Source organism: Benincasa hispida, chromosome 1 (assembly GCF_027475165.1).
Source record: "Benincasa hispida cultivar pf3 chromosome 1, pf3_genome.v1.1, whole genome shotgun sequence".
NCBI classification, from domain to species: domain Eukaryota; kingdom Viridiplantae; phylum Streptophyta; class Magnoliopsida; order Cucurbitales; family Cucurbitaceae; genus Benincasa; species Benincasa hispida.
Window position 1 is genome coordinate 39,734,904 of NC_143478.1, and position 67,024 is coordinate 39,801,927.

A 67,024-nucleotide genomic window follows, 5' to 3' on the forward strand; every position below is an offset into this window, starting at 1 on the left:
GACACGTCTGTTACTTATAGACAATATTTGAGACTAATTCGACATGAAGCTCAAAGTCAGGATGATTTATACCGAAGGCACCAACGAGACTTTCCTGATTGGTTCAAATCTCATGTAAGTATGAGTTCAAAAGACAAATAAAAATTCACTTGACTACTAATGACAGGTGACATTACTTTTTAAGATCGATTGTATTGTACTGGATTAACGGGTTCTTTCATTGCGTGAAAAATGGAGATATGTCTAATGACATATATTCACTTGTGATAGAGCCAAGTTCAGAAGCGCACTCATACAGTAGATACATTGTTAATGGAGTATGTTATCATAGTATTGAGCGTGATAATTGTCGGAGTACACAAAATAGTGGGATCATGGTGCCTTTAGAAAATGAAGCTGGAGGTGATCTCCATAATTTCTATGGTGTTTTCAATGAAGTATTGGACTTTCAGTATGCGAAGAGAAGACGTGTAATTATGTTTAAGTGTACTTGGTTCAATACAAACCCTAAAAAGACCAACAGAGAACACATGGATTTGGGGTATATATATCAATTAATACAACTCGTCATTGGTTTATTAACGAGCCTTTTGTATTTGCTAGTCAAGCCAAACAAGTGTTTTACATAGATAATCCTAAATATGGTAATAATTGGAAAGTGGTGTAAGTGGTCCAAAACAAACGTGTGCGGGACATGCTAGAAGCAGAAGAACGTGAGAATGACCAACATGAGTTGTTAGAAGTGGTGAATAGTATTACTTACATAATCGATAAATCAATGAAAGATATCAGTTTATGTAGAGTTGATGTCGATCCTATAGTCGTAGAAAAATGGATAATTCAGCGAGTTGATGATGACTTCATAAATGACAAGGAAGAGGATGTACAATCATCTTCTAATAGGAGTTTGAGTTTCAATGAACATCTTAATGATACAGAATAAGCATGTAAATATGTATTTTTATTTTTCATTTCATAACTTACATATTTTTGTATAATATATATATTATTGTTTACACAGGAACTAAGGGTGTTCAAAAAATCCGATGACTCGAAAACCAATCAACCCAACCTAACCCGTGCAGGTTGGGTTGGGTTATCAACTCATTTGGGTTAGGTTGGGTTCAAATAAATGAAAATTTTATGGGTTGGGTTGGTTCATGGGTTTATCTAATATAACTCAAACCAACCCGGATTTATTATTAACTTTAAAATATATTTTTTTCTTACTTATAACACAATTATTTATACATATATTGATTTTAATTTTATTTATTTCCAATATTCTTCGTCGCAATATTCTTTTATTCTTCGCTGCAAACACATTACCTCATAGCATTTAGCTACAAGTCCCTAAGTTCGACCTCGGATCACCCCAAGAAACTTGCGATCTTGTTATACTTGGCGAAAGAGCAAGAAAACTTGTGGCAGGAACGCATGGTCATCGCATAGATTCTTAGACACATATTGCATATCCTTTAGTCCAACTCATGACCAGGGATGCATGGAGAACGAATGTATATCATGAGATGAATGCATATTTATTCACTCCATTTTCCACGCATCAAGTTTTTGGTGTCGTTGTTGGGGACTTGGCAGCTAATAGTTTGTTGAGTTTTGTGTTTTCGCAGGCACCCTTTTTACCTTGGGAGTATTGTAGCTTGTGCGACCAAGTTGCAAACAATATTTGAAGTGTAGGCGATGCGCCGAAAACCAATATTGACCCCGAGATAGAAAGGCTATCAGTCGCATGAGCTAAAAGCAGTTATAAGCGCGTGACGACCATCATGAGCCCAAAAATTGCCGGAAGTTCCAATGGTCAGGGTGAACCTCTTGACCCAAGCAGTTGAGATCAATCTCCTGCATGGAAGACTCCTTGCGGTGGCATCACTCCAATTTCTCCAAGGACGTCTTCTGCTTTATATATTTACCCTGCTTTCTTAGTTTAGTTTATTTTTATTATTGTTGTTTTGGATATGCGGCTGCTTTCTTGGATGTGGTGCGTTCGCTCCTTGGAGGTGCGATAATAATTCTCCTCGGTGCGAAGTTACAACAGAAGAATTCTCTCGATCATTCAACGCATGGCTCTGACCGCATGAATTCTAAAGCATGGTCGCAAGTGTATTCTACTCAAAGGTTCTTTTTGTTGGGTTTTATGTCCTAAAACTCGTGGTATGTAAACAATGGAGCTTATTCTGAAAATTCAATAAAGATGTTATTAAATAGATCTATTACTTGAATAAAAATCCAATAAATCTTAAAGTCCCTTGACTATTGGATGAGTACTTGAACTTTAGTGGAGACATAAAGGTGGATCAGGTTCGAGTAAATACTCAAAATGATCTATAGTACATGGATAAGGTTGGGTACCTTATTCTGGTAACACTATTGGATAAGACCTACTGTGTAGTTGTTACAAGGAGTTGTAAAGTGCTACAAACGAAGTGATCCTAATTCGTTCATGTTGGACATGAGGAGTGGGGGTGTCCTTGTACAAAAAAGTTTGTACAAAATCGGACCACGAAATGAATCACTCTTACTTTATAACATTGTTTACTATTTAAGACTAACTATTTCAAAGCGATGACCTAGGTAACTTGACTTTAATCCTGAGCTAACTATGAACTCCTATTTATTCGGGATTGCCCTTAGATTTGCATAGGTGAGGGTAGACTCAACAACGTCGGCTCAATATGACTACTATTTCAGGGGTAAGACTGGATAGATAGCTGGGGACATAGGGTGCAAGAGGGAAGTCACTCCTACCCGCTTTAGGGATAGTAAAGAGGTTGTTCCCTTAAGTACTGATTCTGGAGCTTGAACAAGGGATCCCTCCTTCTCATTTGGCATGAGAGGGATTCAATTTTTTTATTGAATCACAAAACTATTGTTCATTAGGAGATCAGTGGGGACTTAAGGAACAATAGATAATTTTAGGGGTAAAACAGAGATTTGACCCAATCGTTATTGCGACCTGTGAAGGGTTAACTTACTAATCATGGTTATATCGAGTAGACATAATATATCTACAGTGAGGGGAGTTCAACTATGAGCTTTAATGGAGTGACCCATTAGTTAACTAATGGGGGTTAGATCGGTCTAATGAGTTTAGCCGATTAATCTCGGATCATTGGAGCCCATGATATGTAGGTCCATGAGGTCCCCTACTAGCTCGAAAATAGAATAACTCTAGAGTAGCGTGATAAGTTAATTTGAAACGTTTAAATTAGAATCAAACGGAATTGAAGAAAATATATTTAAATATGATTGAAATATATGAAGATGAATTTGTGTAAAAATTAATTTAATATTATATATTAAATTAATTAAAATTATTTAAATTATTTAAATAATTATTTATTAATTTTATTAGAAAATTAATTTTTTAAATTAATAAATTTTGATTTTAGAAATAAAATATGATTTTAAAATCAAAATAGATTTTGGAAATTGAAAATTACATAATTGAAAATGGGTTTTTCATCTTCAAAGTAACTTACAAGGAACCAACCTTCTCCTTTGGTTTACTCCAAGCATGAGCTGCATCCCATGCAGCACATCTCTTTGCATGATAGTCTGCAATATATTGAAGAGATTGGAGTGAAGAATGAGTGGTGAACCAACTGAATTTTTGCTGAAAAATTCGGAGGAAGAAGGTGTTCTTCAATAGGTTCTGTTCAGTGAGCTTTCTCCATATTCCCTTTGATTTCAGCTTATTTTGAGTCCCATAACTCAATCTAGAACACCAAGAGGATAGTGGAGAAGATCTTGTGGTGGTCTACACAAGGATTCAGAGGATTTTGCAACTGAAAATGGAGATTTTGTTGGTTCGGCCAAGGTATGTTCATGAAACCCATTATACTGTATTTTTAGCATGTTTGTTTTCAACCAAAATTAATGAATTAGAATGCTTATGGATCATGTTCCCTTTCGTTGCGTGCTGGTGTAGATCCAACACTTTTCTTGTTATCTTGTACACATTATCCTTTGAAATTCTCTTTTGTCCGCTTGCCTACCTTTGCGTTGATAATTTAGCATCCATGATGATATTTATAATTCACTACATCTGCTAACTAGACATCGCAAGGCTCACCTCGCTTTTAATAGCTTCTTCAAGGTTTGATAGTCTAAGTTTTGTTATGTGTAAACCTCTGCTCAAACATTTATAACCACATTCTTGATGAGTTTGCCTTTAGCTTTTTGGCGAGAGCGCTGCTGCTATCTAAGTTTAGGGGTGGCAGTGGTCCCGGAAAATGCGTTCATCACATTGCGATGCTCTTTAAAAAAAAAAAAAAAAGTTAGGTAATAATAACTCCACTGTTAGCGCAAGGGGAAACTCAGGCTGATAAGAGTTAAGTTGTGAAATCTACTTACCCATAGTTGGATACTTCGCATGACACCCATGCAGGTAAGCCAAAACGGAAGTAAGTGGCCAAGATCAACGCATAAGAGCAACTCCTCTGTCTGGTGCAAATTTAAGCCAAGGCAAGAGTTGAGTTGAATATGGCACGCAACCAAAGTTGGTTGTCCACATGACACCTGTGGGGGCAAGCCAAAACAAAGAGCACCAGGTTCAACGCCGCATTCTAATAATAAATCACAAGGCTTTGAATTGTCTTAAACAGACACATTGTTAAAAGCTAAAAGCAAAGTTGCGGGGCATGAGTAAACAGTTTTTTAGTAGAGGTTTGTCGGATTTAATCTTAAAAAAAGATCTTTTTGAAGAAGTAAGCCAAAGTTGAGAAGAGCATTGCTGCCAAGGTTAGAGGTATGAGTAAATTATATTCTGAGAGGCTGGTCATCGCAAAGGAAAGCCAGAGGGTGAATTATGAATTTCCTAAGTATAAAGCATACTTGAGGACAAGCATGATTCTAAGTTTGGGGGTATGATGACGGACAGAAATGTACGTTATTATAGGCATTTTATTTAGAATTGTGAGGGCTGTTAAGTAGAATATGCAGTGATTATACTAAGAATTCACGAGAAAAGTGAGCTTGCGTGGATCAGCATTGAAAATCTTGGCTAACCCATTATTATATGTTATTTTGCGTCCAAATGTCTATTTTTATAGCTATCGCAGGAATCGGTCGCATGCAGTGATTCCCACCATCGCAAAAGGTGATTGCATATGTTTGATGCATGGATGTTGCAGCCATTAACCACATGCGTCCATCGCATAGAGGTTGCGGCTACAGAGAAATAACCATAATAGAGGGATGAACGCAAGGATGGTGGAATGGGATGGTACTTCGGAAACCAAGCATGAATGCATACCTCGAGAGTATCAAAAGATGATGTTGACATTTCACCTACCACGCCGTTAGTAGCAGAGATTCAGAGCAGGTCCATCACGCCGTTAGCCGCAGAAATTCAAAGAAGGACCATTAATGCTGTCGGCGATCGAGCTCTATAAATAGAAGCCAGAGCCCAACTTCAAATCATCCGAGCTTCTGCCTTAGGGCAGATCCTTGTGATCTAGATGAAAGCGTGAGAAGACATTCTCTGAAATTTTTTCATTCTTCCAACCATTCCGAGTGACGACCGGAGCTTCGTCAGATAGATCTCGAGAGATACTACTCCATCGCCCATCCATGGCACCACCGGCAGCCTTGACACACATCCGATGGAAGCAAGACATTGCCTACATCTGGCCCTCCATCTCTCTTCTATCTCTGTATTGTATTACATTTTAGCTCAACACATTAATACATTTTGTGATCAATGCATTTCTCTATTTCCTTCGATTTCATCTTCATTTACCTCTACTTTATTATCTTTATTTTCATTGCAACGACTAAGTAAGATTGTTAGAGTATTACATACTTAATCATGCGGCATAAACATATAAAGCATGTAGCAAACCACCGAGAGGTGTGCGTTGCACGAGTGTTGTGAGAAAATCCCCTTTGCTTAATGTGAGGCTGTAGCAATGCTTGTCTATGAGCGGCCGCAATGCTTGTCTATGAGCAGAATCAGCAGCGACTAACTGTCCGAGAGGATAAGTAGTTGAACTCACTAAGCGAAGTAAGCAGTGTTCCTAGGTATAGGAATAATCTTATGTCAACCATGCTTTATGTGATTACATTGTCTTATGAGTGCATCATTCATCATTTGGGCATACTTGAGAGAGTAGTCTAAAAACCAAATCTAGGCTTGGCAGAGTCAGATTGGATCGCATAAGCAAGAATAGAGGCTTAGGAATAAGTTCTGTTTGCTATTACACAGCACATGCATTCTATAGATAGGATATGATAGTATGCGGTCACATCGCATGCGTCCAGAAGTAGGATACGGTGGTACGTGGTCACCTTGTTTATGTGTGGGAGCACGTGAGCAAGAATAGAGACTTAGACATAAGTTCTATCGACACTATCGCATATGCATTGCATACATTTTAGTCTGAGATGGAGGATATGAAAGTTATGCTCTTACAGCTCATGAAAGATAAATCGAACTAGGTATGAGCTCTTCGACTTTCGTAGTAAACTAATTAGAAGATTGTGTATGTTGTTATTTTGCAGTTATGGTAACAACATAAATGTATGGTAATGTAAAGTATAGTTAATGTTCTGAAGTTGAGTTTGAATTTCATTTTATGCTAAATTAGATGATTGTATATGTTATTATCCTGTATTTATGGTAACAACACAAACGTATAGATATGTGTTTCAGTTGGTTTGTATATTACTATTTAGAATTATTTTATTTTATTTTTTTTGGGAGGGGGGTGGGGGGAGGGGAGGAGGGGGAGGTAAGTTAGTTTGTTTAAGTAAATATAGAAATGTCTTGGTTTGTTTCAATTGTTATGAGTTGATTGGTTTTAAATTGGGTTTAAGTACAAATATGTTTAAGTTTAAGTTGGTTTGTTTAAGCAAATGTTATGTGTTGGTTTGTTTCAATTCTTAATTATGTTGGTTTGTATATTGGGATTAAGAATAATTTGGGAGGAGGGGGGAGGTAAGTTGGTCTGTTTAAGTAAATATAGATATGTCTTGGTTTGTTTCAATTGTTATGAGTTTGTTGGTTTTAAGTTGGATTTAAGTACAAATATGTTTAAGTTTAATTTGGTTTGTTTACTTAAATATAGATATAAGTTTAAATAAATGTTATGTGGCGGTTTGTTTCAATTTTTAATTATGTTGGTTTGTATATTGGGATTAAGAATAATTTGGGGGGAGGTAAGTTGGTTTGTTTAAGTAAATATAGATATGTCTTGGTTTGAGATTGAAATATGTATATCTATATTTAAGTACAAGTATGTTTAAGTTTAAGCTATGATTAAATTTAAGTTGGGTTTTAAGTCCTATATTGAGTTTGAGATTGAAATATTCAAGTTTGAGTTGGTTTATTTCAATTCATTAATGTTCTTAGTTGAGTTTTAAATTCTATATTCATTTTGAGATTGGTATATAGTATATTGAGCACTAAACTTATTTAAATTTATATTTTGTAGGTATCTAGAGATTTTTGTTGAAGATGCATCTCCCGGCAAGTGTATTTAGGTTGAGATGTTAATGTTATTTTGGATTTAGGAATTGTGGATTAAGGTTATAGATGCATCTTCCACTATGTACTTTGTTATCATGTAATTTTTTTTGGATTAATAAATTGTGGATGTTATGGTTTGGATTAAGGAATTGTGGATGTAATAGAAACTCTTGGATTAAGATTGTTGATTCAAATGTGTTTTCTATATACTATTTACTATCTATTATAGACATTTACTTGATTTTGACAATCTTATTTTAGTTTGATTGATATTTGTAAGATTCAAACATGTATGACATTTGGAAAAAAAATAGATCTAAAAAAAGAAAATAAATAAACAGATTTAAATAAGTATGATATTTGGTTAAATATATAATCTCGATGCTAAAAGATATATCTCGATAGTACATGGGGTCAGACAAAGAAATCCCGAAGGTGACTAGTAACCGTCGAGATTTTAAGGTATCCCGACGGTGGCTAGATACTGTCGGGGTAAAGGACCATAGTCTGACGATTCTCCAACCATCGGACAATATTTATATCTCGACAGTCCCTAGTCATTGTCGGGCGAAAGTAAAATGTCCGACAGCACCCGCATCGTCGAGATATTTTAACTCATCCCGACGACTCTTAGACCGTCGGGATAATCTTTAAATCCCGACGGTTGATCGTCGAGGGTTATCCCTTTTTCTCGATGGTTTTCTTTAGGGTCGGGGAAAAAGCTCTATCCTTATCTATCGAGATAATTCTTTTCCCCTACGACAGGGCTTCTGCACTGTCGAGAAAGGTTTCCCCGACGGTCTTGCTGACGACTTCCCCACCATCAAAAAAAGGTTTTCCCGACGGTCTTTTCAGCTTATGCCGATGGCCTTCAACGTCAGGATAGACCCAAATTCTTCTAGTGTCAGACCCTATCAAACAGAACCTAAGTGCGGAAGCGACAACGTGTCCAAATGGTCGGTTCATGGATCCCTCTTGTCATTTTTCGGTCTATCTTTACCTTTACCTGAAAGAAAAACATGGAAGGAAAAGGATGAGTATATACATATACCCAATAAGTGACCCATTACTAAGCCTTCTTGGTGAACTGTTAGCCTTCACATTGGGACTCAAGTGCACAATAGCATCATAGGCATAGGCATAGGCATAAGCATAAGGGGCGAACCCGAAGGCACACTTTCATAAGTAGTGACCCTAGAGGGCACAATCATAAACATAAGTGGTGAGCCCCAGGGAACACCGTACATAGGCATAAGGTGTGGGCCCGAAAGCTCACAACATGCTATGTGCATAGCCCGATAGAAGTGCTAACAGTCACTAATAGTCTCACATAAGCATAAGCATACAATCAAAGTCTTAAATCATACTTAGGTTTAATAACAGTTTCACAATTTATCCAACAATTGAACACTGCAGCAACACATATATCGAAATTCATGACATAAACGTAAGCTTCCAAAAAAATATTTCAATTTTACCACAAGCATGTCAAAATACTTCAAGCCAACGTAGGAATCAATACTTAACACGTACTAGGGTTCGAGGACGAACCGGTAGTAAATCACTTACCTCAAATGAAACCAACGTAAGCAATTCAATTTCTCCTTTTAGCTTTGAGAGACCCTCAATCAACCATTACTACCTGAACCAAAAATCAATTGTATCTATTAGGCTTAAATCCATACTTAAAATTATCTTAAACTTTCTTAAATCATCTACCCCAAAATGTAATGTGACCTCCAAAAACCACCAAATGTCAATAATAGACCTATTCTTATGTGACAATTAATTCCAATGATTAAAGACCAAAATTCAGCAACCAACATCATTACCAAGAGACTTCCAAGGACTACTACTTGCCAAAACTCATTTGAAGCAACCTCCAACTACTAGACAGCAAGCCTACGATCTCCACAACTCAAATCTAACGACATAACACCAAGGGTTAGGTTGGAAATTTATTGGACAACAATGAAACAACTAGGGACAGACCTAAAATGTTCCAAATCTTACCCCAAACAGCAGAATCTGACAAAAATCAACCACGATTCGGCGACAGATGGGGCTATCTGCATCAGTTCGGTGAACGCACGTTTGGGCTAGCTGGTGGCACAGAGTGGATGACCGACTGGGGCACGACGAGGAAGTGGCGACGAACGCGGTCAATGGCTTCACCTCCGGCGTGTGTTTGATGACGCAACACAGAAGATGAGGGAGTGGGAGGCAGTCGCGCGCTGTTCTATTCTTCTTCCCTTTTTTCTTTCTTTCTTTTTTTAAACGCACTTAGATTGAGGCCCCCCATTTAATACCTATATAAATGTTTTCTTAAAACCCAAAACCCTAAATTATTTTATATAAATAAGTAAATACACACGCGCACACACACGTATACATACATATATATATACACACACACACACACACATTTTCTTATTCCAAAACAAAACTCAAACTACCAAATCTCATTTTAACAAATCTTCTCCAAATAACAACAAAATTAAAACTGAACCAAACAAATCATTTAATTGCCTAAGCTTTAGCCTTGAAAAAAAAATCCAATAATTTTAGAAAACTAATTTAAATTTACCTAGATCCTGGGATGTTGCACCTGAAGGAAATTGAACACGAGGATTTCCATGAGCAGCGGAAAGATCATTCCAAATTACAATCGTATATGAACTTTACAATTACAGTCATGAAAGAAACATACGGTTATGTATTAATTACAGAAATTACAGCATGATATACAAAATATCCAGGACAAACACTACACACTTTTGCAGACTCATCGCCAAGCTCCTTGATCACGAACGCTCGATCATAGCAACACAACAACCACGAACGTTCGTCTAACATGACCACTACATTGCACGAACACCGCGCACTCGAACTAAGCGATCTCTTTGGTCACGAACACTCCGAACAACACGAATGACCTCCATAGAACCTCGACAGTATCGAGTTGAGTATGACACCACCAAGAAGGCTACCTTGGTATTCTTGGTGTGAGAATCCAGCAGGTGGGCTCTGTGTGGACTTGATTTGAGGCAGAAAAACAGAGGAAACACAATCGTGTAAACGATTGAGCAAGTAGGAGATGGCAGAACCTATCATATAGGTCGATGCCCAATCATTTAGGAAAAGCTAAGCGATCGTTTAGCTCATCGCTTAGTTGAGTGTTTGTCACCTACTAACACTCCACGATCGTTTACCTCATCCAAGCTGTCGCTTAGTAAATCCTATTTACTTGACAACTTCCGTGAGAATATTTTCGAGAGAGGAAATCTCAAATTCACAAAATCTCAAGCCTACTAAAATTAGGAAAACATTTTTCTTTTTTTATCTCACAGTTACCATGAAACCACCAATAACCTCTCACTCAATTGATATTAGAGAAAAAGAGTTAATTATCCAATAATTAATATTATTATAAATATAAATGATAATTAACTTACATATTATATTTATAACATATAGTTTTAATATTTCATCTCATGAAACATATAAACCATAAATCTTTTTCTATTCCATGGCACTTAATGTAAATCTCATTTACATTAATCCTCCACTAGATGTATCTTATACATCATACCGATCATATCATATATAATCGAATTACCTCTTGTCAATTTGAACATTTCAAATCAACACTAAGAACTGATCCTCAACTGAATCCATTGAGCTACCAATGGGACCTTATGGACCTATAGCTCGAAGCTCCAACGATACGTGAATAACTGTCAGGCACTCTACTAAAGATCGACAGTTAAACTCTCCTTACCACTGATATATTATGTGTTCATCTTAACCAATCAGCAGTGCGACAACCTTCACAGATTGCTCGTAAGTACAGCTCGGCCAATAACTATTATGCCCCTGTAGTTACATCTAACTTCTTAAGTACTACTGATCCCTCTAATGAACATGAATCATAGTCCTACTATGACTGAGTCCTCTCTTCCAAAGAGAAGTTGTGGCCACTATGTTCAAGCCCTGGAATCAGCCCTTAAGGGAACAATCTCTCTACTTATCCCTGCTTCAGGAAAGAAGTGAATTTCATCTTGTGTATTGAGTTCCCAGCTCCCAAATCAAACAAGTCCCCAAAAAGGTAGGCATGTTGAGTTGGAAATCTGGCCACTCTCACCCATACTAATCAAAGGACCACCCTCAAAAGCAAGAGTTCTCAAAACACTAAGGATTAAGGTCGTGTCACTTATGGTCGTTTAGGTGAGATGTAAGTCTTCAGTATCAACGACGTTATATACAGAGTCTAGTCATCTCATGGTCTGATCTTATACAAACTCTTTTTATAGGACACCCCCCACTCGCACGTCTCCACATGAACAGGATCTACCATCTGTAGTAGTTTACAACACTTGCAAACCTCTACAAAACGGGTCGTATCCATAGTGTCACAAGGATCAAGTATCCTACCTTAATCTTTATACTACAAACCTATTTAGGTTATCACTTAAGGCATGATCCACTTGTATATCACATATACATGCTTAAGTCTACATAAGATAACCATGGAGGTTTGTTTATTGGATATGAGTAAATGCCAGAATGAAATAACAGTTATTTTATTCATAAAACAATGTGTATAATTACAAACAACGAGACTCTGGGAGAATTAGGACATCAATCCCAACAACACTATCATTGATAGAAGCTACTACTGATAGCAGGTTATCGGTGATAGAAGCTAACAATGAAATCACATTATCGATTATAGAAGCTACCACCAATAGCACGTTATCGATGATAGAAGTTACCACTGATAACATGTTATCGGTGATAGAGAGCTATCACTGATTGCATAATATCAATGAGATCATTGATAGTATGATATCAGTGAGATCATTAATATCATCTTATCAATGATGCTATCAATAAAAGAAGCTATCATTGATAACCACGATATGAGTGATATTAGTGATATTGGTGATAGAAGTTAGGTGAAATCTATATATCGAGTTTCTTTGAAAGTTCATAACTAGTTATAGAAGTCTATCATTGCTAGTATTAAGTGTTAATATTTCAAGGTTGATTCTAATTGATGAAAATCTATCGATGATAGTGACTGATAGCTGCTATCATTGATAGTCACGATAGAAGATTATTAGCGATAGTTACCATGTTAATCTTTCAAAGTTGACAATCATTTATGAAAGTCTATCATTGATAGCCACTGATAGCATTAATTATTAATATTTCAAGGTTGATTCCAATTGATGAAAGTGTATCAATGATAACCATTGATAACTAATAACAAATTAAAAAGTAATATTTCAAGATTGTATTAATATTTCTCAAATTAAAAGCTACCATTGATAGCAACTATCAGTTATAGCAATTGATAGCAACTACAAGTGATAACAACTAATAGCAGCTATTAGTGGTTATTAGTGATAGCGTTCAATTTGAAAAAATCGGGAAGAAGCAAGCAAAGTGGTGGCCAGGCGTGAACTTTTTAGTCTCTTATCATTTTTTGTTCTATATATATATGTGCGTAATTATTTTATCTTTGTACTACATATTCTATTATTTTGAGCTTGAATTCTATTTATGCAACTAGCCCTTTGCTTAATACACATGTTATAAGAATTCTCAATTGGTCACTTCTAAAGTTATTTTTAGATAATTCATCTCTTAAAGCGTTTTTGAAAAAGAGATCAAATATATATATAAAAAGATAAGTTAACAAAATATCAAATTTAGACATAGTACTAATAGTGATAATTTTAAGTAATTAAATATTCTTATAGTATTATTATTAATACTTTTAATTTTAAGTAATTAAATATTCTTATAGTATTATTATTAATAATTTTAAATAATTAAATATTCATTTGACATCAATATTTTACCGAAATTTTCATTGACATTTCTTAAACTAAGATCTCAACACTTTAAACCTTTAATCCTGACTTTACCACAATTCAGTCTTCGAGGGGAAAAAAATAAAAAATAAAAAAACAAAAAAAATAAGAAGTTTAACACCATTCCCGAATTAAAATACCTATACATTCTGCTAAGCTTCTTTTTAAGTTTTTTTTAAAGAAGCATATTCTATTATTCTGTAAATTTAAAAGTCTAATCTCACACCCAACTTTTTTTTTTTTAATTAAAAATTTTAGTCTTTAAAAATCCAGATCGATAATTATTTGATTTTTTGTTTATTGTTTTCTTTTTAACTAAGCTTATGACGAATATTTTCATTTATTGATTTTTTTTTTCTTTTTAAGAATGTTTGAAAAATCTAAGCTAAATTTTAAAAATTGAAAAATATAGATTAATTTTCAAAAACTTGTTTCTATTTTATGAAATTTAACTGAAATTTCAAATCTTCCCTTCAAAACAATAAGTTCATTATGAATAAATTGTTAAAAAGTTAGCATAATTTTCAAAAACAATAAAATCAAATGATTATAAAATAGGGTCTAAGCATCTATTACGTCGTTAAATTTTACAACTGTCTAATATGATCGTAAGATTTTAATTTTATGTCTACAGTTTGAAATGAATCTTATGTTTATCAAATCTATAAACCTTTAGAAATGTCTAATAGGTATTTGATTTTTTTTATACCAAATAGATCTATTAACTTTCAATTCTATGTCTAAAGATATCCAATCTATTTGATATTTGTTAAATTTTAACAATGCATTATATGTTGGGGGAAAATGATATATAAGAACTCAATACACTAGCAAAATGATTATACTTCAACTAGAAACAGTACATTTAATATATAATATTCAAACTCAAATGTAAATCAAATGGAAGGCTTAGATAAGGAAATGACTAAAGACTTGAAAAACCTTAAAACTTTTAGAGATTCAAAATATAGTCGAGACATGTTTTTGATAAGTGGTGTCCTAAATACAATTATTCGCTATACATAGGCTGCAAGCAAACTAAAACGATCGTCTCAGCAGGATACAACGACAAGCTCTGTTAAAACTGCAACCTTGGTAGAACTTTTAGGTACTTGCTCAACTCGGAAAAAAAAAAAAAAGAGAGAGAGAACTCCTCAATTTGGATTGAGATGCTATAAATGAAGAACTAAACTGTTATTGGTTAGTAACTTAGTAACTCTCAAATCAAATAAATAAATAAATTGAAACATTTGTCAAATTTAACTCAATTGAGTTGTTAGTCGATCAAAATTAAACATAACTCATTCAAATTGAAGAAACTACAAATTTAACTTTCATACATGTTAAATTTGTATATAAAACATCATTTTAATTTGAAGTTTCAATCTAATTTAAAAAGTTTCTAACAATAAATTTAATTTATACAATTAAATTATTTTTACATTTCGAATATTCACCAAAATTTCACTTTCTTTCACTATATATATCCAACATTAAATATAAAACTGAATAATCAGTTCTATTTGACACATAACTGAATATTTTTATCATTTATCAACTTTATTAGACAGATACACACTTGAAATATCTAAGTTGTATTTGACACAAAATTAATTATTTATTCAAATTTACAAACTTGTTAGATACCATTTGAAAAATCAAAACCACAGTAAATTGAAAAATCAGTGTTATCTATTAGACAATTTTGAACTTTGTGTTTAATAATAGCATGGGTTTCTTTTAGACCAATGACTAATTAGAGATCACATGAGTAAAGTTCAAAAACCTATAATATATTTTCTAATTTCTTTTTTTTGGGTGAAAATATAAAATCAGAAGGTTGAGAATTTATTATATAGTTCTCTTTTTAAATGACATATTAGAAAAGGCCCGAAAACGATAGCTAAATTTTTATGCCCGTTTAAATATTATTTTGATTTCATTTGGTAATTATTTTATTTTTTTATTTTTGTCTTTAAAAATTAAGTCTATGTCATTTACATTTTTTATATTAATTTACATTTTTTTAAGTACAATAGTTAAATTCTTAACCAAATTCTAAAAATAAAAGTAACTTTTTGATTTTTTTTTTAATTCTCAAATTTTGGTTTGATTTTTTAAACTATTGTGAAAAATAGATAACAAAGGAAAAAAATATGGAGGTGGAACTATTATTCATAGGCTTAATTTTCAAAAGCAAAATAGTTATCAAACGGTGTTTTCGTTATTTGTTTTTGGTTTTTGAAAATTAAGTCTGTTTTCTCCCCATGTCTTACAATGATTTACATCTTTCTTAGGTACAATAGTTGAATTTTTAACCAAATTCCAAAAATAAAAACAAGTTTTTAAAAGTTGTTTTTTTAGTTTTCAAAATTTGACTTGTTCTTTTAAATCATTAGTAAAAAGTAAATAACAAAAGAAAAAATTTTGGAGATAAAAGTAGTGTTTACAAACTTAATTTTCAAATACAAAAATAAAAACCCAAATGGTTATCAAACATAGTTGTATTTTTTTATTTTGATTTTTTTGAAAATTAAGTATATATTCTGATTTGTAAATACAAAAGTTTCTTAACCAAATTTTAATAACACAAATAAGTTTTTAAAAAGTTATTTCTTTTTTTTAGTTTTCAAATTTTTTATTTGACTTTTAAAAATATGGATAGAAAGTAGACAAAAAATCTAGAGATTGAAGGAGAGTTTATAAATTTAATTTTCAAAAATTAAAAATTAAAAATTAAACAGTTAAATGGAGCTTAAATAATTATTAAATAAGATACCTTTTATTGAAAAAGACATTTTTAGTGGTTTTAATAAAAAGTACCGTTTTTGTAAGTAAATAAAAAGTAGCTAATAACCACTCAATTTTATGTTTTATAACAATTGTTATGTCTAATTAAATAGAGTTATTTTGATTTTCAGATAATTATTTTTCGGCATCTTATTCTTAGTTTCATATGCGACAAAATTTTAAACTAAACTTAAATTCAAAATGATTTGTTTGATGTTGATCTTATCATTCTAGCGTGCTTCTTCTTATTTATTTATTTATTTATTATTATTATTTTTAACTAAATGTTTTCAATGCATTGACTTTTTTTCCTTTCATCAACTTAAAACAATGATTCTGAAATGTAGGATAAGAATAGGTACTTATACATGGGGTATTCAAAAAATTCGATGATCCGAAAAAGTCGGTCAATTCAACCCAATTCGTACAGTTTGGATTGAATTATCAACTCATTTTAGTTGATCGATTGGGTTAGTTATTGAGTTCACATAATATAACTCAATCCAATTTGAACCAACCCGAATTAGGTTTAAAATATATATTTTTATTACTTATAAAACGATTATTTAAACATATATTGATTTTAATTTTATTTAATTCTAATATTTTTTAATAATTTATTCTTCAACAACTCTTAAAATAGTTTATTTACATTTTAGAAAGAAAATTTCCACTATATAAATTGAAATTGAGTCGTTAATCTTAATTCAATATATGAAAATAATTAAATTAGACTTTACATATTTACGTTTTATTTTTTTATAACAAAATTTTAAATAAATGACCCGATTAACCTGAACCAACCCAACCCAAATATTTTATGGTTGGGTTGGATTGAGTTCATTTTTTAATAAAAGTTATTTGGGTTGAAAAAATTTACCACCCAAACAATTGCGTTAGGTCTAAAAAGTCATTGAGGTTGCGTCAACTTTAAACTAATAATTATATCAATTTAAATATTAAATTTTAGAGTTGGATCAATTTAAATCCTCAATTTTTTTTTATAAGTATGTCACTTTAAATCTTTGACTTTTATAAATGTACAATTTATACTTTCTTTTAAATTTAATTAAAAAAATATCATGTAAAATATTTAATATTTTTCAATTAAACTTATAAATTGTTATATGTAAATCAATTTAGAATCTTTATTAAGATTATAATTTAAAATCGTTAATGCATAAATTCTTATACGTGTGTAGATTTCTGCAAATGTCGATGTAACAAAATTGACGATTATAATTTGAACGGAGAAATTTTAAATAAATCTTAATTGAAGTCTAAATTGGTTAGTTTGTGTAAGTTTAGAGATTTAATTGATAAAATTACAAGTCCCACACGATGTTTATCTTAATAGAACATAATAGAGGGTTTAAATTGATACAATTATTAGTTTAAAGTTTAAATTAATAGAGTTATTAGTTTAGGATTTAAATTGACAATTCAAAAGATAAATGGTATAAATTGATATTTGCTCGAATTAAAATCATCGTTTTTATTATAGTATTTCATTATTTGGTGAACCAATCAAGATTACTTTATATAAACTTTATGTTTAGGTTTTAAATTTGTGGATTTGTGTCTATTTGATCCTTATATTTTAAGATAGTAACAAATCATGAATTTTTATTTTGTGTAAAAGAGGTCTCCTTAAATTTTTTTAATAAGACTTCAAAACTTTTAATTTTGTATTTAATATCTAATAATTTATTGATCCATTTAATATTTTTAAAAAAAATCACATACTCTGCTGAAAATGAAAGTTTAGATCTCCTTACACATAAAATTAAACTTTCAGTTTAAAAAATCGGCTAACGGATTTTTTTAAAAAAAACAATTGAATGAATCAAAAGATTTATTATTTTGATAAGTTGATAGATTTATTATGCATTTTATAATAAAAAACAAGAAACTTTTAGATATAATATTGAAAGTTTGAAGTTAGAATGAGCATTGACTGAATTAATATAGTATTTTTATAATTGACCTCGAAGATGGATTCCTTCACCCTATAGATGGTAAAAAATTGAATGTTTACATCTGTTGACCCAAACTAAACCACCTCCTCAGTTCAAAGATTCTTATTCTCTTTTAATTTTTAAAAATTAGTATTATATATATCCAACCAAGATTTAAAATATTTAAATAGATGGAAAATCAAATTCTTAATTTTATACAAATATGAAAAAGATAACGAGAACAAAGATCCATTAGAAAATAAACATTTTATTATTTATATTTTATTCTCATTGATGATATTTTGTTTCTTATTTTATTTATTTGATCAATTTTTCAAAAAGCCTATTATAGTCTTCGAGTTTTGAATCTTATTCTACTTTGATCTCTAAACTTTCAACAACGTCCATTCTAGCATGTGAACTTATTAAGAGTGCTTATTTTGGTCCATGCTACTAAGTTTTTATGAACTCACTCTTGAACAGGTATTAAGTCTAGTATCTGATTTATATTTTTGGATGATTAGTAGAGTTGGCAACAGGGTCGGGTCGGAGCGGGGGACTCCCATCCCCATCCCCATGGGGTATTTCCCCCATCCCCACTAATTGAAGGTGGGGATGGGGATGGGGATTCCTTGGAAAAAGGGCCCCTGCGGGGATCCATCCTCATTATATATATATATGTTAAAAAAAATTTTTAAAAAAAGTTAATCCGGGATAGGGCGAGGATACCCTCCCCATCCCTGACCAGGGACCCAGTTATAATCCCCAATTTGCCCTCCCTGGTCAAAATGTGGATTATTCGCCTCGATCAGGGCAGGGAACGGGGATTTTTGCTAACCCTAATGATTAGACTATGAAATAAATTAGTTAAAGCTGACAAATCTAGGATTTTAGTTTTGATTAGTTGCTAAAGTGATTTTCTATAAGAGATCCAGAGTGCATTTAAGATTTTGGTCATTTGCTATTTTGGTGAGTTGGTTAATAACATTTTAGTTAAAGTTCATCTTTCTCAATCTAGATGCAATTTATCCTTAAAAAGTCAATGAAATTTTAATTTTATTTTTTATTTTTTTATTTTTTTTTAGAGATATAATGAAAATTTCATTTTCTATGTGGATGGGTCCAAGCATGAGTGATTAGACAAAAGAGGAATTTGGCCAATGTTCATTTTGTTGTACGTCGAAGTCTTCCAATAAAACGTCCATCATCTGCAGATCCCATAATCGATTCAGGGAATGGAAATGGAGGAACGCTCCTTTGTTATTTCCCCAGACCGACGACAGGAGGTTCATCTTCTTTCTCTCTTATCTTTTCATATTTTTTAGAATCACTCGTATTTGTAATTCGCCTAGCTATGGATTTTTTTCTTTCGGTCGTTTGTTATCCTTTCCCATGATTTTGGCGTCTTGCGTTTTCTTTTCCGAATTGTAAACATAATCTACGGAACTCAAAATACTGATTCATAGATGCTAGGATTGGATTATTGTGTTTGTTGCATTTGTAAAGGGGGGGCTTTCCTGCAAATTTGTCAACTGGGTTTCTATTCGTCGTCTTCTTAAATTAATCGGATGTTGGATTCTCGTACTCAGCTGTTTGTTTTGAAAACCTTTTTTTTTTTTTTTTTTTAAAAAAGTTTTGATTGAATACTTGTTATGGGTAGGCTGTAGTTTTAGTGAGGAATTGAACATGGGTCAACTTTTGGTGTTGCTATAATTGGTTTGAGAAATTGAATGAATGGTTTTTATATGTTGCGTACTTTGTGTATGGGTCTCTGAGTTCAAACTTAGGTTTTGTTTCCTTTTGATGGACGGGACACTGTTGGTTTCAATTTGAAAGCTGAAGATGAAGTGGTGTACATGCCTTGCACTGTTTATTTTCTCCTATTGTTTACTTTAAAGCTACTGCCTAAACAACGGGTGTAAAAAATCCGTAAGAAGACTTGGATATTGAATTCAATATCCACTTTGATTTTCTGGAGATAAAGACAAGTCTACCAATACACATCAAGAAGTTTGCAGGAAGGTTTTATGCCTTTAAGTTGTGTTCTAACCGTTTCTTAATCTCAATTATTCAAAGCAAATGAACATCTAAGTCTTTGAGTTCTAAGTTATCATCAAAGTTAGTTTTTAACACCATAGACTAGACGTTGGCAACTGTGTTATAAAGGTCAATCAATTTAAACTATTATCAGTAGGAAAGAACAATGAGGTCTATAGATTAGTGGAAATTTCTTGCATGGATTATTTACATGATACTTGTCTGTAATTAGTGTGGATTTCCTGTCTTGTAAGGTGGAGGATGGAGATGAAAGTCCGAGCCCGAGGTACACTATTGATGAAGCTCTTGTATCCATGGGTTTTGGGAATTTTCAAATTCTTGTGCTTGCTTATGCTGGAATGGGATGGGTTTCAGAAGCTATGGAAATGATGTTACTCTCCTTTGTTGGACCTGCAGTTCAGTCTGCGTGGAGCCTTTCTCCCCATGAAGAGTCTTTGATCACCAGTGTGGTTTTTGCTGGCATGTTAGTTGGGGCCTATTCATGGGGCATAGTTTCTGATAAATATGGACGAAGGCAGGTCTCCTTTATTCTGATATCATTTCACTTTCATTAACATATCACATATGTGTATGCTTGATGATGTGACTCCCTCTTGTTCATGCAATTTGTGCAATCTACTTGCATCGTTTGCTTCCTCTTCCATCTTAATGGTTCTTATGCTTCAGACTCCAAGATTTTTTTTTCTCCAACCTTTTGACTGATACTCATAAAAGATTGTTTGGTATTCAGAATTTTATAATTGAGTTCTTATGATATAGAATTGGATGTTTACAACAGCCTTGTTATTCTATTTCTCTTGTTTTTTGTTCTTAACTTTATCTTGTTCAAGGTAGATTTCTTCATTATGGAAAGGATCACATGTGTTGCTGGATTCCAAGTTCTTTTGTCCCAAACTGTATATATTTGAATTTCTCTGCTATAATTGTTTTCCTTTCAGTCTTGGGGATCCTAGATTTCCTTTGTTTTTTCATTTTTAACTTTTCTTATTCAGGAAAGGTTTCTTCATTACAGCAACAATCACTTCTGTTGCCGGATTTCTAAGTGCTTTTGCCCCAAATTATACATCTTTGTTAGTTCTTCGCTGTCTAGTTGGCGTTGGGTTAGGAGGTGGCCCTGTACTTGCATCCTGGTTCTTGGAATTCATTCCTGCTCCTGAAAGAGGCACTTGGATGGTTATTTTTTCAGCATTCTGGACCATTGGAACAATCCTTGAAGCTTCTTTGGCATGGGTATAATCTAGCCTTTTGTTGTAGTTCAGTACATGTTCTTGCTACATCTTTTTCCTCTTATTAAAATAATACTAATAATACTGATAATAAAAGAAGAAGAAGAAGAAAAAGAAGAAGAAGAAGAAAAGATAAGATATCAATAGAAGTTCTATTCGTTCCCTGGTTCATTTCGAGTCGATCAACTTTGACACTGCTTGCAATTAGATCCAAGGAGGGTTTTTTTTTTTCCTCTTTTCATTTCATGTAGTATTTCTAATATTCCCTTTGATAATATTCATAGTAGCTATCTGAAGACAGTCTGTGGTGGTGGTAGTCTTTCTACTGCAAATCAGACAAATTCTGTAGCTATTCTGTAACTAACCAACCAGTTTACCACTAGTATTTGTGAATGGTTTAAAAATTGTTATTCTTCAGCTAACTGGTTAGTTCATTGGTTGTTAGTTTGCTGTTGTTCAAACAGGAGCAGTTAAATAATCCGATGAAAAAAATGGTATTGTATATAATAGTAGTGGTTGAAAATATAATTTATGTGCTGTCCTGTTGTCATGACTCATTAGTGGTTGATGTCATAGATATCTAAAGGGGAAAGGAAATTAGGTTTCTTTAAATTTGGGTTAAATCTAATTATTGCACGTGAAGGTACGCAAATGTTCACTTGATGTTTAACCTCGGACAATTTTGTCTTCTTATTGGTTCTTCCAATCATTTTCTTTTCTTATTGGTTCTTCCAATAACTTTATGTTTTATGCCCTTGTATTTGCAGATGGTCATGCCAAAATTAGGTTGGAGATGGCTCCTTGCGTTTTCTTCTTTTCCTTCATTTCTCCTATTAATCTTCTACCAATCTACTCCAGAGTCCCCACGGTATCTCTGTTTACAAGGTAGAACAAGTGATGCAGCTATTATTTTAGAGAAAATAGCACGACGTAATAGAACAAGTCTCCCCCCTGGCATTCTTGTTTCTAGTCACTCATATGATTTTGAGGAGCAAAGTATTCCGGTGGAAGATGTGCATTTGCTCTCACTAACACAAACTAAAGCTGAAACTTCTCAAGGAACACAATCTAATATAGTGGGTCTCTCTCCATTGTTAAAGCTTCTTTCTCGAGAACTGCTCGTATCTACATTGCTCCTCTGGGTGGTTTTCTTTGGAAATGCCTTCTCTTATTATGGCCTCGTGTTGCTGACCTCTGAGTTGACTGGGACAAGTAGATGTACGTCTACTGATATACATCTAAAAGAACACGAAGATGTCAACTACAGAGATGTCTTTATCTCTAGTTTCGCAGGTAATGGTCTTTTGGTTGTTCCAAAGTTTTCTCTAGCCAGGGACAAAGGTTTGGTGCATGGATGATAATCTAACCACAAATTTTCTTTGAAGAGTTACCTGGTCTCGCGTTATCAGCTGTCATGGTTGACAAATTAGGGCGTAAATTATCGATGTCTTCAATGTTCTTCCTGGGCGCCACATTTCTATTTCCCCTAGCATTTTATCGGGTTGATGGCTTAACAACAGCCCTTTTGTTTGGAGCTCGTGTATGTATCACGTCTACATTCACAGTTGTCTATATATACGCTCCCGAGGTAAGTTGGAACACTAAACTTTGCATTGCCAAGAGACAATTGCCTCATCATGCATCACAACTAGAAATATTGTTTCTCTGCTGGTTCATATTGTATATGCTCCTAATAATAATGTAATTTTTTAAGAGGATGGTCTGTTGTCTGCTCTTGATGCTTGGTTCTTTTTTTTCATCTGGACTTGCATTCTCCAATCTCATGCCTCTCCTTCCAAACTAAAAACTCTCTTGCTCTCCATGTAAGTTGCTTGTGTGGTTTATCATGACATGATTTATTGTCACAGAATTACATTCTCTAATAAGAAAATCTTATTTATCAGATTATCTTTCCTCTGTCCTTCATTCCACTTTGGTTCGAAATGTTATTACCAACCAAAAATTTCCTCCATACATGTTTATGTTTCTTGGTGCAATCATTGTTCACGTCCCGAGATTTTTATGTAGTTTTTCTGCTCTTTCTTTGCTGTGGTGTAACGTATTTATACTCTTACAATCTATGCAAACCACAGATATATCCGACCTCAATCCGAACAACTGGTGTCGGGGTTGCTAGCTCTGTAGGAAGAATTGGGGGAATGGCATGCCCTCTCGTGGCAGTAGCTCTGGTTAAAGGATGCCATCAAACAACAGCTATTATTTTCTTTGAGATTGTATTTCTTCTGTCAGGGATCTGTGTTGTGCTGTTCCCATTCGAAACCAAGGGACAAGATCTTCCTGAAAAAATGTAGCTGAAACTTAGAAATCACATTGATCACATAGTTCTAATTGGATTCGGTCTTGCCCCTATTACGTCTATTCATTATTTGTTGCTAATAGATATTGTTGGAGAGATCATGCCTTTAGTCTCATCTTACACGTGCATAATTCAAGGTCTAGCTATTAGATTGATATGATGTCGTTATTCTTAAACTATTAGATTGATATGATGTCGTTATTCTTAAACTATTAGATTGATACGAGGTCGAACTTACACGACTTGTTTTATGTATAATATACATGAGCAAATGTTGAAATGTGATTTCTGTTGTTATAAATTTTTTTTTTTAATATCCTTGAGTGTTCGGGTCAGTTTCCGCACACCTCGATTAATCTCACGGGATAGCTTGCTTGATCCTATAACATTTGGATGTCAAAAAAATTCGTAGGAAATTAATTCTTAGGTAGGTGGTTATGGATTGAAGTCTTGACCTTCTTAGTCATTTATTAAGGCTGTGTATCTTTTTTACTACTAGGTTAACCCTCATATAATTTTTGTTGTTATATTTGTTAAGTTTATTATGATGTCATTAGGAGAATGTGATTTCTTTTGTCGTAAGTTAGTTCCAGAAAGGAGGAAATTGTCATTTTTATTGAATTTATTGCGACATTTGAAATTTCACAACATGCTGGCTTCATGCATGGTAAAAAATTTATATTTTTGTTAAATCTCTATCATGCATTTAATGTTGTTAAAAATGAAAACTATATTATTATTATGATAATTATGGATGTTCTAAGTTTTAACAAATTGGGAAAGAAGTAGTCTAACAACTTGATGTATCAACTTAGAATTGGTTGAAAGGGTATGACAATAGAATTAGAATTTTAGGAGTAGCTTGGTAGGTTACATCGATGAGTATTTAGTGAGCCGAAAATGTAAATCAAAAGCAACATTATAATTAAAATATTGACTCATTACCTTATGGGAATTTTATCTATCTTATGAAAAACACAAATATTAAAAATAACTTTTTCTAGTCTTAATACAATAATGTTTCAAATAACAAACAAATAAATTTATTGGTAAAATTAGTACTTATAACTTATAAGTTTAATTTGAGAGAGAGAGAGAGAAAAAAGTAAAACTAAATACTAGTTAACTAGACAAACGGTAGCTTATGGTGTGTGTTGATGTGCCACATGTGGAGAGAAGGTGGACCAATTGTTAATCTATGGTAGGGACATGTTACTTATGTTTATTTTAATTTGTTTTGAACATGGTCAAATCCAATTGAGGTAAGCATTTATTTTTATATCAAAATCATGTGGTTTAGACACGTGCTACAATATGTTGTCATTCTCAATTGTCTTTATCGTCCTAGAGAGAAATCTTAAGTCACCTCTCTTCTTCAAAAAAATAATATTAATTGTCAGTCCCACATCTGACTCTTCATCCATTGGTATGGAACGATGATTCACGGGCTCGTCTTCCCTATCATGTTTGTTTCAAAACAAATACTAATAAAATCACATATGAAAAATCTCAGCATTTCTTTTTTTGGAGTAAAAATTCCCAATGTCTTAGTAATGACAGAAATAATTTTGAAGAAATTTAATCAACTCGTATTTAAACTTTTAAAATCGGTTAAATTATAAGTTTAGTGTTTGAACTTTCAAGATTGTATCTACAAAGTTTTTAAATCTTTAAGTAATACATGATAAATTCATAAGCTTTTAACTTTTGTCTCATAAGATTTTGAACATTTAAAAAGTGTTTTAATAAATATAAAATCGAAAGTTAAAAATCCTATTAGACAATAAACTCACTAATTAGAAAAAGAATTGAAAGTTACACAAAATATAAAGTTAATACATTTTTAGGGAACATTTGGGACGGTAAGTTGATTATTATAGTCGGTAGGTTATTATAATGTTACATAAATAAGGACTAAAAATTTAGAAGTTCAAATCTTTACCTGAATCATCAAACTACAAATAGAAAAAAGAATGAAAAAAATAAAAACTCTAGAGTTAAAATAGTAAATTGGCCGGTTGATAAAACCAGACCAAAATCTTGGCATTTTTTTTAAAAATTAATAATAATAATAATTATTATTATTATTATTATTTACCAATATTTGCCAACTTAAAGAGTGGAGGAGGTCAATTTAAATATTAAACTTTCAATTTTATTCAATTACATCTCAAACTTGGAAAATCATCCAAAATAACCCCCTTTAGCTTTCACATTTCAAAAGTAGCACGCTTTCTGAATTCTCATATAATTGGTTTTTCTTGAGCAATCTCGGGCGAGATTGAGCCCGAGATTGTGTTAATTGTTTTAACTTTTGAATATCAAATTCGATTGATGGGAAAAGAATTTTACAAATATGCCCTAAATAATATAAAAATAATATAATTATTATAATTACCCACTTTTTGTGGGAAATAGATGGTTGGCTTGTCAACAATTTCCTAAACATGATCATTGGCAGTCCTCAAAACCCTCAAGTCTCATCTTTTTGCATACATTCAAGAAAAACAAGGTAAATGTAGTGATATTGTCATTTGTAAATTTGTTGGAGTTGTTATTAGCATGGTGTTGAGGCCAATAATTTATGTTTTCGTGGTTTTTTACGCATTCTTAGTGGAAATTCAATAATCCCAGCCGCGACTGCGTATAATTACACCGAGATGTAACGTAGGGTTTAAGATCTCGACCGAGATTTTTGTATAGTTGCACTGAGATTATTTAATATCCCAGAGATTTTGTCTGAATTTATTAAGTTCTTAGAACTCGTATATGATTTTATTTAGGGATGCCTCGTATATTTTTTTTGTTTTTTGGGTGAATGGGAGAATGAGAAAGAATACATAGGTGGTCAGTTGAAAAGGTTGATTGTCCCGTCAGAATAAAATGAGGAGTTTTTACAGGAAATATATAGAATTAATGAGATAAATTTTGTTGAGTTTGAATTGGTTATAAGGTGCTTGTACAATGTTAGGTCGAATGTAGCTGCTTTTGTGATCAATAATCAAGAATATCTCTATTTTCTCTTAACTGGTGACGATGTGTCTCAAGTGGCCCTTTTAATATTGAAGTTACCAGTAGTAGTCCATAAACCTAGGAGTACGATACCGTCATATCCAGTTTAAAATGTTCCAATATTCTCATTCGAACTTGAGTTTATTCCTGAATACAATACGGTTTCCAATGAGATGCGATCATTAAGTCCATTGAATAACAATGTATGTCTGTTAGATTTAGGAGACAATACGAATGGGTTATTGAATATGGAAAACGTGGACCTATTTGAGGATGCTGCTAACGTTGAGTCTGTGTTTGAAGTGGACATGTCAGTGGATTATGATGTGGACATTAATGTGGCGGATATAGATATGTCCGAGGAGGATGCTAATGTTGATCATGTGGAAGAGTCAATGATGTATGTAGAATCAAAGGTTGACAGGGGACCTTTTGGTGATAGTAACCCAATAACTAACAAAGAGCATTGTGCAGATTCAATAGGAAATGGTGAATAGCGTGTCAGTGGTAAGAAGAGGAAGCATATTGAGAAATTAATGGCAAGCACCATAGTTGTCTCATCCGAGTCTACTATAAAAGATGTCTAGGTTGGTAATATGTTTTTAAGAAAAAAAGATTTGGTTAAGAAAATGTCAGTCTTTGCAATTAGGAACAACTTCCAGTATCGTGTTAATAGATCTACTAAGAAGTTATATATTTTAAGATGCATAAAATGACTTGTCAATGGAAGATCGAGGCCATTAGAATGAAAGACTCTAAAATGTTCAAAATTAGTAAATATGTTAGCACCCACACATGTCAGAAGATATTAAGAAAACATGATCATAAACAAGCTAAAAGTTGGATTGTAGCTGAACTGATTTAGTCTAAATACCAAGATGTTAGTCGTGGTTATAAACTGAAAGAAATTATTCAAGACTTTCGCAAGGACTATGGGGTGGACATTAGTTACGAGAGGGCATGGCGGGCCAAGGAAGCTGCGTTGTTCTTAACGGAAGGGTCCCTTAGAGAGTCATTCTGTTTGTTACCATGGTATGGGGAAGCGTTGAAGATTGCCAATCATAGGACTCATTATGAGTTGGAGATTGATCCTGATGGGCATTTTAAATACGTTATTGTTATTGATGTTGTACATATGAAAAGGAAGTATAAGGGTATATCGTTCTAGTGGTTTCAATTGATGCTAATAAACGAATATACCCGGTTGCTTTCGATTTGAGGGATAAAGAAACGATGATTCATGGACGTGTTTCATGAGAATGTTGCAATCAACTGTTGGTGTGGTTGATGGGTTGGTGTTCGTATCCGATCAACAAAAAATCATTGTGAAGTCTATTGCTACCTAAGTGTATCTAATGGGGATTCAGTACCATCATATTCAAAATATTTAGTACAAAATATACCGCAGTCCCCCTCGTAAACTGTTGTGGTGCATTTTTCATTCGATACACTCTCTAGAGTGTTACGGGCAGGTTTGTCTTTGTTGAAAGGACCCAACCTTTTCCAGTAGAGCTGGAAGTACTGTCCATATGTTATCCAACTCCTTTGACAACTCACCATCAGATGTTATCGTCATAAAAGAATCCCAAACCAATATTTGCCCGACCACCATGTCGATCACCACAAGCACCCAATGACAACCACCTATGTTGTATGGCATGTATATGTAGTTGACATCCTTCCAGTGTATGTGGCAATCTGGTTATTTCCCTTGCATGTATCACATAACTATATCATATTTAACCCAAGTGTTTCAACCTCTAATGTGCTAGTGCCCCTCTTAATCTCGTCATATAGTCTCGGGCTACGATTCTATCCGTCGTAATAAATGTCTTCTTCATGTGGGTTAGATCTGCATTGTCCAACAACTTCTTCTGCGTGAAGAAGAATAATGTGTCCATCGTTTAAAAGAAAAACAATAATTATTTCTTCGTTCACACACGGTATTAAGAATTGAACGATAGGTAACTTACATCATCATCAGTAAATGTGTCTGACGTCAATAAGTTCATGAACCATGGAAGTTTCCAAACACTCCGAACAGACCTCTGAGTCTCATTTACCCGCCTGAGATCGTCGATATATTCAGAGAACTGCTTCTCGAACTTAGCGGATATTTTAGGCACCAGATCATATGACTTCACCTTTTTTTTTCTTCTTCCCGGCGGGTTTAGCTCCAATAGGACTATGAAGCTTCCATGGGACTGTTCTCTTCCTGCTGGTCCTTTCCCTATGAACCACATTTGGAAACTATGACAACGGAATCACTTTGTTGTCGTCATCTAATGGCTGCAAAAGTTATAAAAAAAATTCATCAAATAATAGGAGAAACCCTAAATAACCAATTGTATGAATATCAGAATACTATATCTCATCCTTCGGCTCCATCAGAGTAGGTACTGATGGACCGGTCGTATCTTCGCCCCATGATGATATCTCTATAGAGACAACACATTCACCATCGTAGGTAGAAGAGGGATTCTGAACAGTTGGATCCTCAACCAGTGGATCCTCAACAAGTGGATCTTCAGCTAGTGGATCCTCAGTAGGTGGATTCTCACCAGGTGGGTCCCGGGAAAACGACTGACCTTCTCCAGTGTCGTAATGTTGCTGCGATTCGACTGACTTACCCTAGAAATAATGTAAATAAAATAAGGAAACGAGAATAAGTTACATAACTTGAAGAATATTTTATGTAACTTTCATAATCAGCATCAAGATTTCCTTTATGGCCTTCAACTCAGTCGTAAAGGATGACTCGATACGATCCAACTTCCCGTACAAGTGTTATAAGTGCATACTCCACTCAAATGCCATCTGTGATCCACTAGCTGTGGTCATCACTAGTGGAATTATCTTGGCCTGAGAGCGTACTACAAATGGCTCAACCACAATGTTATCTGAATTCGCAACACGACCACCCGTTTAGGTCTATTAACTTATTCTCGACCCTAATCCTCAACAAGATCACAAATGACATTCTCTCATGGAGGAGGTTGCAGATCTACATAACCATCCGGTGTCGGAATATCTAGCATACGTTCAAAGTAGACCTTTCCCTCATCGGTCGGAACGAAGTCATTTATACGAGCCTGGATGTAAACAACAACATCACATTTAGCACGTTGAAAATCATGCCATCATATAGAACTTAATGAAGTACGACTTACCGCTGTAGGCCTAAAAGCCTGTGTAAGAATCACATTTGCTTCAGATGAATACGTGCAACTCCATTGCATGATGTGCGGTATTGCATCAGTTGAACCCTTTTCGCTACCTGTCCACTAAGGGATGAAACTATCTCGTACGCCTAAACCTACCAATTCAAAAAACGAACACCTCCGGTAAGTGCATGATAAAGTCAAAGTAGCAATAACAATTAAGATTAAACAAAACTGGAAAACGAATGGGAATCCGTACAAGTTGTATGACTCAAGTGACTTATTATTCGCAGGCTTCTTCTTGTACTTTGTCACCTTCCCTTTGAATGCACCTTATAAGCTACTCATAGTTTTTGTGAATATCATGTAGCCTCAGTCATAACTACAAAAATCCTCTCACTCATCAATCAACCCCAACATGGTCCAGTCCATGTCTTGCCACCGTTCCCTTCCTATCATGGCCAATTCGATGAAATAAAAAATAGTCATCTTCACTGCATCCTAATCGCTTTTAAACTATCCCATTCATGTTGGACCTATTTCCTAAATACAACTTCCTAAGCCTAAGAGCTTTATCTTGATCAAAATCAACTTCTCGCTTGGGAATATATCTCAAACCTGTCACAATATCATACTCATCCCGACCAAAAGAAACCTTCTTCTCTAGCAACTTAAAACTAATAACATCTTCTCTATCCTCTTGTACCTCTCGCAGAAGAATATAACGGTACAGAGGCCCATTAAAAACTAATTTTACATCCAAAAAATGGCCAAAAACAGTCTGCCTAAACATATACAACTGCCTAGGTGTTAACATCTTTTAAATATTCGAGATTATTTTCGCCAGATGAGAACAACAGGTTAGATTTGTAGGAAAATGATCAGAAGTGCATATCTTAGTCACCAATGCCATCTGTCACACAGACCAGAAGCCATACATTCAAATCAAAAACCAAGTAGGCAAAACAATACACATAAATCTAGAATCTGGCTTAAATCTCGGTGAAGAACTACGTGAAAAACTTGCCCAAGATCATGCCCTAATAATGAAAAACTCGTGCCATTTACACTGGCGTGCAAAAAGATTAGGGTTTTCGTCACATTCTGTATAAAATCTTAGGGACGAACTCGGGCTATAATTACCCCGAGATCGTATACAAAATTCTGAAAACTCAAAGGTAATAAACCCAATCTCGGTACACATCGAAACGATCTCGGGCCCATTTCATCGAATCTCGACCGAGATTCAAACAAATCTAATCAAAATAGCATGGAAAAATTTCAAAAAATTATCAATAACAAACTATAAATATAAAAAAAAAAGGAACAAATATTGCAACATGCACAATCTATTGGGGTTAATGCCCTAAATCTCGTATGGTTCTGTAATTTGTAAACATCTGTATGAACAAACAGTTTTGTGATATATAATATGAGATATTTTATTCACTTCGGTCTATGAAATATGAGATATTTTAGTTGCATTAACCACAAACCAATAAACTAAGATTCCTGGTTATCGTTGTAACTTAAACATGTATGTGGAGACATACAAGTGGATCGTGCTTTAAGTGATAATCTAAATGGTCTGTAGTATATAGATAAAGGAGAAAAACCTTATCCTGATGACACTACGAGTTTGGCCCGCTTTGTAGATGTTACAAATGTTGTAAAGTGCTATAAATGGTCTGATCCCGATCATTCGTGTATTAGACATGCGAGCGGGGATACTTTATACAAAGGAGTTTGTATAAGACTGGATCACAAAATGTTTAGTCTTGTTATATAACATCGTTCATGAAAGAGACTTTCATTTCACTAGGATGACCTTAAGTAACATGACCTTAATCTTAAGTGAGTTGTGAACTTCTGCCTGTGAGGGCGATCATTTGATTTGCATGAGTGTGAGTGGCCAAATCACCGACTCAAACCTACCACTTTAGGGATTCATCTGATTGGGGAGCTGGGAACTCAGCTACACAAGACGGAATTCACTCATTGCCCAAAGCATGGGTAAGTAGATAAATTGCTCCCTTAAGGGCTGATTCTGAGGCTTGAACAATGTGACCCACACCTTCTCTTGGCCCGAGAAGAGTTTAGTCATAGTGGGACTATGATATATTGTTCATTAGAGAAATCGGTGTGAGTTAGATGTAACTATAGGGGAAAAACGGTAAATTGGCCTAACTGTATTTACGAGCGATTTATGAAGGGTCATTGTACTGTTGATTGGTTATATCCAATGGACACAGGGATATATCTATAGTGCGAAGAGTAAAACTATCAGTCTTTAGTGGAGTGCCCGACAGTTAATGGATGGTGGATATCGTGATTAAAGAGTTTAGTCAGTTATTCACGTACCGTGGGAGTTTCAAGCTACACGTCCATAAGGTCCCCTTGGTAGCTCAATGGATTCATGGTTAAAATTAGTTTTTGGGTTAGTTTGAAGTGTTCGAATTAACAAGAGGAAATTTGATTATATATGATATAATTCAATTAATTCAATTATATGTGATATAATTGATTTAATGTATTTGATATTATTATTTGATTGGAGGAATTAATATAAATATGATTTATATTAAATTCCATAAAGGAGAAAAATGACTATAGTTTATATGTTGTATATATAGGTTATAAATATAATATGATAAATTAGTTATTATATTTATTTATAATAAATTAATTATTAGATAACTGATTTCGGTTTTTCTCCATATAACCACCTTAGTGTGTGGTTTTAGTAAGTCTATGGAAACCGAATGGATAAAAAGATGAAAATCTTTTTCATTTTTAATAACACGTGCAAAAAGGCTTGAGTTATACGATAACTTGTTGAGAGAGTAAACAATTAATCTTATACGATAGATACTCGTTACAAAACGATTGAGTACCCAAGTCTATAAGATAGTCTTTTTCCTTCTCCCACTTACTCGATCGTCTAGTTCCTCCTTTCTCTTCCCAAATCCATACAGAACCCACACCTCCTAGATTCTCACACCAAGAATATCAAGATAATCGAGTGATGGTGTCGAGTTTTTGTTCGAGGGTTGAGGATCGAGTTTTACCCGATTGTGATCGAGTATTGCCAGTTCGTGTTGTTTGTTGAGTTTGCTCATTGCTTTCATGTTGATTAATGCACTCGAGTTTGATCGAGGGAATACATGAAGAATATAGTTCCTGAAAGGTATTGTGTTACTCGATCCTTTTGTATTTATCTTTGAAGCATGTTGTACGTTAGTCCATGATGCATAACTATTGTTGTTTGATTGTAAATGTTCTTGTTCTTTTACAATGGGATTTGGAACAATCTGCTTCCGCTCACTAGTTTCCTAGATTTAAAGTTCCTTCACAATCATCAAGCCAAATTTCATTGTATAAGAGTATTGATCCATATACTTTAGATACATTAAAAAACCCTAACAAAACTCTAATAATAAAGAAATAATATACTTAAGGAAGGAAATACTTTTGAAATAAGTAAGCTTAAGAATGAAAATAACCATGGATAAGGAAATTTTCACAAAGAAAGCAGGAAAATCTCGGGAGAGCTGAGGACCTGGATCGTCTGAAGGGTTTCCGTGTATCTGAAAGGGTTTTTTAAAAGCAGGGGTATTTTCATCCTTTTACACGATTGGATAATTTGAATTCATAACGTTTCAAACACAATCTAGAGCCCAATCTCGTCCGAGAAAAACCAATTATACGAGAATTCAAAAAACATGCTACTTTTGAAACGTGAAAACTAAAGGACGTTATTTTGGACAATTTCTCCTTAAGCTTCAACCAATGTTACGAATTAACTTTAAATTTTGAAAAGTTGTTTGTTTTTACCTCCTAATAAGTTAAAAAAAAAAACGTTCAATAAATTATAAAACATGAAAGTAATAAAATTTTAGAGAAAAGGCTATTGGAAATACCTTTTACTTCAAGTATATATATGAATTTTAGCAAAGTTATTTCATGATTAATTTATGCACGAATAAAATTCATTTTTCACAAAACTTTATTTATTAATTGAAATGAGTTTGTACGTAAATAAAAATAATAATTAAGTGGGTTTATGATAATTCTGACACGATTTTCTATTAAAATTGGTGGGCAAATGGTAGAAATAGAAATATGTGTTTAAGTTTGGTATCTAAATATAATTTGATAAATTAGGGTCAAAATAAAACTTTTCCACATGTTTAGGATCCAAATCGATAGTATTAGATGTATTCATCTTCATACATTACATTCAATCACATAAGACAAAAATATATATAAAGAATTGTCATGTGATAATTTATGATTGGACATTTAGATAGGCTAATGGATGCGCACCATCTCCATTTTATTTGAAAAATAATTTTTTTATATTTTCTCTATTTATTGTCCGCCACATCAGCCTGATTTTATTCAAACCATTCATATTGCCACGTGGATGGACGCCAATCTTCAAAAAAGCGTTTTAAAGAATCAAAACACATTATCCAGAAGAAGAAGAAGAGGAGGAGGAGGAAGAAGATGATTGGATTTTCGAAAGCAGAGAAGAGCAGAGTCAAAATCAAATCCTAAACTCCAGAATGATAAGAAGCCATGTAAGAGGTCCATTTCCACAAATTCCACCACCCCTACGACATCCAAATTCGAACATCGCCGTCCTCCGATTCACCGCCCCGCTCGCCCTAACCAGAGCCACTTGCCGGATCGCAACCACTGCGGCGGCGATTCTAGCAGCTGCAGCCCTGATTTCTTCGCCGGCACCGTCTGCAGCAACCGAAAGCAGCACCAGCATATCGGAACAACAAGAAGAAAGTACTACGCTATCAAACATTCCGCAGACGCTTTCCGGCGAGTGCGAGCAGCCGAGCGACTGCAAGAAGGCGAGAATTCAACGGCCGAAGTCGAGGAAGGCGGAATCGTGCACGATCAAGTGCGTCGGAACTTGCATTCGAGGCGGCGATGGATCTCCCGGAGAAGGTCCTTTGAATATCAGGAGGTAACTAATTAATTAACAAAAAAAATGTTGAGAATTAAGTGGAATTCTTGGTGTTTGATCTGTGAAATTTCTATGATTGTAGACCGATAATTGTTTTCAAGCAAGGGTTTCGAAGTCGTCAATACTGGTGCGTATGCCTCTCCCTCCTTAAATCTCAAACTTTTATTTGTTTATTTGTTTATTTATTTTCCTTTTTTTACATAATTGAAATTTTATTAGTTATACTAGGGTATGTTAGTGATTATTTGTTTATGTTATTTTAGGTTTAAATATTTTTTAAATTTTGTTCTATTATTTAACGAGGGATCAAAGAAAGTTATAGTTAAGTTCACTTGACTTAATTTTGTTCTATTTTAATTTCTACTTTTAAATTTATTTCATTTTGGTCAAAAAAAAAATTCAAACTCTATTTTAACTTTTAATTTTCAAAAGTAACTATTTTGGTATTTTTCTTTTATTATTATTATTAATTTAAACAAAAAAACAACTTCTAATTTAGAATAATGAAATAAGGGATTTTAGCTTTGAATATGTGTACTAGCATATTTAATATGAGCATGATTTCAAGCTAAATAAGTTAAAGATAAACCTCGAATGTTAATTTAAAGTAGAAGAGGAACATAGTGAGGACTAAAAACCAAAATAAAACAAACGTGAAAGTATAAAAAACTCATATATTTTAAAAATCTATAAACCAAAATAAGTTCTTTTAAAAATCTATAAACCTAAGTTCGTGGACAAATTTTTTTTTTTTTAAGAGGTATTGTAATTAAAGTGTGGGTGGGAGAATCGAACCTTAATCCACAAGGTTTGATAGTATGAACATTATGCTAGTTGAGCTACGCTCTTGTTGGCTTAAATATAATTTTTTATTAAATACACACACCCACCATGACCAACTGAACGACGGTGCACGTGTGGTCTATCTCCTCACTCAACCCTCGGACCCCATTCGTGGACAAAATTGATATTTAATTACTTCCAACATTTAAAATCATTTTTTTCATAATATATAATTCGGTAACATTTTAAGCTTTGAAGTTTAAATCGGCATCGTGCTCATAATATGTGAATGACATAAAATACGAAGTATAATCTTTCAAAAAAAAATTTGAACCCCATTTTATAATCCTAAAACTAATATATATATTAAGTTCGATGAACTTTTAAAATGCTAATTATATATAATTTTTATTTTTATTTAATAATAATTGATATATATTTATTGTCAATTATTTATTCTTAAAGTTAAGAATTTCATATTTGTTGTACTAAAATAAGACTTAAAATGTTAAAGTTTGAACTTTGTAAAATAATTATTTTACATTAGATCTTTTAGGGTAAGAATATGGATTAAAAAATTATAAATAAGTTGATCTTACTTTTAAGGGTGTTTGGAATACATTTTTAAGTATTTAATTTAAAAAAATATCATTGTGGAAGAAATTGGAGTGTTTGACAACCACTCAAAATAGTTTTTTAAATGTATTTCAATTAGTTTTTATTGAAAGTATTTAAATAAAAATGAATTTTCTGAAAAAACAATTTTTTTTCTCAAATTAATAGTTCTCTCACGTTTGTAAAGTCATCTAAAAAGTTTATAAACTTTATATTATGTTATCCTAAAATATAAATAAAGACAGATAATTTGGATTTGATAACGATATAAAATTCTAATGTCTAATTTTGTAAACACTTGAACAAATAATAATAAAAAACAGTTGAACAATATTAACGAATGATTCGATAACTTAATATAAAATATTATTTTGTTTACACGAGGAGATTTGCGATTTTTGTCTTTTTCTTTTTTTTTTTTTTTTTGGAAGGTTGACTATTTAAATAGAGACTTTTCATAGAAAATTAATCGTTTACATGGAGTTTTTTCTTTAAAAAATTATTATTATTATTATTATTTAAGGAATTGACAGTCTAATTGAAGAGGGAAAAAAAAGATAAATTAAATATTTAATCTCTAAACTTTTAGGTTTATTCCGATTTGTCTTTAAATTTTTTAAAAGTGTTAAATAGATCTAAACATTCAATTTCATATCCATTAATTTTCTGAAGTTTGAAATGTCTCTAATAGATTTTGTTAAATTTTTCGATTTTGTGTCGGCCATATTTTTCTATGTTCACGTAAAATCAAAATTTTAAGATTCCCTCAATTTTAAATCTATAGTATTAGATAAAAAATTATTAAATACAAAATTAATTTAAATTTTGAAGTTGGAGTATCTATTAGATAAAAAAATTGAAAGTGTAGAGACTAATGACGAGATCTGAAGTTTGGGAATCTGGATCATATAGACACAAACCGAAATGACAAGGGACTAAAAAAATGAATAAGGGAGCAATGTTATTTTATTTATCTTAATTTGATTTGAATCTGATCCTTAATAATTGGTTATGTTTTGGGGATTTTGCAGTTTGGTGGAATGTTCAGATATTTGCAATTTGATCGGCGATGGTGATGATGGACCTTGAGAAACACTTTTTTTTTTTTGGTTGTTTTAACATTTCATTTCTGCTATTTAATTACTTTCATTACAACTTTAAATTCGTTTATTTCATTCATAAAATAAGTTTTTAATTGAATTTTTTTTAATGAATAGCTCCTTTCTTCTAAAATACATAATATGTAATTTTTTTTTTTCTAAAAGCAATTCCAAATAATGGATTAGTTAGTTGCTAAATTGGTATATATTTTTTTATTTTTTATAATAATAACTTTAAAAAAATAAATAAAAAAGAAAAAAGAAAAAAGAGTGATCACTAACATACATCATTGACTTCAAATTTTGTTGTAATTATACCAATTTAGATTTTAGGAAATTATACCAATTGAGATTATAATCATTACGGTACATTAGATTTATTATTATTATTATTTTTTATAAGCATGGTAATTTATAATCATTTTTTGTTTTATTTTTATAATATTTTCTCAATTATCTTAAATTTATTAATACTTGCGAATTTTTATTTTCATAGGTAGTTGAAATAATATAGTTTCCCCCCAGTCATATATAGTAAATAGTGTCTTTCTTAAAATATTTGGATAACATCCATTGGATTTTTTTAATCAAATAAGGTGAGATGAATATTTAACATTGATCACATCTGACAAAATAATAATAATAATATTTTTTAAACATATTAAATAACCATTATATTATTTTATCATTGTACTATGGGATATTTCTCTCCTTAAAGGTTGACCAAGATATCCTAATTTACTTTATCAAATAAGATGTTATTATTGTATCTACCTAAACATGACTCAACTAGTTAAAATATAAATATTCAAAAACAAATAAATAAATAAATGATCGATTAATTCTAATAATTTATGGAAAAACAAAGAGTCGACTCAGTGATATTTTTCTCTTGACAGTTAGCCCGAACATCTATTTTCATATTATTCCAGACTTGGAAATTCAAAATCTCTAATCCAATCGTGTGGATTTGAATTCTTAATCCCAATTTGTAATTATTTTTTTTTGTCATGTTATATACATCTGGTTAATATTTATTTGTCAAAAAAAAAAAAACATAGATTTTAATGTCTTTAACTAAGAGGCCACCACCTATGGAATTCATACATAAAGAACGTGAGATAAAAGAAAAAATTATAAAATGTAAAATAAAAAACGCCGAACAAAAGAACAAATATATCTTTGAGTTGTTCACTTAGGTCAGTACAAGAATAAGGTAAAGCTTATTGTGATTGTATAAATATGCACAACAATCACCTAGAATATGAAAATGAACTAACTCCTTTCCCCTTGGATGCGATATACAGAACTTGGGAGCACTGATGGAAAAAGGAGAACAATTTCCACCTACCTAACAATTCTTCCAAAAGAAAGAAAGAAAGAAAGAAAGAAAGAAAAGAAAAAATTTACATCCATATTATGCAACCAAAGGCAGAGAACCAGAGTTGAAGACTTGGTGATTTGTTTATACAAATGGATGAAGATATCATTGCAATGAAGATTTCTCAGGCAAGAATAAGTAACGAAAGTGAGAATCAAAAGGAAGAATACCACAGTTGCAAGAACCGATTAGGCTTTGCCGCCTCTGGGATACACAACCCTGAACAAAGGCCGCTTGATGGGGTGGAAGGTAATGGGATATCCATACTGCCAAATTCACATCGTCAACGGAGTTTTTGGCGAAACAATATAGCAGTTTTGGTACCAATAATCTTCCTTTGCTGCTAACACCTACGGAAGCTCGAATGAAATCGCGTTGTGCCTCTAGAAGATCCTCTCGGATATTGTCTGCAGTGTAGATCCTCACCTACATAAGTTCTACAAGTTAGACTTGAAGTAGAAAAATGTAAATGCCTCAGTTCACTATCTTACACGAGTTTGTTAATCTAGAATTACCGCGGGAGAAGAGTATGTTCCGCAGCTTAAGGCAAACGTTAAGAGTGGTTCGTGTTTGTCTATAGCAAATCTCCGCTGCTCCTCCGTCACCTTTGACTTATGAAGAGCAAGAAGCAAAGCCTGGTTACAATTTCCCACAATATAGGGCAATGAGGCAATGAACTGTGATAACTGATGAGAGGATAAGCAAGAAAACCTAAAAGCAGCTATAGCAAGTGCATACAATTTGTGGCCTGTGAACTGGCGGTTTCATCTTGAGGATGACATATTCAATTCCGGTTGCACTGAAAGAATGCCCCCCAACCGTGTATGCTGCCTGTAAGAGTATATTCCAAAAGAAATAAATCATTAATACCCAAAAAGAACTGAACCTGACAACAAAAACAAGAATCTGCAAGTTTCGAAATATACATTTCTGACTAAAACTAATTTTTTCCAGAATTTTCCGCATGAACTGAACTATTTCCAAGAGCAAAGCTGGTGCATTGCTTTCATAGAGATACATGAGCACGAAAACTTTGAATGCACATCCTAGTTTTTATTTTTTACAATCAGAAGGGGTCTCAATCTTTGTATTATGCTCATGAACCACCTCACTAATCTGCAGAGGCTTTGCCGACTCCAAAACTAACTTCGGGTGACAACAAACAGTTAAGTTATTTAATCTTTACCCAGACACTTGAACTTGAGACCTTGAACGGTATCTAAAAGCATCTTAGTCTTGTCAAATCCACCCTTGGGGTTAATACAAAATACCCATAGTGAGAAAACAATTCATTCCACATTCAAATTTTACTGGCTGTTCAAGTCCGGCTTGCTCTAGTGTTCACATTTAGAAGTAAAATATTTTTGAGGGACACAATAAATTAAGTCACACAAGCTATGAATGGGAACTACTAATTAGCAGAGGGAACACATGGTAGATGGTATTTACTGAAAGTTGTGAACCTTGATACAAAGTAGCTGTATTATCTACTTTCATGAATAGTCTTTTGAAAATGAAGCTTTCTCATTGACGCTTGAACCTCATCTCAGATGCCAGCTTGTAGAGAAATAACTACAGGGTAAACCTGAAAACAACCTAATTATATATTTTTCAAATTCCAAGTTCAAAATATGTTCAGTTCAGCAGACTAAGGCAACTTGTATGGACTAAAAGGAATACCAAACTAATAGAACAGACCAGAGATGGGTAGCTTGGTTGGCAAAAGTTTATCCCTGCCATCAGATTCTAGGCTGTGGTCATTGCAATCCACTGGAAAGTTCAGTTAAATCATTATCCAAGCATTTGATTGCGTCATCCCCTCTTGATAAGGAGATTTTTCAGGCTTCGAGGAAATCAAAGAGCCCCAAACAAATTAATATTCTTGTGTGGATAATAATTTTTGGTTCATTAAATTGGCTCAACTACTTTGCAACATAAACTCTAGTCGCACTACCTCTCCCTATAGTTGTCCATTATGTTTGGTGGAGAGCGGAGATTTGCAGGACTTGATCTTTTATTGTTCGTTCTCACGCTTATGTTGGTGGAGGCTATTTTCATATTTTAATCTCCAATGGGGCTTTGGCAAATCTTTTCGAGAGAATATCTCTCAAGTATTGATTGGTCCATTATTATCCTCCAAATCTCAGTTACAATGGTTCGATGCAGTCAAGGCTTTGTTATCAGAGAAGATTTGGTTCGAGCATAACCAGAGGATTTTTCATAACAGGTCTTTAGGTTGTTCTGATAGGTTGGGCTCTGCTCGTCTCTTTGCCTCTTCATAGTGTTCTCCATCTAAAGTTTTTGTTGATTATTTCATTCAAGACATTTGTTTAAATTGGAATGCTTTCTTATCTTCAGTTCAACTTCCGTAGCGTTATTGTCATTTGGTATCTTAGATTTTTTAGTATTAGACTCTTTTCATTATATCAATGAAAAGCATTGTTTCCTTTTAAAAAAAGAAGAAGAAGAAGAAGACAATAATACATAAAAAAATAAGAAGAAGAAGAAAATAGAATAGACTAGAGATGGAATATATCTAAATCAAATCAGATCAATACCATGAACAAACTCGAAGTGTTCAGATCGCACACCACATGAGAACAAAGCTAGTCTGCTTGGCTAAATATTGCACAAAACGTTGAATTTTTTTAGGGGTATTTGACCCATGGATTTGGAATTAGGGGGGACTTGGCATCAAGCCAAACCCATGTTTGGGCACTTGGAATAAAATTCCCGGGAATAAGAAACCAAACTCATGGGTTTGGAATATATTTTCAACGAATGCCATAGGTCTTAAAAAAATTTCCCTTCATCTTCTACCTCTTATCAATGGTCATAGATGACCGTCGACAACAAACATTGGTCAACTTCATGATTGACCGTCGGCAACCGATCATCTTGACCGTTGACGATTGATCATCTTGACCATTAGCGACCGATCATCTTGACCGTTGGCGATCGATCACATTGACTGTCACCGTCGACAAGTGAGCATCTTGATCGCCAGCGACCGATCGTTGTGCCCATTAACGACCGATTTTCGTAACTGTTGACAACCAACCGTAGTGATGGTCAACAACCAAATGCCATGACCCTTGGCAACCAATTGTTGTAACGGTAGGTGACAAACCAATCGTCTTAATCGTCGACAACTATTGATCGTCTTTACCATTGGCGGGTGATCTCGTCGGCGCTTGACCACTGTCCGATTGTCGTGATTGTTAATAACCGACTGTAGTAATGGTCAACAACCAAACATCACGACCCCCAAATGGGGGTATTTGGAATTAGAGGGGTTTGACATTTGAAGCCAACCCCATGTTTGGGCACTTAAAATAAAATTCCCGTGAATAAGAAATCAAATTCATGGGTTTGGAATATATTTTTAATGAATGGCATAGGTCTTAGAAAAATTTTCCTTCGTTTTCTACCTCTTATCAATGGTCATCAACGACCGTCGGCAACAACCGACTTCGTGATTAACCATCGGCAACCAATCGTCTTGACTGTTGACGACTGATCGTCTTGATCGTCGACGACCGATCATCTTGACCGTTGGCGACCAATCACATTGATCGTCACCGTCGACGGGTAAGCATCTTGATCGTCAATGACTGACTATTGTGACCATTAACGACTGATCGTAGTGACGATCAACGACCAAACGCCATAACCCTTGGCGACTAATTGTCGTGACGCTAGTGATCAACCAATGGTCTTAATGGTCAATGACTCTTGATTGTCTTTACCATTGGGAGGCAATCTCGCCAGTGCTTGACCACTATGGTCATAGCAATCGATTGTCATGTCTGTTAATGACCGACCATAGTGATGGTCAACAACTAAACATCATGACCCCCGACGATCAATCAACCGACTTGACCGTCGATAATTGACCGATCATCATGCCATCGTCAATTGACTATAGTGATTGTCACTAGGGTTATATTTTTGTGTTTTCTCCTCTTTCTTCTTCTTCCTCTCTCTCCCTTTTTTACTCATTTTCACAAACTCAAACAAGAAATTGACTTTTTCATCTAGGAGCTCTAAATACTGAAGTGTTGCATCAATCGTGATGCTCATGAGTCATTAAATTCTCTTCACCAACCATTGCACACTTACCATCATTGATGATGGTCATTCTTTGACTGTCACCGACAATTTTTTTTTCTTTCCTCCTTTCACCACTTTTCCCTTCAATTTCTCATTTTCTTCTCCTCCTTCATTAACCTCAAACGTAAAATTTAGTTCGTGACTACAAGAAAAAAAAATTAATTTAGAAATTTAAAGCAAAACTATCTTTTGTTATAAATGTGTTATGATGCTAAATTCCAAAATTTATTACTTTGTTATCAAAAGATAAATTTATTATTTAGAAGGAGATAAATTAGAAATTTAAAGACAAACTAAACTTGTTATAAAACTTAATATCAAAACTTGGATATTTTTTTTACTAAAAACTATTTTTTATATAAAAATAACTAAGACCCCGTTTGGTAACCATTTTGTTTTTTGTTTTTTGTTTTAGTTTTTTAAAATTAAGCTATAAACACTACTTCCATCTCCAACTTTCTTCCTTTGTTATCTACATTTTACCAATGGTTTAAAAAACTAAGCCAAATTTTGAAAACTAGAAAAAGTAACTTTAAAAAAATTGTTCTTGTTTTTGGAATTTAACTAAGAATTCAACCATTATATTTAAGAAAGATGCAAATCATTATAAGACATAAAGAGAAAATAGCCTTAATTTTCAAAAACAAAAACAAAAAACAAAATGGTTATCAAACAGGGCTTAAATTATTGTCATTCATACATTATTGTCATACAAATTAATAAACCAAAATGAATTAATATAGGATTACAAAAGAAAAACTAATATAAATTTCATTTTAAAATGAGTAAATTAAATTTATCTTTTACAATTATCACAAAAATTGATGCAAAGTACACTAAAGATTATACAGTTCACAAAACAACCATTAAAAAACAAGGAAAAAAGATCAGATTACCCAAACCCATGTCTGCACCTCAAACATAGGCTTCAGAATCCCAGGCTTCCAAACTCTACAACCCAAACACAGGCATTTGTAATTCCCAGGCTTCAGAACCTACTCAAATAAGCCCTCAGGCATTTGATTCCTAGGCTTTTGATTCCAAATCTGCTCCCCAAACGCCCCTTTATGTGAATTCATAATGTACCAAGTCTCACTAAAATAAAAAACCATCCGCATGCTTATGAAGTATGCCTAACTAACCATCTCATGCGAGGAGGACACATGGGCTCTCTGCCAATGCTCGCTATGCAAAAGCTTCTGCACACTATTCTAATGTTTTGGGTCCACAGCGCGTCTGGACTAATTTCGTAGGATGACCATTTGACCCAATTTTTAGGTAATTTGTGGAACTCTAATATCCTAGATAGGTGACTACCAATAGAGTTTGACCCTATTTTCGAAAGTCCCTTTACTTTTTCACTTGCCCCAATGACCACCAGCCGATTGTAGTTCACATGTAATGTTCAACCCTAAGTTCATGCACCCTCATGATGCGCGTTACAAGACATGCTTGGGCATCCTCCAACAGCTTACCATTATCACACCCTCTTACACCAAGCAGGCAGCCAAACACGTGAGTCCGTGTTGCATTGCCAAGCAAGAATGTTAGCAGTGATGTGATGCTCCTTACATGGTTAGCTAACCCTGCTTATATTTATATTCCAGAAACCATCATCATTCACACACTAGCATAGCATAAGGATGAACCCCCATGATTGCTATACTGACAACTAACAAATACAGAAGAATATCCAGGCTCTAAAATATGAATGAACATAGAAGAGAACAAAAAATATGGGCTTCAAAATCAAACCTTTTGCATCAAAGAGAAGAGTTTCAATTCACTTTTCGGAACTCCATAGGCCAGGTAAGCCTGTCAAAAATAAGATAAGATGTGAACAACCAACATAGCATCTGTTTGTTAACCATATTTTAATATGAACGTTTTCCACCAAATTTAACAAGGAGAAGCAGCTCACATGCATGATCAGTGCATTATATAAATTGATCCAGAAGGCTAGCTTTTCATCTCTGCTTAAATGAATGGGATTCACTTTTGCAAGCTGCTCAACAAGAGTGCTGTTCACAAAACAGATCGTTAAGGCAAAAACAGGCCAACTCTAGATTGCAGTAAAAATTTGTAGGATTATCATAGTGCCAAAAGGCGGAGAAAGTCCAACATGATAGAAAAATGGACAATGTGTTTTATGAACACTACCGGAACTTCCTCAATTCTGCAGCAGCATATTCTAATTGCTTCTTTCCAACTGACATCCAAGAAACTTCAGCTGCTTGAGAATAATTTCCAATGTCAGCCCAACTTAATTTTCCACGTACCCTGTATGGATCACAAGCATTCTGTGTAGCCAATACTTCAGAGCTACTCGGAAGATCAATTTGTGGACTTTGTACTCTTGATGAAATAAGTGACCGTTCAGATGATGACCACCATGATGAATTGGAAAGATGTCCTCGAGGTGATGCAGGTGAGTGGCTTCCCGATGTTGATGATTTGGAAGGCCCGGGAGAATCTGCTAGAGAGATGAATATGTTTTTCATACATCTGACCATTTCTTCTGATAATATATTAGGGTGGTGCCAGAGACCACTTGATGGTAGCCCTCGAGACATTTTCTCACATTCTACTGATTGAGAACATTCATTGACTTCTGTCACAGACGTCTTCTCACAGTACATTTCAACTAGGTCAACTGCATTCTGATTCAGCACAAACAAAGCTACAGCATTAATCCTGAATTTATATGGTTTAGTAACACTGAATGCATTGATAATAGCAATTGAAAATTTTCTAAAATCTAACTCTAACAGTCATCATTACTAAACCCTATAGCATCTTAGAAAAACACCTATTCAGTCAAAATCAGCAGTTCAATTTCCTCCCATAAATTCTGGATGACATCACTGAAATCAAGTTATACAATCCAGAAAAACGACAGAGGGAAACAAATCTAGTCTCAGAGTGTGCTGTTTTCAACTAAGCATGAAATAGGAGTGATGAGAACGTTAAAATTTGTTGTTCTAGTCACCAGATCAGGGATAAGGTTGTAAACCTCTTGTATGAAAGTCATTACAAACACTTTCAAAGGTGGAAGGCTATTAAAAGCATTATTTAAAGTATAAAAGAGGTGTTTAGGACAAGGATTGACCTAAGACTATAATAACCACATTTTGCTAGTTAATACTATTTTGTAGTCCCCAATTAGCTACAGTCAATACTATTTCAAAACCCCATTTGCTACAATATATACTATTTGCTACAGTTTTTACTATTTTAGATTCATCATTTTTTATTCTTTGCTACAATAATTACTATTTCTTTCTCAAACTAAAATAGTTTACACCTCAAACACATACTATTATAACCTAAGACTATAATAACCAATTCCTTGTCCCAAATGCACCCAAAATGTCTAGTGAATAGTCCATTGTCCCAATAATTTTTATAGAAACTGAAAAGGACTGGTGGAATAGAGAAGTTGGAATATTTTGACAAAACTAGATACTTCCAAAATTAGACTTTTTAAATTTTATTTACTAAAAAAACAATGAACACAATAACCACAAAATCCAGTTAATATGACAATACTATACCGATAACCATAGATTAATTGATCAGAAAATACTTATAAAGAAGATTAATTGATCAAAATCCAGTTAAAATGACAACACTGTATCTCAAATTTATGCTTGGCATATAAAAAACTAGACCTTGGGTAATTGAATTAGTTTAGCATTTTCAAGATGGAAAAAAGAACTAGTCTTCCATCAGTTGCAACTGTTCCTTCAAATATATGTTAATAAATTTATGTTTCTAATTGAAGACAGGGCTGTGAGGTTCAAGAAACCAACTGCAGGGAGGAGCTGGAGTAGAATGGAAGCAAACAAATTTTAGCTTCATATTTATGCTTTTGAGAAACAAAGGTTGTATTAAGAAATATATTCCTTCAAGGACCATAAACAGTAAAAAAAAGGTTTACATAGTTCTGGAGAATAGTACAGTACAGACACAATAAATAATAAGTAAAATCAAAACCACAAATATTAACCAAAACAATGGCCACATATTTCCTGTCTAAATGCATGTGAGAACTCCGCAGAAAGTAAAGTTTCAGGAAAAGAAAAGAAAATACATCAAGATTAAAGGGAAAAAAAAATTTGTGGTGAGATACCGGATTTTTCAGTGTGTCAGAATTGGAGCAAAGGGAAACTGAACAAGGTGATGAATGCATTAAACGATATTCTGCAAGCCTCCTTTCATTCTTTTCTTGACTAAGTTGGAAATGTAAAGAGACCATTTCTTGCTCGAGTCTTACAACTGTATCTTCCAAAACTGCAATGCTAGATAAAAGATCTTGGGCCTGCACAAAATTTCAATGCAAGAATATTGCCACAATAATTTAAAATTAGAAATCAAAATACAAGTATTGGAAATTCTGAACAATTAAGGTACTGGAGGAATCCAAAGACAAACTGCTACAAAGGGGAAATAGAACAAAAAGTTCTTGCTATGAAATACAATATTCACATCTAATTTCTTCCATTCTGACACCAAATTTGCAGGGGACCAACAAAAAAGAAAGAAACAGAGAAAATCCTTGTATGAAATGAATATACAAAAGCTAATCCCATGAAGTAATTAAAAAAGGTTAGCACTCTCCATTTTCAAGTGATCAAAGAAGGATAATAATTCAAAACTCTTTGAAACCAGAGCTCCAGAGGGAGGCACCAAAGTTACTGTTGCCTTATACCAACAGTTCCTAGAAATCTCTATAAAGAAACACTCCCATTTCTTCTGATCATATATTCCAAAAGAACGCATCTTGCACCGATCAAGGAAAAGCCACCAAGACTGCAAAGCTTTTTGAAAGCTGCCATTTCCAACACTTCTAAAATCTTATATAAGGCATCCATATCATGAATCATGGTGCAAATATGGCAATGTGTGCGTGTGTGTGTGAATGATAGTTATATGTTAAACACTAAATCACTTATCACATTAGGTACAAAAACACAAATCTCTGCTCGTATTAAAGTATCTATACTTCAAAACTCCTAAAAATCAAAGATGTATCTTGTACCTGTGAAGGCAATGGTTACAAAAGGTTTGACTTTTGAATCAAGTAACGTTGTCATAACCTGGTTTTAGCTCTTCAGGATGTTATGGTTCATAAAGATGAAATTTTGTATCCGATCTTCCCAAATGGTTCATTCAGCACATTCACTCTGAAATATGTTCACTTTTTGGGATAAAATTTGGTAGCTCAAAATTTTAAACCTCTGATCATTGAGAAGAATGGTGCATATAACCTCATTCTACTTACATCATTCTACCCCTCCAAAAAGAAAACTCGTTCTCGAGTTTTAAAAGAAGAAAAAAATGAAACAATTAAGAAATAAAATAAACTTGTACAACGGAGCATGACCAAACCAACCTCCTGCATCTTGAACAAAATTATGTAAAAAAGTCCAAGACATAAAATTTTCATAAAGTCCAGTTCATCAAATCTTTCATCATCAAGGTCATCTAGTACCTCTGTTGCAGCTGCTGCAATGTCAAAAACTCCATCCAAAATTCCAAATATTCCATCTCCACTAGGCTGCCCTCGATCCAGATTTTTTTTTAATATACGGTCGAAGACACAATTCTTGGCCCGATTAAAAAAAAACGACGTTCATTCAGCCATTATAGCAAGGCTTCATTCTATAATCCAAATCTTGGCGCCAATGTTGATGTTTCGAGTTCTAATGTTGCTAATCTTGATATTCTTGGACAGCTTCTTGGTCATAATGTCTAAAACAGTGCGTGATATTGTTGACCATTATGATAAGTTGGATAAGTTTCTTGGACATGGAAATTATTACCCGCCTGATCTTGAGGTCTTGGGAGGGTATTTGATGCATCAACGACTGGATCTTGGTAATTTTGAAAGTGGTGATTGTTTACGGTTGATTTCTCTGGATGAAGGGTCTTGGTGGACTTCTTGCTCTTTCTTGAAAATGTCGACCATAATTCTCCTCTTGATAGAAAACAAGGCCATTATGATCATAATTTTTGTGCTCTCGGTATGGTTCTTGGGCTTGAAGATGGTTTTCTTGATACAAAGGATTAAGAGGGTACCTTGGAAAATAATTTTGGTAGAAGTGTGGACAACCTTCATCGCTTGAAGAGTCTGAATTATATCCCATCATATTGTGTGGAATCGATCTTTGTTGTTGAGGAAGAACACCTACCGGATGATTTTGATAATTGATTGTTGGTTGAAATTCTAAAATTTGTCTTCTGGGTGGATTTCTAGCAACTTCTTGCATCTTTGGATTTTGTTGATTGGTTCTTGATTGATTGTTGGTCATCTTTCCCACTTCCAATGATAACTTCTCGATAGCTTCCAAATTGCCAAGTCTTCAATTCACGGTTTGAGAAAATGTGGAGAAGTATGCTTCCGCATCACGAGTTTGAAGGTTGGGAAGTTGGGAAGTTGGTGGTTTTCTTGGCCCAGACAGTTGCATCAACCCTTCGTAGGCTTTTTGGGCTTAAACCTTGGTTAAGTAATGTTTTGATGATAACAAATACATAATTTATGTAAATTTAAGCGTTATGATTGCATTGAGAACTTTGAATCAGCTCAATTGGAGCTATACGGAGCAAGTAAGAAATAAAAAAGTAATTTACTTGTATCCAATGAGAAGTTTCTACTATATTATTGAGATTTTTATCAATAACCTAGATTTAATCTTCTTTTAGCAGGTAGTTGTGATTCATTTGGAAACCTTAATTCGACGTGGATATTCATGTCTCTATGGTGCACAAAAATTAACTTATTTTCCATGGTTGGGATTTTAATAGTAGGCATCTAATGGCTTTCACGCAAACTTTATTTTCTCGATGCATTAACTTATATCTTGCATCGAACTATGTAACTACATTATCAAGCATATATAGATTAGTGGAAGATTACATATTTTCAAAAAGCAAAAAAATAAATTCAACCAACTAGTCTGATTTGCTGAATATTTTTCATGAATTCTTTGCCACTTGCACACTTCCCTTATAGTAAGTCTCATTCACTGAATCCTTTGCTCTATAGTGTACTTGAGGAGAGTATCTTCATTTTCCTTGTTGTGCATGAATGAAAATTCATTGATGCAACCAACTGTTTCAGTTTCACTTTGTTTTTCAATGCATAGTTACTGTTTGCCCATTATATTAACCTCAGCCATTTTTTCTCTCCATATCTCTCATCATGTTTTTCAGATTTTGAAGCATAAATATCAAATTGCAATATGTTTTAAAGCACAAAAATCACCAATTGGATATTCAATAAACTGTGAAGTAACAAGCAACATACATGATGAGGGAGGCAGGAGAAGTTGGCTAATCTTAGATCCTTTTTTTGAATAGCATCTTGAAGGGAAGTGTGCAGCTCTATCTCTTCTTGCAACTTTTGTTGTAACATTCTCACCTACAAAATAGCATTTTTTTTAACCTAACAATCAAACCTACTGGCAGTTTCCTACTCAGGTAAAAAAAAATAAACTAAGTTCACTGGATAAAAGGCCAGAAGATCCAATGATCTTAGAGAAATGAACAGGATGACAGGATTTTTTAGAAGAGTAAGCAACATGTCTTCATGCTTTACTAACTTAAATATAGAAATGTTAGGAAAATCTATGAAAATATTTCATTGCAGTAATGGAACATCCATACACAGCCAGACACTTACATCTTGTTCGAGCTGAAATCTGTAGGGAAAAGAACCATCATCTTTCTCCAATATCCCAACATTCCTAGTCATTATGCCAAGACTGCTCTGCTACATTAAGCAAGACTCAGAAATCATGATGAATGTACTGCAAAGATGATATATTACATTTTACAGCCAAACCATGTTTATTAAAAAGCAGTAGATAACTAGATTAATTAACTCAATATATATGTGTGTGTGTGTGTGTGTGTGTGTGTAAAGTTGGCATTAACTTCTAAAAAGTTCGCATTAACTTTTGACTTCTACTCTCCTAGGTACTTTGAGCAAGCATCATGCATAAGCTTATTAAGTCACAAATTACCCAGTAACAAGAAATAGTACAAATGAAAAATGTTAAAACATGAATGGGAACTCTTTAACCAATAGAGAAAAATTTGAGAAAACACCCAAGCATTAGGGACTAAAACACATATTTAAGTTACTGAAAATAGTCTTCTGTTTCGGAACTTAGCATAATACAAGAGAGAGAACTAAGTTCACAAGCTAATAACAATATAAAGCAAACTCCTCAATCCTGACTTCGGAGGTTAAGGTTTCAATAAGGACAATGCATAGGTTTCAGTACTTCCTTTTCTTTCTACTCAGTAACAGAAAATCAAGACCATAACACCTTACCTCTAGAAATAAGTCAGCACAACCAAGGTCAACAACATTCCCTGAACTAGAACTGTACCCAGAGTGGGGATCACATCTGTGACATTACAATGACAATAAAAGAAATAAAAGCATTAAAAAGGAAACAACACTGAGCTGTGCAGAGAACAGAAGAAATGAAGAGAACAGAGAGTACAAACCAAAGGGAAGAACAGTCTTACAAGGAAAGTCCAGTTTGAGCAAGTGATTCCGACATTCTGGGTTTATAAGGTTCAGTGGCCTCTACATAACAAAACAAAAACAGAAACCCCAAAATCTCAAGCATCAGAAACAAAACTCACGTCAAAATAAGCATCATAAGTCCCATATTTTCGCCCAAAATCTAGATTCTAGACCACCCACATCTTAAACTAAGAACTCATATCAACAAACCTTACAGAAAATCAGAATCGAGAGCCATGGGCCAGAGATGCAGAATCATAAATGCACAGTGACGCCGTCGCCTGTGAAGAGACGATATAATAAAATGGATACAAAAAGGAAACAACCCCTCATGAAGGCACAGTTAGGAGTCATTTTCAAAAAGAAAAAGCAACCCATTACATTACATTAGAACCTAATCAAACAAACAATGGTTCGAAAGTAAAACATAACCAAAAAGGCATTTTGAAGGGAAAAAAAAAAAAACTCAACTGATGTGATGGGAGTTGCGGGAAAATCAGGGCTGGGAGGAAAAGGAAGGAATGATTCAAGTATTTTGTGGGAAAGTTAAGTTGTTCTTCAAACTTCTTGTTCCTTTGCGCTTTTTGGAGTGGGAGTGGTTTAAAGGTTTGAAGTTGAAAGCAGAAAGGTTGAGCAACATGATTAAATAATGCAATAAAGGAGCCTCCACTGTCCTAGCGACCCACTTCCCTCGTGTTGGTGGAAAGTCGGTGGCGTTTTGTGATTGTGAATCAATAAATTCATACTCAATTTTTGTGTTTTCAGTACAATTTCCTGGTGACTAACCTATTGATTATACTTCAGCTGAGTTTTCATCTCAAAGATTAAACTTCAAATTGGGACCTTTGAACGAAAAAGGATGAAAGGGTTTAAAATTTAAAACCACCAACTTTCGTCAAGTCTAAGGTTAAAGCATCATAGGTCATGTATAAGTTAATCTATCACCAAATTTATGGTTTGAATTTCTCATGTACTAAAAAAAACCTCATTATTATTTTTATATTAATTTTTTTAAAAAAAATATTAATTTATACTTTCTAAATTTTGTAGTTGTAATCATAGGATTTATTTTTTTTTAAATAATGTTTTTTTAATATATAATGATAAAAATAAGGTAGGATGGAAACTTTTTCTAATAATAAGTGTTTGGCGAAACTATTGACAAAATTGGGGTAGTAAAATCGTGTACGGGGTACACGATTGCCATGTGGTAAACTCGTGTACCCGGTACACGAGTGCCGTTTAATCCAGTCAGCACCACGTCGGCTGACTAGTTAACCGGTCAGATGCAAACTCGTAGACCTGGTCCATGATTTATTTTTTTTAAGTGTGTTGACTAGTTTTTTTTTTTTAATTGGAGATGTACAACTATATTTAAGACTTTAGAATGGGTCCACAAATTCCTTCATTATTAAACTTAATTATATATTTAATCTACAATGAAAACATAATTATCTTGCACTCATATTTTAAAAAAAATGTCATGATATTAAAGAATATTTACGATTAGTTCTTTAATTTACAATTTGAAAATGAAAGTTTACGTGAACTTTAAAAACGACCTCTGGCCTTTACCCCTCTTGGGTTGTCTTCGTGTCCCTTCAAATTAGGTTCACCCTGTGGTTGTTGTCGTCTACGACGAATACATCTTCGATCGGTATCAGCAACATTGAGTTATCTTGTTTGTTGAATACTATCTTCTACATTGACCAATGTTTGGTGACACATCGAACCTAAGTCTGGTAAGTTGTTCTACTGAATATTGTTGTACATTGCCGATAAAATTATTCTGTACAATCAAAAAAATAAATATTAAACAATATTCATATCATATATATAGAAAATGTTTGAATTTAAATCTCTTACCATGCAGTAATAGTAAGTGTCATCAGGTGTGATAAATCGCCTCGTGATTGAATTGTACTAGGAAAAGTAGTCGTCTGATACAGCTGGCCCATTTGTTAATTCTCCCTGTGCACAACGATCATGTCATCCATGCCAGTATGATATATATTCCGCATGGATTTGACGTCAGTCTTGGTCGTGCTTACCTCTCAAATTGATTTGGTGTAATGCTGGGAGTGTATAGGACAACGAATGTATCGGTTGTCGCAAACCAAACTATCTCAACATACGATCTGGATGATGTCACTCTACTATATGGAAGCATATAAGAGGGCTGACGGTCAACCAGATGTCTTCACTATCACGACAATAATCAGGTAATGATGACCAAATCTGTTGTGTGTATGGCATCTAAATAATCTGACAAAAAAAAAAATAAGTATACATCTAAAATGTTTTAAGTATTCATTTATATATACATTTGCTACCTAATTGTGCATTAGTCTGTCAAATATTTTTCTGTACACGAGCAACATATTTGCTGACTGTTCAGAGGCAACTAATACACTACTCCATCTAAAATTATAAAAAAATATAATTAATTTATATTCTTACATAAAATGGTAACGAAATAAATATATAAATGAAATAATACATAGCACTAAGTGGACGATGATTTGAGGCCTGTAACTGGACTTGTGGTACTATAATTAGAAATCTGTCATAAGCCCATACTTGTAGTAGTATCGATGGCCCTGTTATTTTCAACGCTTGTGCATTGGAAGCCCAACAAAGTTCTCTATACAACCATGCAAGACATGCACCATCCCACAAGTACGTACCAGCGTGCTCGAATTCAGACAGTAGCGGGAGGAACATGAGATGCACTAGAGTATTTGACTTGTCAGTAAACAAAAATCCTCCAATAAGTTGCATGATGTATGCTCGTGCATACCTACATACGCTGATGTCATCGACATCGAGAGGTAATTATGGAAACTGGGACGCCAACTAGGGGATACTCAATCTTGATCCTTTTAGATCATCTGGTAGAACGCCTAAGAGCTCTTCACAAACGTTCTTCCAGTCATACTGTAGTGAACCTATCAATGGTTACCCGTCCACTCGTAACCCAAATTGTATGGTAACATCCTGCAGCGTAATCGTACATTCCCTACAAAGGCAGGTGAAATGTGTGGGTTTCTGGTCTCCAACGCTCAACTAGAGTAGTAATAAGGTGCCAATCAAGCTGGATAAATCCAATTTGTGCAACCCCAAGAAAACTTGCCTGCTAAACATAGGGAATAATGTTGTGATCAAATGGGATAGTATGTTGTGTAGTCACCTCCCTTCTCCGACAACTCAACACTAGAGTGGAAGAACTATCCCATACTAATTGTGAACGATGCGTATTTTATTGGTATAATTGTACAGGATTAGAAGGACCAGTCTCCATTATCTAAGAAGTTCAAATTACATTACATAATAAAATTCATGACATAAAAGATACATACAAAGTACATAAAAAGATACAATTACATAAAATAAATTCATTACATAAATTCATTATATAAAAAATACAAGTATATAAAATATACAATTACATAAAATGAAACAATTACATAAAAGGTATGAGTACATAAAAGATACAATTACATGAAATATATAAGTACATAAAAAATACAAGTACATAAAATATACAATTACATGAAAATATAAGTACATAAAAAATACAAGTACATAAAATATATAATTACATAAAAAATACACCTAAAGACCCGAAGACGAAACACCTAATGTACGTTGTGGACAAGTGCATCTGTTATGTCCTTCTCTCTTGCAAATTATACATCGCACTTTTTAGTTTGCCTCTCTCCAATCCATTTCATTATGAATGCGCGTACTTTTTGGCTGACCTTGTTCTCTTAGTAAGTTCGCATTTGGACGAACTTCTGTAAATGATAATTCTGACCAATAATCTAGGTGTTGTATTGGATGGAAGCAGCCTTCATAACATCGTTTGAAATTGGACAATTTGTAGCATTCATCAATAAGTGGTACGTATGTCATACACATGTAATTACAAACGGCAATTACATGAGAGCATGGAATATTGAATGACTGCCACTTACTACAAGAACATGTTCCTTCTTTCAAGCTCAAAACTTGGGTGTGTTGTCCTTTATAGGGAGAATCATACTTATGCCAGTTTGCACTTCAAAAGTTTGACTTTCTTTATTAATAGATGTCACTGTATGTGCAGATGCTCGTTTTTCCCACCTCCTAAGTTTTTTTAGGGCATAATTTGTATACATGTCTTTCGTGTCTCCAACGTTTAAAATACAGTATTGTGTGATAGAATGTTAGCCTAACCAAAGAAGTAATTGATAACATTTTAGCACCTTTGAAAACACCATTCATGCATTCACCTGCATTGCTTGTCATCCACCCATAGAGGTATCCACCGTCGTGTGATTGAGTCCATTTTTCCAAGTCAATGTCTGAAAAATATTCAAGACATTTAGGGTGCAATTGTTTCAATTCTTTTATGCATCAAATGAACTTGCGCCTTTGGTGTTGATTTCCTGCCTTAAACACCAAATTTTTTAGTTGCTTTGATTTGTATTTCGTATTGAAATTACTGGTAACATGGCGAAGACAATATCAATGGTACGCTCTAGGTTCACTCCAACCAATTTCTTCATTATTAATTGCAGCAATAATGTCCTTATGTCTATCAGAAATCAAGCAAATACCCTCTCTTTGAGTAACATATTCACGCAATGCCCACAAAAACCATAACCAACGGGACGAATTTTCACCTTCAACAATAGCGAAAGCAAGGGGAAATATATGTCCGTTTGCATCGATAGATAAGACGGTCAATAATTTTCCCTTATACTTTCCGTAGAGATGAGTTCCATCGATCTAGATTAATGGCCTACAATGTTTGAACCCTTCTCTTGCAGGACCAAAGGACAAAAAACTCGACAAAAAATAGTCATACCTGATACATCAGAGGAAAGGAAAAACCAATCTGTTCGTGTTCCTGGATTGTAATGAACAAGAGCACTCAACCAATACGGAAGCTTATGATTTTTCCCAATCACCAAACACAGCAATCAACACTTTTCTCTTAGCTTGCCACACCCGTCTATGATTAACATTATAGCTATATTATTTTTTAATTGCTTCTTGGAGTAGGGCCACAAGTACTCCGAGATCAGCTCTAACCAAATTTTGGGTTTCAATACTTATAAAATTTGAATCAAGCTATGAATGATCCTGTGTCAATTCTGAAAACAAACATAAATGTTCCCTTTGAAGTTTGGTGATTTCGAACATCCCATGAGTTTTATGCCGACATGCTGATAACGAGCAGAAATGCACGTTATTACAGTGCTAAGTTCTTAAACAATGCGGGATTGTGCTAATAAAATATGTTAGATTGCATCCAAAAAGCATTCAATTCATAACATTACGGTCACATGCATTCATCGCATAAAAACAGTTGATTTTTATATTTTTATGCAAAATATGCGTTGACGTAAGGCGGAAAAAGCGATAACAAGAAATCAATGGACAAGCGCAGCATTACCGTAAGGCTTTGCTGTGATTTGTGTTCGCCAACATCTGGTCAAGAAGGATTGCCGCATAGAGCCAATGCAACTTGGTGGGCGCATCTGGGTGAAAGGCATAATTAATCACAATGGGATAAAAAGTTGATGACGGTCGAATCCGAATTAGGTTGACAACCGCTAACGATAACAAGTACACTTAGCTTTTCGATGACAAATATTCGGCGCATCAGTCAGAGAATTAAAGCCATCTCATCTGTGCAATCATAAGAGAGAAGTCGCCTTTCACACCAGAAGCTCTATAAATACCGAAGGCAGCCTTCAGAAAAGGAGTTCGGAGAGTTAGAGAATTTTTCCTTGGATAGTTTAGCCTTGTTCTTAGATTTTCTTTTATTTTAAGATGGAAGCGAGAGAAGGAAGTTGTGCCGATAAATCGTTCCGATGAGCTCGGGAGAGTGCCGAAAGATTCAAGACCAGAGAGAGAGCCAACTCTTGCGGAAGAAGGAATATCTTTTGAACCGAATAGAGTTGCCAGTGTAAAAGTCTTAGGCAGCAAGGGATTTCTACCAGGCTCTCTATCTTTATCTTCCATTGTTATTGTGTATTCAAACTCTTTTATAGAAATGAAATTTACTTCTCTATTTTGTTCACTCTCTGTTTATCACGCATGAGTAGCTAAATCTATTGAATGGGTCGAGAAGCATTTAGCTAGCACAACTAGGGGTCTTCATTCTATGCGATTATCTTGAATTATGTATGCTTCATTCGTCTATTAGAGATCCTCGGAAGGGTAGTCTAAGGATAAGATCTAGGCTTGAAAAAGTAAGGTTAGAATTTAGGCTTGAGAGAGTCAGATTAGAACGCATAATCAAGAGATAGAAACTTAGGAATAAACATTGTTTGCTATTAACGCATCACATGCATCCTAGAGATAGGATATGATTGTGTGCGGTCACCTTACCTTTGTTCATCTTGTATCATCGCATAGGAAAAAAGTAGAGACTTAGGAATAAGCTCTATGGACACTTTTGCATTCAACATATGCGTCCTAGACTTAGGAGCATCACATTCGCATTGGAAAATGGCTTGTCGTGCATAGGTGTAGCATGATCGCATAGTCTGATGCATTCCCAAGTAACGCTAGCGAAAGACCTTCTCAACCCGTTCATTCGCATACTCAGTGCATCTATCATACAATCAAACTTTTCTCAAATCCGTCGCATTTGTTGATTTTTCATTACCACAATCAATAAAACCAAACAACTATTTGAGTTACCAGTTACCGCAAAGTCTTCCGAGAAATTACCACCGCATATTGTTTTCCAAGTCCCTAAGTTCGACCCTAGACTTATCAGGAAACTCGCTGGGGTTTACACTTGGATTCTACTGAGAAAACTTGATTGCTCAACGCAATTCCATCACTGCATTTCCTCCATAAGTTCATATCATAAAATAACGCATCACATGTTCGTAACCTCCAAGCACAACTATCACTCCATGATTTACATCTGACATACCAAAGATCTTGATTTGATTCCACTACAACAATTCCGTAGTGTTCTATCACACAATATTTTTTTACAACAAGCTGTAAATCTTCTTTGATATCAAACAACATTCCTTTATGTATTGAACTACAGTTATCTATACCTATATTCCTTTCTTCCAAAGTGGACCCTAATTCACGCGTTGGATTTTTAATTTCCCAATCTATTTGGGTGAACATATCTGACGGTACTAACTCAAGATCATGTCCTCCACTACTGTCATTTCCAAATAATTCATCAACTTCAACTTCAACGTCAATATCACTATCTCCATCATTTTCAGGTTCAAGAATTGAAGGAAATCGGAAACGAGATTTCCGTGAGCAGCAGAAGCAAGACCATTCCAAATTACAATCATGAATCAACAAATCATTTACAGTCGACTTCAAAACAAGCGGTTATACAATGTACAGAGAAATTACAACATGAACATCAAATGTACAGAAGAAAAAACTGTACTAACAACGGCAAAATCGTCTCCACGCTTTGATGCGCACTCTGATCGAACAACAGCAACCACGAACACTCGATCTACACGACCGCAACACCGCACGAACACAACATGAACACTTCGCGCTCGTCCTCAACCATCTCTTCGGTCACGATCTCCTCCACAATAGCGAATGGCCTCCGCAGCACCACGAACGGCCTCCGAAAAACCTCGACGATGTCGAGTTGAGTCTGACACCACCAACAAGGTGACCTTGGTATTCTCGGTGTGAGAATTCAGAGGGTGGGCTCTGTTCGGACTTGGTGTGAGGCAGACGAGCGGAGGAAACAACGATCGCGTACACAACTGGGCAAGTGGGAGAAGTCGACGACCTATCTATAGGTCGATGCCCAATCGTTTATATAAAATTCTGCGATCGTCTAGCAAAAGCTATGCGATCATTTATCTCTATCGTTTAACTCGATCGATTATACACGATCGTTTACCTTGGGCCAGCAATCGTCTAACAAAGCTATGCGATCGTTTAATAAACACTGCATGATCATTTAGCTAGCACCTGCACGATCGTTTACCTAGACCAACCGTCGTTTAGTAAATCTGTATTTACTTGACGACTTCCGTGAGTTTCTTTTTGCTGGAGAGAAAACTCAAATTCTTTTCAAACTTTTGTGAAAACTTCTGTAAAAACTCTTTTTCAAAATAGGAAACCGATTTCCTTTTAAACTCACGGTTACCATGATAAATAACCACCCACTACTTTTGTTATTTAAAAGAAAAAGTATTAATTATCTAATAATTAATATTATTATAAACATAAATGATAACCAACTTATCATACTACATTTATAACCTATAGTTTTAATATTTCATCTCATGAAAATATAAACCATAGTTCTTTTCCTATTCCATGGTACTTAATATAAAACTCATTTATATCAATCCTCCACTAGATGTATCTCATACATCATACCGATTATATTACATGTAATCAAAATACCTCTTGTCAATTTGAACATTTCAAATCAACACTAAGAACTGATCCTTCAACATGAATCCAAGCTACCAAGGGGATCTCATGGACCTATAGATCCGAAGCTCCAACGGTACGTGTATAACTGACTAAACTCTTTAATCACAGGATCCACCATTCGTTAACTGCCAGACACTCCACTAAAGACCAACAGCTGAACTCTTCTCACTATAGATATATTATGTATCCATCTTAACCAATCAGTAGTGCAACAACCCTTCATAGATCGCTCGTAAGTACAACTGGGCCAATAACTGTTATGCCCCCTGTAGTTACATATGTCTCCTTAAGTACCACTGATCTCTCTAATGAACATAAATCATAGTCCTACTATGACTGAGTCTTCTCTTCCAAAAAGAAGTTGCAGTCACTATGTTCAAGCCTTAGAATCAACCCTTAGGGGAGCAACCTCTCTACTTATCCCTGCTTTGGGAAAGAAGTGAATTCCATATTGTAGATTGAGTTCCCAGCTCCCAGATCAAACAAGTCCCAAAAAGGTAAGCATGTTGAGTTGGCAATCTGGCCACTCTCACCCATACTAATCAAAGGACCACCCTCAAAGGCAGAAGTTCGCAAAACACTCAGGATTAAGGTCGTGTCACCTATGGTCGTTTAGGTGAGATGCAAGTCTCTAGTATCAACGACGTTATATACAGAGTTTAGTCATCTCGTGGTCCAGGTCTTATACAAACTCTTTGTATAGGACACCCCCACTCCATGTTTCCACACAAATGGTCAGGATCTACCATTTGTAGTAGTTTACAATACTTGCAAACCTCTACAAAGGGGGCCGTATCCATAGTGTCACCAGGATCAGGTATCCCACCTTAATCCTTATACTACAAACCGATTTAGGTTATCACTTAAGGCATGATCCACTTGTATATCACATATATATGCTTAAGTTTACATAAGATAACCAAGGAGTTTTGTTTATCGGATATGAGTAAATGCCAGAATTAAATAACACTTATTTTATTCATTGAACAATGTGTATCTTTACAAAACAACGAGACTCCGAGAGAATTAGGACACCAATCCCAATAAGAATAACTAAATCTTCAGGACGCATCAACATATTTATGATGATTTTTTCAACTGTTATAGTTGACAAAAAATATGTTAATATGTCAACCCAACAAAATCCAATTTCTAAGGTCAACATATACGGTCTAAATATTATACATTTAAATAAGCTCAAATCTAAGATTCATAAACTATACATTTAAATAGCCTAAATATAAGATTCATAAACTATGCATTTAAATCAGCCCAAATCTAAGATCCACAAACTATACATTTAAATCAGCCCAAATAGCCCAACAAAATCTAATTCCTAAGTTCATAAACTACATTAGACAAACAGCCCAACAAATAAACAAATATATACATATATTTCTATATTCAACCCAACAAATAAATCATGGATCCATAAACTACACATTAAGTTCGGCCCAAATGCAAACAAAATGATATATATATGAAGATTATATATTGGAAAACAACGTAGGAAAATTTTTTTGCCACAGAAGCGTTCAGACGATTTTGGACGGACGAACAAATGAAGGAGGATTTCGGACGATTTTGGACTGACGAACAAATTAAGCAAATAATACGTTTGGACGCACAAGATGGAAGCAAACTGAGGAATATTTTGGATGATTTTGGAGGGAGAAGACGAAATAAACAGTGGACGGAGGAAAAGGCAGAAGCGCTCGGATGAGAAAGAAGAAGAGGCGCAATGCAGTTTAATGGAGGAGGAAGTCGTTATCGGGTACACGATTACCTCAGTCAACGCTGCATGACTGCCACGACAGACTGTGCGTACCAGATCAACAAGAACTCGTGTACCCAGTACACGATTCAAGGTTAATCGTGAGTCGGGTACACGATTTAAAAACCTATTTTTGACAATACTTTCACTCTACCCCGTTTTTGTCATTATATATTAAAAAACATTATGTTTTTTTTTAAAAAAATATAATTATAAATTATTTCGACATGTAGATACTTCCGTCGCATGTTTTCATGGGTTCGACATTGACATGATGAGTGAATTGATACTTCTATTGCATTGTAGAAAATTTCATGAAACACTAAAAAAACGAAGAAAATGCCACTAATGTAAAACATAATATAAATAATAGATATGTTTGTTCGCACGAGATTTCAAGAGAAATTTATTTCGTGGAACATGAACTTTGTATTGTTTTTGTGGAAAGTGAGTACAATCTTTAATACATAGTATTTTGATGCTTTCAAAATAAACTATAATCTTTAAGTTGGTTGATCTTCTTGAATGATCGGCCTTTGGGCTTGTTGATCTTCTTGAAGGATCGATTTTTGGGCTTGATGATCTTCTTGGATGATCGTCCTTGGGCTTGTTGATCTTCTTAGAGGATCGACCTTTGGGGTTGTTGATCTTTTTGGAGGACTGGCCTTTGGACCGTTGATCTTCTTCGATGACCGACCTTTGGGCTTGTTGATCTTCTTGAACGATCGACCTTTGGGCTTGTTGATCTTCTTGGATGATCGACCTTTGAGCTTGTTGATCTTCTTAGAGGATCAGTGTTCGCACAAGGTTCTAGAGAAATTTGTTTCGTAGAGTTGAACTTGAGTTGGTATTGATGTTGAGGTTGATTTGATGCGATGTGGTTCGATCTTTAGTACTTGATCCTCTAATTCTCTCTCGGTTGAATGTGTACACTTGATGTTTAGAAGCAGGGCGTGTGGATATTCTTAAGCTTCGAGTCTTGGAAGAATGTTTGTATCTTCAAAGGACTTCAGTCTTCAAGCATGGTCTGAATACTTATATCTTCAAATAACTCCAGTCTTCAAAATGCTTGTATCTTCAAAGGACTTCAGTCTTCAAGCGTGGTTAGCTTCAGGAGTTAATGAGTTTCTATTTGTAGAGAATTCCCTATAAGCTCTCTGGAGTATAGAATTGCTGACCTCTCTAAATGAGGAGAGCTTTTTTATTTATAGAGTTCACAGGTGGGTTTGGGCTTGGTTGATCCATGGGTCTGGCTCTTTGGCCCAATTAATTGGACTTGGGCTTGGTTGGTTCATGGGTCTGACCTTTGGGCCCAATTAATCGGATTCAGGCCTAATTTGACATTTGGGTCAAATTCAGCCTATTTTTGGGCTTAGTTGGACTTTGACCCAAATAATAATATCAAATTGGGTCAAATTAATCTAATTTGATTCGACGGTCATGATAAAACCTTATGGCTTCATTGAAATTTGTCTTAACTTCAATTCAGGAATGTCAACTCTTAATTGAGCCCAAATTGAATGATTTGGAATTTTGTCATTAATTTAGTAAATGACGTTGCAACTTATGATTGGTCCAAAATTTCTCATTCAACAATGTTAACTTGTTTAAAAATTATAAAATGTTTATTTACTAATTTAATTAATTAATTATTTATTTGTTGCTTTTATAATGTTTCCAGAAATATCCATCGAAATCGACATTTTAAACATTTGAAACTTAAACTAATAAGTATATCAATTTAAATTTGAACTTTCGCAAGTGCATTGATTTATATCAACTTTCAGATTTTGTTTTAGAAACATGGTGTGTGACTTATAATTCCATATATTAAACTTCCAGATTGATATAAGTGACTTAATTTAGGCCCATTATTAAAATTACATTGGAAATCATCATGTGCCAATTCTTACAAGCGTGTAGACTTATTCAAATGTTTGATTAACATAATGTTACATTATTTAAAATATGTTTAAATAGTGTTAGACTATTTAAATATTTAAAAAATATTCTTCAAATATTTTTAAAAAATAAATATAAATTAAAAACGTTATACTATTTTTTCTTTTTAATAATATGGGTCAAGAAAATTGAATCTCTGGTTTTGAAGTAGATAGTACAAGTTTTACATCAGTTGAGTTGTGTTCGAGACATCTTAATGGGTCAGCTAATTCATTGATTTATGAACGATTAGAATTGATGCATGCACAATTTTTAAAAGAATTTCTATTGATAATCTGAATTGATTTATTTATAAAAGTTTAGGAGTTTAATTGATAAAACTATAAGGCTCATACAATGGAGGGTACTAAGCTGACACATATTTTTAATGTTCTAAGTAATATTAATTGTTAGATTTTTAAAAAATAGAAACTAAAAATGTTACACCATTTTTTTTCTTTTTGACAATATGGGGTGGGGAAATTTAATATATGATTTCGAAGTTAATAGTACAAGTTTTATCTAAGTTGAGTTATGTTTGAGACATCTTAATGGATTAGCTAATTAATTGATTTATAACTCTCGTTTCAGCACTACTGAGGGGGTTGGCTGGGCATAAGCAAAGATAAAAAATTACATTTATGAATTGGAAGATCGCAATTGGAGATAACTATAAATCGTAAGCTAGGTTTTTAATCATATAAAATTTATCCTAAACTCTTAAAACATACACATTATTGCCTATATCTAGTTTCAAGCATCTTTTACTATTCAAATATCTTTTAAATAAAGTCACATTTAAATCTCATTGTTACATTGAAACTTCTAGCGCACTTTAGAGAAATTGGTACGAATCTATGTGGATCGACTCATCCTTCTTGTATTGTAAAGTTTAGTAGGTGTAATATTTTATTTGATCAAGGGATTCGACAGAACCTTATAGATAATTCATTAATATAATTCATGTTCTTCTTCTTCTTTTTATAATAATTATTGTGATTCGCTACTCACTATTGCTATTAAGTACATTTAAATGAAGAACAACTAAACAATGTTAAGAAATAAGAGGAAAGAAAGTTCAACAAGTAATGAGAGAACGAATAACGAGAGCGAGAGTTAAGTATCAATACGAGTACACAATGGGACGATTCCATATTTTTTCACTCGGTGATATCGCAAGCAAAAGATTATAAAACTTCTTTTAAAAAGGTTAGTCAGATTTTATTTAAAACTTAGGATCACATTTCAGTTGGAACCTCGTTAAATGTGTCAATGGTACAATTTTATACATGTCGTATTAAAGGTTATCTAGAACTTTTCACTTAAAATTTTCTCAATAGTCGATAATACTATTTGTTATGGGTGATTTTGGATCGAAGGGACTGAAAGTGTTAACTAAAGACTGAAATGGACCTAGGAAAAGGGATTTGGCTTGGGTTAGACCCAAGCAAACAACCTCAACCTCGGGCTTGAGGCCGACACTTTCTAAATGCCCAACAGGGCATGGTTTATGCATGCCCCGATCCAAGGTGACATATTAGGCCCAAGATATAGTCTAAGGAAGACGCTCAACCTCGGACCTGAGGCTAAGGCCGACACGAGCCAAATACAAAATCGGGCACAATCTTTGCCCCTGGTTGATAGGGATATTTTTCCTACCGATCATATTATTGTCTTGGATGAAAGTCTCTCTATTTCTCTTTATGTTGGCTATTGTGTTAAGCAGGGCTAGTTGCTAAAGACTCTGAATGTGTTGGATGATACACACTCTGATGGCTATATTGATAGCTTTGCTAATGGGTCAATGATTTTGTGCTTTCAGATTACTCTTACTTGTCGTTGGCTGGTTACTTGTCTCTATTGTAATGGTTTTTGTTTACTTTTGGTTGTTTGTGTTAGCGAAACAAAAGGGGGAGAAGAAGTTTGGTTCAACACCATTATGATGGTTTGTGGTTATGTATGTGTTGCTCTAATCTAGTTGGTTTACTTCTGATGTTGTGCCTTAATGATTGGTTTGTTTTGCCTTAAAAAATAGCTAAAGGGGAGAGATTGTCACTATAGTGTGATTGATTGATATTATCATAAGACTGAGTGAGACTGACTGATTTTATTACAGGCAAAATTTAAGCAACATGTTATGCAAAATGTTAAAGACTTTGTCATAAACATTGTTACATGTCTGGCAGTAGATTAAGTAGAATATCTTTTTCATATTTGTCTGCGTGATTTTCATATTTCCATATCTGCCTTTCTTATTTTCCTGCAGAGAATATTTATTCACTAAATAAGTATATTCCCATAACTAGCCTTATTTATATTGTACTCTTATTCATTTTTAGGGTTAGTCGCCTAATTAGAAAAATGAGTATCGAGAGTTAGCTTAGGGTTTGTCTAAGCCTAAACCTTCATGTATTGTTATTGAAAATCTTTGTATTTGTCGTTGAGATTTTTGGTTCGGTAGCCATTGTAGAACTCGGGAGAGTTTGATTTGATATTGTATTTAAGGGGAGCCTAAGTACATTGAAGATGATGAAAATTCATATTTAGGGGAGCCTAAATATGATGAATGTGTGGGATCTCACTCTTAGGGAGAATCTAAGTATGTTGTATTGAGGGGATCTCATATAATGCTTGAAGAAGCATTATTGTGGAAGTGGAGGGAGCTCAAACTTAGGAGGAGCTTAAGTTGAAACCGAAGAGGAAACTATATGTGATTCACTTAAGAGTAAGTCTATCAAAGAAGTACTTTTGTTGTAATTATTAAACTGTTTATGGTGAAGTTTCGTTCCACTGGGCACACTACCCCCCAAATGTAGGTGTTTTTGCACCAAACAGGGTAACCAATATATGTGCCGTTATTTTTCTGTTTGCTCTCATGTTTCCCACTTGTCATACATATTGTTTATGATGTCGTACTTGACATTGTATTCTGTGTTAGATCCATCTAATTTTTCAAGATTTACATAAGACTTGGAAACATCAAATCTTATCAAATTTCAATTCTTCAAATCTTTACTTCAAAGGTCAACATATAAAAATTTTGTATTTTTCCCCCCAGCTAGCAACTTTTGGCCTTATACCAAGTTACCTAGTCGCCAAAAGGTGCATAAATCAAGATCCATAAATTGCAACCATATTCTTTTGTTTTTTTTAGGTATTAACCCTTTTAGACTAATCAAATTTATTGGACAAGAATACACTTTTGGTTCCAACGTTCGAAAATGGTGTCTAAGTACTTAAAGCTCAAAAAATGAACCTTTTGTAAATGAGGTTTGAAAAGTAGATCAAATGATTACTAAATTTCCTCGACTATTGGTTGACGAACAACAAGATAATGTGACATTCAAGTTATCGATTTGTCAAAATATATTCATTTAATTTATATTATTTTGATATTTGAACTTTCTCTCCTATATTTTCCTTTCTCCCTCCCTCTAGGGAACCTCA

General features: G+C 34.0%; 3 protein-coding genes across 20 annotated transcripts; 2 read left to right on the plus strand and 1 right to left on the minus strand.

Annotated features, from left to right (window-relative positions):
* The first annotated feature begins 19,237 nt into the window (after nt 1–19,237).
* Nucleotides 19,238–23,835, plus strand: NIAP (Major facilitator superfamily protein). Of its 4 annotated transcripts, none has more exons than XM_090315551.1 (7): nt 19,238–19,405; nt 20,411–20,442; nt 20,574–20,691; nt 21,170–21,407; nt 22,171–22,696; nt 22,789–22,991; nt 23,497–23,835. In XM_090315551.1, the coding sequence occupies exons 2-7, from the start codon at nt 20,418–20,420 to the stop codon at nt 23,713–23,715; spliced, it is 1,329 nt and encodes a 442-aa protein (XP_090171677.1). In that variant the 5' UTR covers nt 19,238–19,405; nt 20,411–20,417; the 3' UTR covers nt 23,716–23,835. The 4 variants fall into 4 exon arrangements, with proteins under 4 accessions (XP_090171677.1, XP_090171683.1, XP_038894162.1 ...); XM_039038243.2 differs by having other exon boundaries at nt 19,244–19,405; nt 20,389–20,442; XM_090315557.1 differs by lacking the exon at nt 20,411–20,442.
* Nucleotides 23,836–34,352: 10,517 nt separating this feature from the next.
* On the plus strand, nt 34,353–38,898 carry LOC120075531 (uncharacterized). Its single transcript, XM_039029017.2, has 4 exons — nt 34,353–34,877; nt 34,960–35,004; nt 37,307–37,384; nt 38,683–38,898. Exons 1-3 carry the CDS (start codon nt 34,462–34,464, stop codon nt 37,362–37,364), a joined length of 519 nt encoding a protein of 172 aa, XP_038884945.1. The 5' UTR covers nt 34,353–34,461; the 3' UTR covers nt 37,365–37,384; nt 38,683–38,898.
* Nucleotides 38,540–52,335, minus strand: LOC120075483 (ubiquinone biosynthesis protein (Protein of unknown function, DUF547)). Of its 15 annotated transcripts, none has more exons than XM_039028996.2 (13): nt 51,883–52,335; nt 51,622–51,692; nt 51,411–51,471; nt 51,211–51,286; nt 50,554–50,680; nt 50,179–50,292; nt 47,002–47,190; nt 45,030–45,529; nt 44,791–44,890; nt 44,625–44,684; nt 39,495–39,587; nt 39,272–39,391; nt 38,540–39,182 (listed from the first exon to the last, which is right to left on the minus strand). In XM_039028996.2, the coding sequence occupies exons 5-13, from the start codon at nt 50,623–50,625 to the stop codon at nt 38,862–38,864; spliced, it is 1,569 nt and encodes a 522-aa protein (XP_038884924.1). In that variant the 5' UTR covers nt 50,626–50,680; nt 51,211–51,286; nt 51,411–51,471; nt 51,622–51,692; nt 51,883–52,335; the 3' UTR covers nt 38,540–38,861. The 15 variants fall into 15 exon arrangements, with proteins under 15 accessions (XP_038884924.1, XP_038884868.1, XP_038884841.1 ...); XM_039028940.2 differs by having other exon boundaries at nt 50,554–50,640; nt 51,883–52,314; XM_039028913.2 differs by having other exon boundaries at nt 50,554–50,643; nt 51,883–52,210.
* Nucleotides 52,336–67,024: the final 14,689 nt, after the last annotated feature.

What these genes read in the sequence shown, in the direction of transcription:
- NIAP (XM_039038234.2), top strand. Translation starts at nt 19,355, where the DNA reads ATGGAAATGGAGGAACGCTCCTTTGTTATTTCCCCAGACCGACGACAG. An exon ending in CCCCAGACCGACGACAGGAG is followed by an intron (nt 19,406 to 20,410) that starts GTTCATCTTCTT and finishes CTGTCTTGTAAG; the next exon opens with GTGGAGGATGGAGATGAAAG. An exon ending in TTGAAGCTTCTTTGGCATGG is followed by an intron (nt 21,408 to 22,170) that starts GTATAATCTAGC and finishes TTGTATTTGCAG; the next exon opens with ATGGTCATGCCAAAATTAGG.
- LOC120075531 (XM_039029017.2), top strand. Translation starts at nt 34,462, where the DNA reads ATGATAAGAAGCCATGTAAGAGGTCCATTTCCACAAATTCCACCACCC. An exon ending in GGTCCTTTGAATATCAGGAG is followed by an intron (nt 34,878 to 34,959) that starts GTAACTAATTAA and finishes CTATGATTGTAG; the next exon opens with ACCGATAATTGTTTTCAAGC. An exon ending in TTTCGAAGTCGTCAATACTG is followed by an intron (nt 35,005 to 37,306) that starts GTGCGTATGCCT and finishes GGGATTTTGCAG; the next exon opens with TTTGGTGGAATGTTCAGATA.
- LOC120075483 (XM_039028913.2), bottom strand. Translation starts at nt 51,445, where the DNA reads ATGTCGGAATCACTTGCTCAAACTGGACTTTCCTT. An exon ending in CTGACACACTGAAAAATCCG is followed by an intron (nt 45,530 to 47,001) that starts GTATCTCACCAC and finishes GTGCTGAATCAG; the next exon opens with AATGCAGTTGACCTAGTTGA. An exon ending in ATAATGCACTGATCATGCAT is followed by an intron (nt 44,685 to 44,790) that starts GTGAGCTGCTTC and finishes TATTTTTGACAG; the next exon opens with GCTTACCTGGCCTATGGAGT.